General features: G+C 37.4%; 8 protein-coding genes and 2 long non-coding RNA genes across 13 annotated transcripts; 5 read left to right on the plus strand and 5 right to left on the minus strand.

Moving 5' to 3' along the window:
- The first annotated feature begins 2,986 nt into the window (after positions 1-2,986).
- On the plus strand, positions 2,987-5,640 carry LOC137713152 (disease resistance protein RGA2-like). The gene has a single exon (XM_088683814.1). It carries the CDS (start codon positions 2,987-2,989, stop codon positions 4,283-4,285), a length of 1,299 nt encoding a protein of 432 aa, XP_088539940.1. The 3' UTR covers positions 4,286-5,640.
- On the plus strand, positions 4,355-5,640 carry LOC148691365 (putative disease resistance protein At1g58400). The gene has a single exon (XM_088683815.1). The coding sequence runs from the start codon at positions 4,355-4,357 to the stop codon at positions 5,486-5,488; it is 1,134 nt and encodes a 377-aa protein (XP_088539941.1). The 3' UTR covers positions 5,489-5,640.
- Positions 5,641-10,827: 5,187 nt separating this feature from the next.
- LOC137713151 (putative disease resistance protein RGA1) lies at positions 10,828-13,731 on the plus strand. Its single transcript, XM_068452417.2, has one exon. It carries the CDS (start codon positions 11,023-11,025, stop codon positions 13,525-13,527), a length of 2,505 nt encoding a protein of 834 aa, XP_068308518.1. The 5' UTR covers positions 10,828-11,022; the 3' UTR covers positions 13,528-13,731.
- Positions 13,732-14,223: 492 nt separating this feature from the next.
- Positions 14,224-18,891, minus strand: LOC137712139 (putative galactinol--sucrose galactosyltransferase 2). The gene is made up of 10 exons (XM_088684000.1): positions 18,879-18,891; positions 18,744-18,792; positions 18,473-18,553; positions 17,357-17,479; positions 16,376-16,928; positions 15,779-15,846; positions 15,549-15,683; positions 15,236-15,453; positions 14,940-15,028; positions 14,224-14,794 (listed from the first exon to the last, which is right to left on the minus strand). Exons 1-10 carry the CDS (start codon positions 18,889-18,891, stop codon positions 14,456-14,458), a joined length of 1,668 nt encoding a protein of 555 aa, XP_088540126.1. The 3' UTR covers positions 14,224-14,455.
- Positions 18,892-25,635: 6,744 nt separating this feature from the next.
- On the plus strand, positions 25,636-28,507 carry LOC137713844 (disease resistance protein RGA2-like). The gene has a single exon (XM_068453199.2). The coding sequence runs from the start codon at positions 25,799-25,801 to the stop codon at positions 28,301-28,303; it is 2,505 nt and encodes an 834-aa protein (XP_068309300.2). The 5' UTR covers positions 25,636-25,798; the 3' UTR covers positions 28,304-28,507.
- A 1,052-nt stretch (positions 28,508-29,559) lies between these two features.
- Positions 29,560-32,261, minus strand: LOC137712761 (putative galactinol--sucrose galactosyltransferase 2). The gene is made up of 6 exons (XM_068451915.2): positions 31,712-32,261; positions 31,115-31,182; positions 30,885-31,019; positions 30,572-30,789; positions 30,276-30,364; positions 29,560-30,130 (listed from the first exon to the last, which is right to left on the minus strand). The coding sequence occupies exons 1-6, from the start codon at positions 32,198-32,200 to the stop codon at positions 29,792-29,794; spliced, it is 1,338 nt and encodes a 445-aa protein (XP_068308016.1). The 5' UTR covers positions 32,201-32,261; the 3' UTR covers positions 29,560-29,791.
- A 355-nt stretch (positions 32,262-32,616) lies between these two features.
- LOC148691366 (uncharacterized) lies at positions 32,617-33,418 on the minus strand. Its single transcript, XR_015955753.1, has 4 exons — positions 33,268-33,418; positions 33,065-33,156; positions 32,842-32,965; positions 32,617-32,672 (listed from the first exon to the last, which is right to left on the minus strand). It is a non-coding gene; the product is annotated as an uncharacterized LOC148691366 (long non-coding RNA).
- A 3,013-nt stretch (positions 33,419-36,431) lies between these two features.
- Positions 36,432-38,157, minus strand: LOC148691367 (uncharacterized). Its single transcript, XR_015955951.1, has 4 exons — positions 38,013-38,157; positions 37,413-37,475; positions 36,659-36,728; positions 36,432-36,516 (listed from the first exon to the last, which is right to left on the minus strand). It is a non-coding gene; the product is annotated as an uncharacterized LOC148691367 (long non-coding RNA).
- Positions 38,158-52,323: 14,166 nt separating this feature from the next.
- On the plus strand, positions 52,324-55,546 carry LOC137713559 (putative disease resistance protein RGA1). The gene has a single exon (XM_088684808.1). The coding sequence runs from the start codon at positions 52,788-52,790 to the stop codon at positions 55,338-55,340; it is 2,553 nt and encodes an 850-aa protein (XP_088540934.1). The 5' UTR covers positions 52,324-52,787; the 3' UTR covers positions 55,341-55,546.
- Positions 55,547-56,652: 1,106 nt separating this feature from the next.
- On the minus strand, positions 56,653-62,649 carry LOC137712523 (putative galactinol--sucrose galactosyltransferase 2). Of its 4 annotated transcripts, none has more exons than XM_068451598.2 (14): positions 62,404-62,649; positions 61,673-61,884; positions 61,264-61,514; positions 60,839-60,929; positions 60,582-60,630; positions 60,379-60,470; positions 60,171-60,278; positions 59,822-59,944; positions 58,842-59,394; positions 58,208-58,275; positions 57,978-58,112; positions 57,665-57,882; positions 57,369-57,457; positions 56,653-57,223 (listed from the first exon to the last, which is right to left on the minus strand). In XM_068451598.2, the coding sequence occupies exons 2-14, from the start codon at positions 61,861-61,863 to the stop codon at positions 56,885-56,887; spliced, it is 2,307 nt and encodes a 768-aa protein (XP_068307699.1). In that variant the 5' UTR covers positions 61,864-61,884; positions 62,404-62,649; the 3' UTR covers positions 56,653-56,884. The 4 variants fall into 4 exon arrangements, with proteins under 4 accessions (XP_068307699.1, XP_068307697.1, XP_068307700.1 ...); XM_068451596.2 differs by having other exon boundaries at positions 61,673-61,887; positions 62,404-62,635; XM_068451599.2 differs by having other exon boundaries at positions 61,673-61,891; positions 62,404-62,523.
- Positions 62,650-71,158: the final 8,509 nt, after the last annotated feature.

The raw sequence follows: 71,158 nt of genomic DNA on the forward strand, positions 1-71,158 counted from the left end.
AAACAGCTCCTAACTTTTAGAAATTAGTTACACATAATCCTTAAATTAAACCAAAAGAAAGACATGAGTTTGAGAAGCTAAAACCAAAATAATAGAATGAGGTTCTTGCGGCCTTGCTTTCTTCCCTTCCCCAAGTTGCTTGCTGCCCTTTTGTTTCTATTTTTCACATTGCCGCTGGTCATCTCCTTTCCTTTCCTCTGTTGTGTTTTTACACCTGCCATAGCCTTTATGTCAATTAATCCTCCACTTAATCCTCATCTTTATTTCCCCTTCCATTCAAACTAAAACTTCATCTCTAAACGCCATCCATTACTCCCATCTTTCTCTCTAATTTAGTGCGACACTGACCCTATGAAATGGGAAAGAAACTATGTAGCTTTTCTTTTGTCGGTTCGGTTAAGGGCATAGGCTTTTGATTCTTGATATTGTCATATGCTAATGTCACCAACTACTAATTCCAATTCGTTACCTGCAAACAAGTTAAAAGAAAATGAATTTACGCCACATGGATCTTCAAAAGCCTAATAATGTACATACTTTAATCGAAGGCATAGGCATAGTCACTTAAATTAGAATAGATCACCTGATTAAATTAAAACCAAGGAATTATAATTTGATTTTTCTCCAACTCATTAATTTAATTATAAAAGCAAAAAATCATGTAATTTCTTTCATTTAAATCCAACATATCACAAGAAAATGTAGCTTTTGGGATAAAATAGATATTAAAATAGGGGCTTTTGGATCTAGGTCCAACAACATAGGTAGTTTTTGGGACTGAGTCCAGTTATCCAATTACATATTTTGATATCAATTTTGCCCCTTCAGATAAAAATATTTAAATTCTTTAATTTTTTATCATTTATTCAGTTTTTAAATTTTGAATATTTAAATACTCAAACTAAAATATTATCTAGTAACTACCTACTATTTATAAAGAAAACAAAACCGATATAATCTAGTAACTACCTACCTATTGTATAGGAAGAAAAATGCTTTATACCTACAAAGCAAATATAATCTACCTGCAAAACAAAAATAAACTACCTATTGTATTGGAAGAAAAATGCTAGGAACCTACATGGCGGAACATATAAATATAAATATGATATAATATACCTTCATTAAAGGAACGAATTTGGAGAGAAGAACACAAAAATATCACCCATGAAAAGAAGAGACAAAAAAGAGGAGGATTGATAGAGGGAATTGTTTGGAAGAAGGAAAAAAGGTGGGATGAAACGGACTAGGGGTTGAGGTGATTATATGGCTATAACTAATCCTACAATTAAGGGATTAGTTAAACGACAAATAATCCCATAATTAAGAAATTTTGTGTATTTATAACAATTCGTAAGCCTAAGGGGTAAATATGGTACAAACCACAAATAAGCATACGTGGAATCTTAATTATTGGACCTATTTCAATGAAGTGGACTAATTCTACTAATGGCTCACAAAATTGGATCTATATCAAGTTATCCCATTAAAATAAGCATTCATCATACCTCAAATATCAAGTCTATCAAAAATCACTCAAATCCGAAACCATATGATTGTCAGATTATATTTAGTGTTTCTTTGTAGAATTGTATTCGTCTATTTTTTTCACTACAAATGAATGTCCAAATGATTTCGGATTTGTCTCATTTTTTGCAAGAACGATCTATGAATGATATACTAAAATATAGATGGTTTGGGTCGCTAAAATACAATACGAAGTGGACCGTACAAAATGAGTGTCATAATCTATATCTAATGTGTGCAAAACTGTTAGAGCAGTATTGGAAAATATGAAAATAATACAAAAATTCCAATGATAATAATCATAAAGAAAATTATAACATCAATTGTATACAAGATTATATAAACAACTAGAGAGAAAGTTAGAAACATTGACAAACTTGGAGATTGAGGCTTGCATAAATGCAATGTCCTAAAGAGAATTTTGCCCTTACTCTTGTGCTTGTAGTTTGGTAGGCGTCCGTCTCCCAAAATTCAACAATCTAATAATCTGAATTCCAAGCACTTCAATCTTCGAACTCTGGCAAACCCAATATAATCCGTACTCTCAAGACACGACTCAGAATTAAAGAACAAAGAAAGAACATAGAGTCCAGTACGTTCTAATTAACTCTCTATCTCATACTTATTTTACGAAAAAATTAGTATCAGATCCCTAGTTACCAATGTTCATTGATTGAAACCTTATTATTTTTCAGATTTTGATCCAATCCCTAGCATTAATGTAATGATGAATTTACATATCAATTACATAATTTTTTTTTAAATAAAAATTAATAATTGATTTAGAATTTTAATACTCACACCTTTATTAAACTCCTAACTAATTTTCAATTCAAAACATTTCCAAAATAAATAAAAAATTAGAATAAGTTTGTACCCATTAGTTTTTTATAAAATGGTTTCAATTTTTTAATCTTTTATGCACCCATTCATGTATATTTTTTTTTTCAAATTTTTAATCTTAAAATGTCCCCATTCTTAAATATACCAATATGTTATATGTAAAATGTACCATTTTTGTTTATATAAAATCTATTCAATTTTTCTCTAATTCATTTTTAAACTTATATGGGTACATTCTTTTCTTTCAATTTGAGAATATATCCATGTCAAATTTAACAATCCATGTGTGTGTGTGTAGCTACGGTGTGGGTGTGTTTGACAAAATTTAGGTGAGTTTTCTAAGCTAAAAAGTAAGGTGAACTCATAACGTGCTTGGACAACTCAATTTCTTATGATAAGAAACCAGCTGGAACTGGGCCATTACACCCACCATTGACTACTTATCACAAGGATGCATCATCGTCAAAAAGTTAGGTGAACTCATAATGTGCTTGGCCATTAGACCACTTATCATAAGGAAGCATCATCATTATTATTCATACTATCTCTATTCCCCTGCACTCACCTCATCAAGAAAGAAAGAACGAACGAAAGAAGAAGGAAAGAAAGAAAGAAGATGGCCGAGCTTGCATTTGCGTTGGCAGCCAAACTCATTGAAAGGCTCATCTCCATTGCTTCTGAGGAGATTTGCTTGGCGTGGGGCGTTAAAGCGGATCCGCAAAGGCTTGGACGCACCATGTCCACCATTAGAGATGTGCTCTTGGATGCCGAAGAGAAGCAGGAACATAATAAGCAGCTACGCAGTTGGCTACAACAACTTAATGATGTGTTCCTTGATGCAGAGGATCTGTTGGACGAGTTTGAGTGCGAAGCTTTGCGAAGACAAGTGGTTCGTGGCAGTGGCACAACTAGAAAGGTACGCCGTTTCTTTTCCCGCTCTAATCCAGTTGCATTCCGCTTGCGAGTAGGTCATGAAATTAAGGACATAAGAGAGCGGTTACATGAGCTTAAAGATGATAAGAATTTTGCTAATCTTCGCACTGTTCATCATCACCCTCATCTCGGTGACCATGTGAGGGAGAACAGGAATACAACCCACTCATTTGTCCCTGCTTCGGAGGTTATTGGTAGAGAAACAGAAAAAAATAAAATTGTTGATCTTCTAATGGTACAAGGCGATGATCATCAAGGTGGGGATAATAGGAATATGTCTATTATTCCTATAGTGGGATTCGGAGGTTTAGGGAAGACCACACTTGCCAAGTTGGTGTACAATGATGAGAAAGTCGTTGGGAGTTTTGAATTAAGAATGTGGCAGTATGTGTCAGTGGACTTTGATGTTACTAGATTGACAAAAGAGATCCTTGGCTCTGCATTAGGTACACAGATCAGTGAAGGGTTGTCTCTGGATCAGTTGCAAGCACAACTACGAGATGCTTTAAAAAATAAAAAATTTTTGCTTGTCTTGGATGATGTGTGGAACGAAGATCGTATCAAATGGAGCGAGTTGAGAGATTTGTTGAAAGATGGGGCTAAGATAGGATCTAAGATTTTGGTGACGACGCGGAATATCTCAGTTGCTTCAATCATGGGCGCAGTTGGAACATACATAAATTTAGAAGTTCTCTCTTTTGAGGATAGTTTATCTTTGTTTGTAAAATGTGCATTTGAAGAAGGACAAGAAAGACAACATCCAAGCCTCTATGAAATGGGAAAAGATATTGTAAGAAAGTGCGGAAGGGTTCCCTTAGCTGTGAAAACCTTAGGGAGTCAACTTTACTCAAAGACTGATGAGCGTGAGTGGAAATTGATTAGAGATTCTGCGATATGGAAATTAGAACGAGAGGGAGCTGGTCACATTCTACCTGCCTTGAGATTGAGTTATAATCAATTGCCCACTCATTTGAAGCAATGACTTGCTTGCTGTTCAATTCTTCCAAAGAATTACGTTGAATTTAATAGCAGAGTATTGATCAATGATTGGATGGCACATGGAATCCTTGAATCTCGTGAACATGGGGATATGGAGTTGGAAGATGTTGGTGAGCTTTATTTCAAAGAGTTATGGCAGAGATCTTTCTTTCAAAATGTTAAATATTACTATTTCTTCTATGAATTTGATATGCATGATCTCATCCATGACCTTGTACAATCAGTCGCACAAGGTGAGAGTTTGATAGTAGACTCTGCAGGGACCAAAGGCATCTCTGAAAATGTTAGACATCTCTTATTTTTTGAAAGTGGCCAAAATGTTTCGACAGCCTTGCAAAAGTTGAATAAAGTGCGGACTGTAGCAGTAGAGAGATGTGAAAATATTGATGAATCCTTCCTCAGCACTTGCATTTCAAGATTCAAATATCTGCGGGTGCTTAGGTTATTCAATTCACCTTGCGAATTGTTGCCGACTTCCATTGGTTCTTTGAAGCATTTGAGAAGCCTGGACTTGGCTGGAAATGAACTAATCACCCAAGTACCCAATTCGATTTGTAAGTTGCAGAGCTTACAAACTCTGAATTTCTATAAATGCGTGAATCTTGAAGAGTTGCCTAGAAACATGAGAAAGTTGATCAGCCTCAGATGGCTTGAATTAACCACAAAACAATCAAGTTTTCCAGAGAATGGAGTGGGATGCTTGACATCACTTCGATATCTTTCTATTTGGAAGTGCAGTAATCTAACGTGTTTGCCGCGTGATACGATTTTTCTTGCGTCATTACACACTCTAATCATAGGCAATTGTGAACAACTTGATTTGGTGATGGAAAACTATCAGGTAATTCCACTAAGGCTCCAAAAATTGTGGATTCAAGGAGTACCACGAATGACGATATTGCCTGAATGGTTTCAAGGAGCCACAAACACACTACAAGTCTTGTTTATTAGGGATTGTGGGAATTTCGAGGCATTACCTGAGTGGTTGACGAGTTTCACATCGCTTAGAATACTTGGCCTCAGATCATGTCCCAAACTGTTGTCTTTGCCCGAGGAGATGCATCGCCTCACTGCCTTAACACAAGTTACGATCATAAATTGTCCTGAGCTGGAGAGGAGATGCCAGCGCAATCCAGGAGGTGATTGGCCAAAGATTTCTCATGTTCCAAATGTTTCTTTTGAATAGAAACAAGGTCGCTGTCTTCAAAGCCGCCTGCCTCTTATTTTCTCTGTTTGCCTTTGTTTTATATTGTCTGACTTTTTCTTGTTTTTGAGTTGCTTGTATTTCGTTCCGGCCGATGTAAATTGTCATGTTGATTTATTGAAATGTTACTCCATTTTAATTATTTATTGCAATATTACTCCATTTTAATCAAAGTCCTTCCTTATCAGTCACATTGTGTGTCTCTACTTGTGTATGTGCAGTTGACTATTTTGCTTGCTTATTTGTTTCTCGGACGCTCAAGTTTTTTAGAAGCGGTATTCTCCAATCTAGTAACTCCGACGGTTGGTGCTTTCACCGTCATCAAACTAGGTAAAACTTGAGAGGAATTCAGCGTTTAATTAGGCACATACAAAGCCGTTCCATTGTCACAACTTGCAGTTAAAGCTTGGCCATGGCGGAGGGGGCCTCCCCGTTAGATTCTGGCTAACCATACGGCACAAGCTGAAGACCTGAATTACTTGTCATTCAAGTTAAAGATGCAATTCTCTCTACAATCTTTAAGGCGAAACCCAATTCTCAAAAGCACCAAAGAGAAAGGAAAATGCAGCTGGAAAAGATAGGCTTTATATATACTAGGTCCAGCTTTATAAACCAGTGTCCGTGTCCACCAAGGTGTCCGTCTCCACCAAGGATCTTCTATCCACTTCCAACCAAGAATCTGACTTCACCAAGGACACGGGAGCGGCAGCCTTGTCTGCGAGGGTTTCCTAGTTCTTTAGGGTTTTCTAGTTCTTTTCTAAACCTGATTGTAATTATGTCTTTGTATCCTTCTACATGATTGCTTTGTAATCCTATATATATCAATGATAATTGACTCACTCATTCATTGAGTTGAGATTCAGAAATAATATCTTTCATGGTATCAAGAGCCAACGTCTCACGACAAAGGTTCACAGTTTATTTTATTTTATTTTATTTTTCCGATTCTTTACAGTTATAGCGTCCTCTTCCTCCTCTTTTGCTGCTGCTGCTCCCTCTGTTACAAACTTTCTCACCATCAAACTAGACCGCAACAACTATCCCCTCTGGCGTGCTCAGTTTCTCCCCTTGTTGCGCAGCCACAACCTCCTCTCCTTTGTTACCGGTGACAGTCAATGCCCATCTGCTTTCCTTCTTGATGACAACGGCAAATTTACAGACAAAGTCCATCCATTGTATAGTGAATGGATACAAACTGATTACATGATTCTCTCCTGGATTACTAGTTCTCTTACTCCCAAGGTTCTTGCTATTATTGTCAACAAGATTGATTCGGCCTCTGCTTGGTTGTCTCTTCAAGAACGCTGTGCCTCTATCTCATCAAGAAAGAAAGAACGAACGAAAGAAAGAAAGAAAGAAAGAAGATGGCCGAGCTTGCATTTGCGTTGGCAGCCATTAGACTTTTTACGAAGTGGATTCAGCGAAATATAATTTTCGAATTCCTAAAATCCTAAAATCCTTACGAAGTGGATTCAGCGAGAATTCGGATTCCTCATTATGAATTTGGACGAAGTGCGCCATTAGACTTTTTACACGTACATCAATAAATCCCAAATATATTCGGAAAAGGGTAGGCTATTTCCACTTATTTTTATCTTTCAAATACTTTCATTAATTTTTGTCTATTATTTTTTTTCATTTCATTCGATTCGAATCGACGGTAAAAATTAAGTGTCGTGTAATAAGTAAAAATGAGTGTGAATAATACTTTCACTTCGAAACTTTCTAGCGGTCTTAATGCAAAGGTTCATCTTTCCCTTATAACACACAAATTATTGTATGGTAAATTGGAGATAAGCATGCATGCACTCCTTGACACGCCAATTGTGTTGCCTTGGGCTAATTAATAAAATAATGTCGTGTGTAGTTAAGGTGTTATTTGTTCCTTAGGACTTGAATATGAAGGTCCACCAACCATCACGGGATGACTCAATAATTATAGACAAATTTCATGTTCACACGAAACGTTTTGAGTTCAACTCTTAAAATTGGTAAATAATACAATTGTAGTCAAGAGAAATTAAAATGCTTATGTGAATCTTCCCAATTTGATTATTTTGAGACATTTTGAAACAATTTTGTTTGTTAATGTCCAAAAAAAAAAATTGAATCATTAAAAGCATTCTGTTTATAAAAGAACTTTAAAAAATAAACTCAATTATATTAATTGGATTGCCCGAAAGAGTGATACTTTTAAAAATAAATTATGAAGGCCTACCAACTCTGTTTTATTTTTTTTCATTTTTGTTTGGTAAAGAAGAGCGCATCCATTGTAGGCTTGTAGCCTTAAGAGTTGCCTACCATGTTATTTCTGTTATTTATTTTGTTTGGATTTTTATCACAAATATGCTTTGAAATTCACTTATCTCATTAAGATGATTTTTTAAATTGAAAATCGATCAATCTAATATTTGAAAAAGGATATCGCAAATCAATGTGGTCCAGTTCTTCCATAATAATTCTATTACTTTTATTTTTAAATTTTTATCATTTGAAATGATGATTATGATCATGATAAAATGGTGGTGCCAACGTGTAGAAGCGGTAATCATTGCATTATGATGAATGATGAAGTATATCATAATAAATAGAAGAAATTCATCAAAATTTTAGACGGAGAGGTTGAAACATGCTCAAAATTAGGAGAGATTTTTCAATGTGACCGGTACACGGGATGGTACACCACATGTCACTATATAAATGGTCGGATATGTGTGCTAAAAAGTTAATAACTTAAAAAATAAAATTTCCCACCACTCCTATTAAAACACGTGATGTACCACTTGTGTTCTCATCACAACTAAAAATTTCTCCAAAATCAGCTCTCATAATTAATCAATATCTTACAAATGCAGGTAGGAACGTACTCAAAATAAGGAACTTCCCGATCTACCCAATCATCAGAAATAATTAAACGGAGAAGCTGCAAATATGTAATATAATTCCTATAAGGGGTAATCATCAAGAATCAGAGTAAAATCGAATTGGATCAGAGACTTTTTATAGAACCCAGATTAGAGATATCTAACCTATATGTAATTTTGATGAATCTTTAGGAAAAGCATTTTGTTTATGGCTGTGCTCAAGCATTTTGATCAACAAATTTTGAGATAAAACAACATTTTGACGATTTTGAATATAAATGTTAAGAATAAATTTCACATTTATGAAAAGATGAACCTTGTATGAGCTTATCATACAAACTTTTCTGGATTGATGAGTGCTCAAGCGCTGAACATTATAAACATAGTGAAAAAAATTTGCAATGTCATTTATTTTAGTATTCATAGACCTCTTTCTTATACATGAGATAAACAAAATATAACAGCTAATTGAGGAATTGACGTGTTGAGCAAAAAATTGTACAGGAAATATAACAAATAGTTGTTTGACAATTTTACCCTCGTTCATCTTTTGAGGAGGGTTTTACTGGTTTAAGTTCTATTCATTCTAGATTATGTGTCTATTATTTACAATCATTCGTTAAAAAAGAAAAATTCTTTGATTCCAATATGAATAAATAGTAACTTGGAGATTTGAGTTTTTGTTTGATTTTGTGGCTGTATTTAGGCAAATGCCTAAATTGCCTACATACCTATTTTGAGAGATCAAGCTGCACATAGTTTTTTTAGAATGAATTTGAGATTTTCAGTGAGTGAATGATCCACTAAAAAGAAATATTTTGTGTTTGGTTTATTTGAACACTTTGAATTTGTTTGAATGAATTTGGTTGAACGAACGAAAGATTAGATTTTGGGTTTTTATCATTGTACGGTTGCATCTAGATTAAATCTTTAAATTGCATGTTTATCCTTGTCGGAATCAAACATGCATAGTTCATAAAATGGATTTATTTAAATTTGAATGGTGTGGCTTTGTAACATATGAGAGTTTTTGAATTTCGATTTGATTTGTGGGTTTTGTACCACTTGAGAATTTTGGAATTTGAAATTTGGCGAGTATTTTGTATTAGTTATTCGATAACCGACACATGCATCGTAATCTATACTATTCTTAATAGAACTCTCATTGTCAACTTTTTGTCATATTTTTCCTATTTTGCCCTCATTTTTTATACACAATACTTATATAAGGAGGGCAAAATTGTAATTTTGTATCTTTTGCCCTTACTTTTGATGCACAATACTTACATAAGGAGGACAAAATAGTAATTTCATATCTTTTGAGAAAATAACAATCATATTCATATTTTTCTTATTTTACCCTCACTTTTGATACACAATATTTACATAAGGATGACAAAACAGTAATTATGTAATATTAAGATAAAATATGCACTTATTAAAATAAATTGTCCTACCATCATTTTTTCATACTCTTTTTAAAATTTTAAAAACTAATTGCACTTTTTAATAAAAAATAAAAAATAAAATAAAATTGTTCACACACATAAAGTATGTGCACGTCTGCAAGTATTACGAGCGGAATGGGCTGGCTTCTGCTCCATTCACGTGATGTTGTCCCTCAATCAAGCCTTTTATTTTTGGAACATACAAAAGCAGCAAATGACCTTTTTCTTTTAAGAGGCTTTTGTTCGTTTTTGTGGCCCCAGGTTGAAAATTGGACAGCTTTCGATGAAAATATGTTCAGTGTACGACAAGCTTTGCTAAAGTATGTATAAAATAATGTATTTGTTTATTCATGCTTTGGGACCTATCCCCTGCTTATTTTGACGCGGAGAAGACAATATAAAATAATGTATTTGTTTCTTCAATTCTCTGCCAAACTACACAAGATTATATCCAATAAGATTTGTTTTTGAGAATTCGGAGATTCGTAAATTACGTTCATTCATTATATATTTAAGATTAATTTTTGTTAAGTATCATTTTTGTTCAATTTTACATAAGAAATTTTTAAAAAAATTATGACTGCCTAATATGTAATAAAATATGATTTACGAATCTTTAGGATCCTCACAAAGAGAACTCAGAGAGTATCCGGATTCAGATTACATGACCATATATGGAGGGACTAGGATTCTTTCATCTCATCTTTCTATCCTCTTCCCTCTCCTCCTCTAACATTCTCTATTTTATCTTTCTCTTTCAATATAAAATTAATATAAGATGTTATGTAGCTTAATTATGATCGTCTAAATAGGACGAGAGGGAAAGAGAGGAAACAAAAAAAAAAACAAAAAAAAAACAAAAAAAGAGAATCCTCTTCCGTTGCTTTTTTACATACCGTATCACAATCCCCGCATAATGATAAGAAACCAGTTGGAACTATCTCAATTCCCACGCAAGAAATATACCTTACCATAAGGATGAATCCATTGCTTTTTTATGTACCTTATCATAAGGAAGCATCATCATCATTATTCATACTATCTCAATTCCCACGCAAGAAATATACCTTACCATAAGGATGCATCCATTGCTTTTTTATGTACCTTATCATAAGGAAGCATCATCATCATTATTCATACTATCTCAATTCCCCTGCACTCATCTCGTCAAGAAAGAAAGAACGAACTAAAGAAAGAAAGAAAGATGGCCGAGCTTGCATTTCCGTTGGCAGCCAAACTCATTGAAAGGCTCAGCTCCATTGCTTCTGAGGAGATTTGCTTCGCGTGGGGTGTTCAAGCGGATCTGCAGAAACTTGGACGCACCATGTCCACAATCAGAGGCGTGCTCTTGGATGCCGAAGAGAAGCAAGCACGTAACAGTGCCCTACGCAGTTGGCTACGACAACTTAAGGATGTGTTCCTTGATGCGGAGGATCTGTTGGACGAGTTTGAGTGTGAAGCTTTGCGAAGGCAAGTGGTTCGTCGCAGTGGCACAACCAGAAAGGTACGCCGTTTCTTTTCCCGCTCTAATCCTGTTGCATTCCGCTTGAGAGTAGGTCATGAAATTAAGGACATAAGAGAGCGGTTACATGAGCTTAAAGATGATAAGAAATTTGCTGATCTTCGCCCTGATCACCATCATCATCAAATTAGTGATAATCTAAGGGAGAACATGAATACGACCCACTCCTTTGTTCGTGCTTCGGAGGTTATTGGTAGAGAAACAGAAAAAAATAAAATTGTTGATCTTCTAATGATACAAGGCGATGATCATCAAGGTGGGGATAATGGGAATGTTTCTGTTATTCCTATAGTGGGATTAGGAGGTTTAGGGAAGACCACCCTTGCCCAGTCGGTGTACAATGATCAGAGAGTTGTTGGGAGTTTTGACTTAAGAATGTGGCAGCATGTGTCAGTGGACTTTGATGTTACTAGATTGACAAAAGAGATCCTTGGCTCTACATTAGGTACAAAGATCAGTGAAGGGTTGTCTCTGGATCAGTTGCAAGCACAACTACGAGACGCTTTAAAGGATAAGAAATTTCTACTCGTCTTGGATGATGTGTGGAACGAAGATCGTATCAAATGGAGCAAGTTGAGAGATTTGTTGATAGAGGGGGCCAAGGCGGGAACTAAGATTTTGGTGACGACACGGAATATCTCAGTTGCTTCAATCATGGGCACGGTTGAAAGCATAAATTTAGACGTTCTCTCTTTTGAGAATTGTTTGACTTTGTTTGTAAAGTGTGCATTTAAAGAAGGACAAGAAAGGCAACATCCAAGCCTCTATGAAATGGGAAAAGATATTGTAAGAAAGTGCGGAGGGGTTCCCTTAGCTGTGAAAACCTTAGGTAGTCAACTTTACTCAAAGACTGATGAGCGTCAATGGAAATTGATTAGAGATTCTGAGATATGGGAATTAGAACGGGAGGGAGATGGTCACATTCTACCTGCTTTGAAACTGAGTTATACTCAATTGCCCTCTCATTTGAAGCAGTGCCTTGCTTGCTGTTCAATTCTTCCAAAGAATTACATTGAATTTGATAGCAGGGAATTAATCAATGATTGGATGGCACATGGAATCCTTGAATCTCGTGAACATGGGGATATGGAGTTGGAAGACGTTGGTGAGCTATATTTCAAAGAGTTATGGGACAGATCTTTCTTTCAAAATGTTAAGGATTACACTCTCCTCTATGAATTTGATATGCATGATCTCATCCATGACCTTGTACAATCAGTCGCACAGGGTGAGAGTTTGACAGTAGACTCTGCAGGCACCAAAGGCGCCTCTGAAAATGTTAGACATCTAACATTTTTGGAAGTTGGCCAAAATGTTTCAACAACCTTGCAAAAATTGAACAAAGTGCGGTCTATACAAGTAGTGAGTTGTAAACTTATTGATGAATCCTTCCTCAGCACCTGCATTTTAAGATTCAAATATCTGCGGGTGCTTAGGTTATTCAATTCACCTTGCGAATTGTTGCCGACTTCCATTGGTTCTTTGAAGCATTTGAGAAGCCTGAACTTGGCTGGAAATGAAAGAATCACCGCACTGCCCAATTCAATTTGTAAGCTGCAGAGCTTGCAAACTCTGGGTCTCTATGGATGCGTAAATCTTGAAGAGTTGCCTAGAGACATGAGAAAGTTGATCAGCCTCAGATGGCTTCAATTAACCACAAAACAATCAAGTTTTCCAGAGGATGGAGTGGGATGCTTGACATCACTTCGATTTCTTTATATTTGGGAGTGCAGTAATCTAACGTGTTTGCCGCGTGATACGAGTTACCTTGCATCGTTACGCACTCTGATGATAGGCAATTGTGAACAACTTGATTTGGTGATGGAAAACTATCAGGTAATTCCACTAAGGCTCCAAAAATTGTGGATTCAAGGAGTACCACGAATGGTGGCATTGCCTGAATGGTTTCAAGGAGCCACAAACACACTACAACTCTTGGTTATAGATGATTGTGAGAACTTGGAGGCATTACCTGGGTGGCTGACGAGTTTCACATCGCTTCGCAGGCTTATGCTCGTATCATGTCCCAAACTGTTGTCTTTGCCAGATGAGATGCATCGCCTCACTGCCTTAACAGAGGTTAGGATTGTAGATTGCCCTGATTTGGAGAGGAGATGTCAGCGCGACACAGGAGAAGATTGGCCAAAGATTTCTCATGTTCCAAATGTTTCTTTTGAAGGGCTATGAATTTCTCGAGATGCGAATAGAAACATACACTGCTGTCTTCAATGCCGCCTGCCTCTGTTTGTCTTAGTTTCTGAGTTGCTTGTAGTTTGTTCCGGCCAATGTAAATTGTGGTGGGGGCACAAGTGGATTTATATTTCAGTAGATTAAAACATGTTTGATTTATTGTAATATTACTCCAATTTAATCAACCTTATTTATATCAAACTCCTTCCTTATCAGTCACACTTTGAATCAACCTTACTTGACTATTTTACTTGCTTATTTGTTTCTTGGAAACTCAAGTCTTTTAGAAGCGGTATTCTCCGATCTAGTAATTCCGACAGTCGGAGATTTCAGCGTCATCAAACTATGAGAGGAATTCAGCATTTAAATAGAAGAAAGGTTGCCCGCTAAGTCAAATTTTGACCCATCTCATAACAAAATTAAATAAAATTTTTACTAAACAATAATCAACTTCTTGATTTCAAGCCCCGAAGACTTAGGCAGAGTGAAAACTTTGTTATTTGTCATTCAAGTTAATGATGTAATTCTCTAATCCAATTCTCAGAAGCACCAAAGAGAAAGGAAAATGCAGCTGGAAATGGAATGAACTAATCCCAAATGCAATGCAGTAACTCCTCCATCTGAATTTCTGTTACAACCACACCGTGGAGTCCATCTGGTTTTCTGTTAATAAAGAAGGAAACACGATACAAGTAGGAAAGATAGGCACTTCTATTAATAAAGAGAAACCAGAACGCTACAACATTGGCCACTCTTTCTTAGCAACATAACTTATGAAACTGGAAAACTACAACATTATTGGATAATCTAGTTACTTCCCAGGCACTTGAGTCTCTCAATCCATCTTGCTTAACCACACATCATCATCTCTTCAGATGCAAGACAATGTCCTAATAGCTAAACTCTTCATATCAGATCAGACCACTTACACTTGGATCTCTACTGACCATCTGTACATCTCTTTTTCTGGTACCGGGATGGTAATCGTCGTTAATCCAGATGCAGAGTCATACTCGAAGTTGGTCTCGGCGTTGTCAACAGTGCACTTCAGCGGCCGCTGGGAACAGTATGCTCCAAACCTTCCACATCCTCTGGTTTTGAGACCAATTGTTGCGGTTGGGGATCGGTTCTCGCTAACTTCTCCATTAGAAAGCTCAGGTTTCTTGTCAGAAGCCAATTGGATTTCAACCTGCTCCACAGCAGCACTTGAATTGAACATGTCAAGTAGGCCTATTGGTGCAAATGAGAGGTCGGATGTAATTTCCTGCAAAGTACAAAATTATCAGTTACCCCACTTAGTGGGAAAAGGCTTTGTTATTGTTGTTATACAAAATTATCAGTTAGTAAAATCCTTTGCAATGATTGGAACTTTTCACGTTCAAATAAATGTTGGTGATAGCATGACTAACCTTGAGAGGACAGAAATGGAAAACCTCATAGTCAAGAACTTTAAGAGTCACAGGCACTGAAGCACCTTTTGGCAACCGAAGAACATCACCTGACAATCAATCAACGTTTCATATCGTTACAAAGTTGAAGAGCAGGAATACTATGAGAATAATGTTACGATTCATAACAAAGGCAGGTAGAATTCTTCTTAAAACTTCGCCATTATCATATTGACACGTTATTAGAGAACTCTGCTGCTTCCATGGCAATCTAAAGTGTTCCTTCAAACTAGCTTCTGTAAACAAAGTAGTGGTACCTGACTTATGAGCATAAACTACTGTTTCTCCATTCCAATCAGCACCAGCAACTTGAGCAATGGCCTCAACATCAGCGGCACGAACAGAACCACTGAGGGTACCGGGAGAGTAATCATGAATGCGTGTCTTCTTTTCAATCTTGCACCAACCGGCACCTTGACAGTTAAACACACCAACCACACCAGAGAGATTGTTGACATTCCATATTTTGAGCAAGCTGCAAAGAGAATTATTCACACAAGCTTTACTCATGGAGGCTCTCAATTTTAACATAACTTGGGAAAAGCATAAAGAGAAGTAAATAGAACAAACCTTGTCCTGTCTCTTGCTGGATCGGCGAAGAGACAATCACGTGTAGGCCTGCCAGGTAACTTGGCACGGAGGACAGATCCATCAGGGAGAACCAGCTTCCTTAGGAGGTCAAAATTGTGATTGCCTGGCTTATCACTATTCATAGAAATACCAAACTTATGCATTAGAACTCCTAACTCATGAAGTGGCAATAGAATAAATTTGTTTGATACTTTGATGCATAGAATTACCTCACATAGATCGCACATCCACCAACAGCACGGGCTGCACCGTGGTACTCTGCCGCTGGGTGCAAACTCTGCAAAGGATATCATGATATACACAGATGAGTTTGTTTTCTTAATGACACTGAATGTCATGCATAATCAACCAAAACGATTGCAGATAATCACACAAATTGCAATTGTAAATCTTGAATAAACATAAATATTGATGTTTCAAGCCTCCACCAAATAGAATAGACTAATATACATCAACAACTATATTTACAATTATAATATAACCATAAGTTAATGAGCACGTACATGACTAGACACTAAACTCAGGCCCTTTGAGGAAATGGCTCCTCATTAGGTTTCCATAAATCATCATCCAGAAAAGGAAAACAAAAATCAAACAAATTGCAATTGTAAATCTTAAACTATGTTTTACAATAACAATAGAACTGTAAATTTTACGAGTGTGTACATGAATAGAGGACATTCGAGGAAATGGCTCCTCACCAAGTGTCCATAAATCATCATCCAGGAAAGAGCAAACAGTACCAAATGTCCAAGACATAACGAACTAACAAAATAAGATAAAAAATGCTTCATTATTTTACTTACGTGAAACATATCCCAGTCAGGTTGCATGAATTCTCCAAGGAACAGGGTGTTATAAGCAACGGAAGATATGTGAATCGTGTGTGAAGCAGGATCCCGGGGATAGAAGTCATCAGAGGCTCTGACCACAGCAGTCTGCTTGGCACTGTAGAGCCCATCAGTGTTGTGACACATGCAAGAAATGCATCCATTGTCAGCAAAATTTCGAGCAACCGAAGCCTCAAGTGCCTGGTGGTAGCTGCGGGTCAGAGAAACTCTTCCACCATGACCAGACCCTAGAGTCTCAATGATGTTCTGAACATCAACCTTAACTCCATCGACTCCACAGGAAGCCAAGTAGGAATGAAGCTCATTGTAGAAATTGAAAACTTTCTTCGGATGTACCAAACCAAGACCATGAACAGTTAAGCTGTCCATAACTATATCTGGTTGGTTGCCCTCTACACCAGGGGACGTCACTGGGTATGCTAAAGCAGTGTCATAGTGTTCCATGCCAGAAGCAGCTGGTTTTACTCCACCCCAGTACCTAGCTAGAGCATGCCATGCATAAACAAATCTGTGCCAGCAAGAAACATAAATTCGACGAATTAGTAACAATACTACTTGCTGTACAACTCTTAAAATAAATTCTAATATTGGTAAAACATCATAAAACGTCAAGCAGAGCACACAGAATTCGACAAAAAAATTATTGTTTGTTGTTAACATAGTCGAGATCATTCACTCCACCATCACATATATTGGTAACTGAATTCATGTTTTAATTCTAAAGATCGTAACAAATATGATTCTCCGCGTCATCTTTACTACCACCTACCATTTTCAAGAACCAAAAATAATGTATTCTTAGATCCTAGCATTACCTTACTAAGCATCTAAAGTAGAAAAAAAAATATATCTAAAACGTTAGTAATAGAACAGCTGGCAGTTCGGGAGTAATCGTTGCTAGTCCAAGAAAGTAACCAATCAACTAGGACTACTTACTTCACATTGTGATGCTGCTTGGCTTCATCCACAACGTGTTTCAGGCCAGAGACTTGCTCATTGTTGTGGTCATTCTTTTGGAATTTTTCGTTCTCTTCGATTCCTGTCAACCTACTTGCAAACCTGCAATTTGTACAATCAAATGTTAAGTATATATTATACAACAATTGCACAGTTTATTTCGAATAGAAATTTCACAAGGATACAATATATATATATATATATATATATATATATATATATATATATATCTCACAATATAAACAATTAATAAAACTGAATTAATAAACCACAAAACACTGACTTGGTTAGGAAGATAGAGGCTTGCAGTAGCAATCTCCTAAGGCAGAAATACGCTCCTACACCAGTGCAGTAGTTCAAATGGATGTCTATCTTGTAGGATACAACTATCTAATCCAAGTTCTTACACACGAACTTGGATTCTTGACGAATTGATTGAGCGTTTTTCTGTGAAATATGGAGAAAGGAAAATGAAATTGATGATCCAGTTTCTGATTTTTTTGCCATATATATAATGGCATAATTTGAACAAATACAACCGTTCATGCTTATCAGTTTTTAAAAACCGAATGCAACTGTTCAATCAATTTTTAAAAACTGAACGTAACTGTTCAATCAGTTTTATCATTTCGGAAAAAACTGAATCCAAAAAATCAAAAACGTAACTTGTGTTTTTCGTCCATCCGAGCCCCAAGGCCCATCTTTGACATTTAATATATACACCCAAACCCTCCAAGTCTAAAACCCAAGGTCCATAGCTTTAGCTTAATTCATTTCAAACTATAAGTGAGTGAACCCACTTATAAAGATGTAGTGTTAAAGTTGTTTGGCCGATGTAGGACTGGCAGTCCCACATAGCACAAGTTCCAACACAATTAACATACTCCCATTAACTAAGCAACTCCTTTAATTAGATTGACCAAGCAGCAATGTTTGGAACCAAAAAAGCAATGAATGATTGTGGGTAAGAAGACGACAAAAGAAGATCCAAACGTATCCTATGCCAATCATGCACGCAGAACATGGAAAGAGAACGGTAGGAAAAATGATTAAAGCGTAATCATTTAACATTGAGAAATAAGAAAGAGGCGCTACTGTGCTCCTTCTTGTACAACAACACCAGAATCCTTGTCTTTATTTTCAATCTGTTGCCAACCGTCATCAACGATAACATGTCATCCACACCCTCAGCTGTGACATCGGTGTAAAAGGCATCCCATGTACACCAGCCAAACCAGTCCAGAAAAGAAGGCAATTAAATGCAACGAAAAGATCGAAAATTAGATTCATTCAAGAAACGTTCGTGATAAGTCATTCCAATTGCAGAACACCAATTACAGAAGAAAACAATACGTGCTGGCCTTACCTTTTTCTACTCGCGTTGAACAAAAGTTTTCTTGTGTTTTTCCACAGCCCTGTTAATGAAATTGAAAAATATGGAGTCATGTGCAATGAATACAAGAAAGTTAAAGACATTACCCTAATCAAGACTAAAATATACCTTTTTCTAGCATTAGCGTAACCGTATTAGCAAACAAAACTAGATATTTAATCGCAGTTTTACAAGGATTACAAGAAAGTCATTAAAAATGAAAATTAAGAACTTACTTTACAGCTTGGGTGATGACTTCAAATGGATTGGTTCCAGCGTGCATGTAAACGAGGCACTGGCCTTGATTGCTCTGGACAGCAGAATCTCCTGCAAAACCAAACACACACAACTAAAAAAAAGAGTAGTTTTCGGTTCTTTTGAACTCGATTTCTGGTTTTTTTTTTTTTTTTTTTCCTTTCCACAAATGCTTTAAAGTCCAATTAATTTGATCCATTTGATGGTTTCCATCTGCTCACAGATAATGGAAATCACCATGAAAGTAACTGATATGGTACATAGATTAGTCTCATCTTGCTCACAGAAGTTGAATTAATTTTGTTTTATGAAATTTTGAGATATTTTACATGGACATGTGCCCTGTGGTACTTTCAGTTATGGCCATTGGGCACAAGTATCGGTTGTATGCTTGTTTGGTCTAACAAAAGTGATGCATGATTGTTTTAGAGATGTATTCACACATGCAGGTTATCATGGTTTCATTATATGAAGGATATCTGCATTGGCAGATTAAAAGGCTTCAAAGAAGCATAAAATGTAACTTGCATGTTACAATAAGGTGGCCTTGAGATGATATAAAGTAAGACATTTTGGTCTACAACATATAATAGGAATTTAATATTAGATATTAGTGTAGATATTGTGATTTGATTTCCTTTTATGTCAATCTTATATTAAGAGTCTTGGAATACAATTAAGATTGGTTGAGGTGAATCATAGGATTTTTGCCACCTGCAAAAGTAGGGATAAAAACACTAAAAAAATACTTGCAAGAAAATAAGGTAGTTATAATATAAACGGCTCAAGTAAGGTCATTTCTACAGGGATTGAATGAATAATTTATATAAATACCAAATCCTAATTAATTATTTGAAAACAAAGATTGGAAAAAGTTGATTTTAAATTTAAAAATAATAAAAACGAATTTAACTAAAATGATTAAAGAAATTAGCAAAGTAAAGAAAACAAAGGAAAACGTTTTGAAAACCAAATTGTAAAAGCCTAGGGTTCCGTCGTCCCCTTAACAATCCTATGTAGATTTACCAATTACTTATGAATTACACATGCAACTTTGAAGGTTAGGTTTTCCATATGCATATTCTACATGTGGCATTCAAGCTATAATGTATATCAAACATGTAATCCATTTGTGGCATTTAGATCAAGTATAAACATGCATGACTAATTACGCTTTGTGAAAACCCCTTGAAAAATCATGAAACCCCTAAGATGTGGCATTCGCCCTAGGTGAACTTACAACTATCAATCTCAAGAAGCAATACTCAATCCTCCAATGGCATTCCGACTAAATTGCATCCGATTACTTATCTAAACATCATAATGGTAGCTAAGCATTAAGATATAGAGACAGTTTAAACACAATGATTAATAATTCAAAGTATGCATGCATAATATCATAAGCAATCAAATAAAGACTACATATTCATGTTAAGGCTCGAGGTATCGCCCTAGGAAATGGAAATTAGTTACGAACAACCATAAAACAAAAGAAATTTTATTGAAATAGAAAAATAATAGAAAACACTTTGAAATACAAAGCGTCAAAGCCTAGCTAAGTTCTCCAAATTGATGCCTCCGTTCTCCCCCTACTTTTCTAACGGCTAAATAGCCTTATTTATACTACTACAAAATAAAATACTTACTAGAAAAGGTCTTCTAAAAACTAGGAAACATAATAAATTAGGAAACATAATCCTAAAGTAACTTGGTAAATTCGCCAAAAATGCTTCACAGCCACGTTTTGAATAGGGATGGCAACGGTTCGGTTTGGGGACGGAAATGCTATATCCATTCTCATAACCACAAAAATTAACCATATCCATAACCGCAAATTAACCATCGAGGATTATCCATAACCATATCCACCGGGTAACGAATTTTCAATCAGTTATCGGTTATATCTATCTTCGTCAAAAAAAAAAAAAACAAATTATATTTATCCAATTGACGCATTATAAATTTTATTAGATACTAATTCCGTCATTAAATAGCAACATCCAATTACAAAAAACTAACAATATATTTGAAGTTATTCATGATAACATGCATCAATTTCTTGACAATAAGACTCTTGAAGAGAGATGAATCTGATAAACTTGTAATATTTGATAATTGATATATAAAATGAGGGAATTGTTATTGGCACTCCAAAAATCTCATTCTACACTCCAAATTTTCTATATTAGGAAAGAAAAATACACTTGTGAGAAGTGTAGAATGAGATTTTTCGAGTGCCAATAACACTTCCCTAAAATGATTCAATGAATTAATTTGGTTGAGTATAACAATAAGAGTATTGAATCGATGAGGTTGTTGGTATGCCCCATGCATGATGTTTGGTGCATTATAAAGATAGTATAGGATTAGATGCATGCATAATGAATTAGTATAGAGAGGGTTCGGTAAATTGAAAAAAAAAATTATTACATATCAAATATATATATATATGTATATATATATTCGGGTCGTATTTGAGGACAAATACGGATTGGGGACCCCTATAACCATATCCAAAACCATAACAGAATAAAGTTCATGGTTTTTCCCCATATCCATACCATAGAATTTTCATATCCAAATCCAATCCATTCGAACGGTTATCCACGGTTATCGGGTTTAATGATTAGAATTGTCATCCCTAGTTTTGAACCCAAATCAGCTCCAAAACTGGCCTAAAATATTTGAATCTAAAGCTTGGACTATTCTAAACACTTCTCCAGAAGGCCACAAACCCATCTGAGGTCATCTTGCGCTCCAAAAACGCAATTTAAGCCCAAATTCGTCATTTTCCAGCACTGCGCAATGCTCCTTTATTCCATCGCCAGAAAATAACTGCTTGGTAGAAAAATCTCAAATTTTGATACAAATAAGCTAAGGAACATACGAATATCCTCCAATTTGAATCACTCCAAAATCCGTCCGTTTGAACATGTTTTGCTCCAAAAGAAGTCAAATGTCCTATATTGAAAATATAAAGCAAAGTATCAAAATTCTACCAAAATAATTAAGGAAAACTAATGAAAATAGCTTGAAAACTTTGAGTTTTAACGATAAGGACAAAATAAAGGGTAAAGTGAATAGCACCAGGATTGACTTTTTAGTGTAAAAATGTGATTTTTCGTTAAAGTTAACATTACAGCAGGCTTGTCGTTAAAACTCCCAAATAATTATCAAATTATACTAAGAATAAGGTCAAATATATAATACAATATTGACTCATCAAAATACCGCCAAATTTAGCTTTTTCCTTGTCCTCAAGCAAAACAAAACTAAGTAAAAATAAAAACAAAAACTAACAAACTAGAAAACTTAATTAAAACTCAACTAATACAAAATTTTCATCTTCAAGTTGCAATCTATAGAAAACGTGAAAAATTAAAACATCTATCCAAAAGTTCCAACTAATCCCATCACAGAGTCTAAGCAATTTAGAATCAATTAGAAAAGAATTCATGAACTTCCTTTGGTGTAAAATGAACCAACATAGTTAAGGATACTCGACTAAAATCCCTACATTTCGTCCTCTTTATTTAACACTTTACACATAATAACATGATTTTTTTTTCTTTTTTTCTTTCTCTCTTTTTTTTAATTTTATTATTTAGTAATAGTGGTGGTCGTGCAATGTTAGTTTCCTTAAGCTTTTGATCCAACTCATGTAACGAGCTTTAGGTCAATGACTCCCAAACCACAAGGGTTTTAGGGCACTAGGTGTAGAACACCCCTAAGGACTTAGTAACTCGAGTTGAAAAGACGACAAAACCAACTAACCACCGTGCCCCATGCCAAAACTCTACCGTTTGACGCGAGAATCACTGTTGATTAGGCAGGACTAGCCCTGTTGCTAAGTAAAGCCTCGGGTGGTACAATTATTACTTTATTTGTAATAATAACTAACTTTACTTAAAACAAAAATTAAAATTAAACTTAGACTAAAAGTAAGTGTTTCAATCTCACTCCCCACAAACCATGTTGGTGTGAATGTGTAAACTTTCAAAGTATAACTCATAAATTAGTGTTTAAGCAACGATAAATAGAAAAAACTCTACTATGGAATTAATCTTCACTATGTCCATTTGTTCTAACGTTTAAAATAATCTATGAATATTAACTTAAAAACAAATATTTTTATTTGACTAAAAAAATTAAAAATCAAAATGTTCTTATTTCCCAACCCCAAACTTATATCACACATTGTCCTCAAGGTGTGGAAAAATAAACAAAAGACATGAAAATAAACTCATAAAAAGACTAACAACTAGCTATTAAATAAAAACTGATATTAAGAATATAATATAAAGACAAAAGATACAATTCTTAATAAAACAAAACTTAAAGGAAAGATGGTACCTGGGTTGGACATGGTGTCTTGATTCATGGAAATCATGAGGCCTTGATATGTGGACATGTGTCCATAACACGCCCGTTTCATTTCCCATTTCGCATCTTAAGCTTCGAAACTCTCAGCCGCTTCTCTCAAAGAATATAGAGCCGCAGCTCTCATATCTCTCCTAGCTCTCTAGTCATTCAAAATCTTCCAATGGTCCTGGATTTGTCAAACCCAAAGCAAATACCCAGCCGTGCCTCCACAGATAGATTTCTGTCATTTCTTCCCAAATCTCCATGTCTCTGCAAATTGAAGCTCCAATCCGTCAAGTCAATTTCCCAGTGCACACCAAGGTAAATACCTCCATTTTTCTTACGGATTTCATGACAAGAAGTTGTATGAACTCCATTCTGAATTTGATGCATAGGCTCATTGATACGACGAAATATGATCTGACATTGTTCATTAAAATATTAATTTATTGGATGATTATAGGACTAAAACAAGCCCTCATATTCTCTTTCAATTGAAAATGGCCAAGGTGTTCATTCCATGACTTTTTTTAACGATCCATATGTATATATGTATAGCTACAATGTTGTGTGTTGGGACGAAAGCAATTGGTTGAATAACGCAAAAGCAGGTGAACTCATTATGCCAACAGGATCCTCTTCGGATTCTTTTTGGTGAGAATATTAGAAGTTTGTAAATTGTATTTGTTTATCGTATATTATATGATTAATTTGTGTTAAATATGGTTTGTATGTAATTTTAAATAAAAATATTTAATATAATTTTTAATTACACAATATACGATAAACAAATATAATTTCCGAATTCCTAAAATCCTTACGAAGTGGATTCAGCGAGAATCCGGATTCCTCATTATGGGTTTGGACGAAGTGGGCCATTAGACTTTTTACACGTACATCAATAAATCCCAAATATTTTCGGAAAAGGGTAGGCTATTTCCACTTATTTTTATCTTTCAAATACTTTCATTAATTTTTGTCTAATATTTTTTTTCATTTCATTCGATTCAACGGTAAAAATTAAGTGTAGTGTAATAAGTAAAAATGAGTGTGAATAATACTTTCACTTCAAAACTTTCTGGCGGTCTTAATGCAAAGGTTCATCTTTCCCTTATAACACACAAATTATTGTATGGTAAATTGGAGATAAGCTTGCATGCACTCCTTGACACGCCAATTGTGTTGCCTTGGGCTAATTAATAAAACGGCTAATTAATAAAACAATGTCGTGTGTAGTTAAGATGTTATTTGTTCCTTAGGACTTGAATATGAAGGTCCACCAACCATCACGGGATGACTCAATAATTATGGACAAATTTCATGTTTATATTTCACATGAAACATTTTGAGTTCAACTCTTAAAACTGGAAAATAATACAATTGTAGTCAAGAGAAATTAAAATGCTTATGTGAATCTTCCCAATTTGGTTATTTTGAGACATTTTGAAACAATTTTGTTTGTTAATGTCCAAAAAAAAAAAAATTGAATCATTAAAAGCATTCTGTTTATAAAAGAACTTTAAAAAATAAACTCAATTATATTAATTGGATTGCCCGAAAGAGTGATAATTTTAAAAATAAATTATGAAGGCCTACCAACTCTGTTTTATTTTTTTTCATTTTTGTTTGGTAAAGAAGAGCGCATCCATTGTAGGCTTGTAGCCTTAAGAGTTGCCTACCATGTGTTATTTCTGTTATTTATTTTGTTTGGATTTTTATCACAAATATGCTTTGAAATTCACCTATCTTATTAAGATGATTTTTTAAATTGAAAATCGATCAATCTAATATTTGAAAAAGGATATCGCAAATCAATGTGGTCCAGTCCTTCCATAATAATTCTATTACTTTAATTTTTAAAATTTTATCATTTGAAATGATGATTATGATCATGATAAAATGGTGGTGCCACCGTGTAGAAGCGGTAATCACTGCATTATGGTGAATGATGAAGTGTATCATAATAAATAGAAGAAATTCATCAAAATTTTAGATGGAGAGGTTGAAACATGCTCAAAATCAGGAGAGATTTTTCAATGTGACCGGTACACGGGATAGTACACTACGTGTCACTATATAAATGGTTGGATATGTGTGCTAAAAAGTTAATAACTTAAAAAATAAAATTTTCCACCACTCCTATTAAAACACGTGATGTACCACTTGTATTCCCGTCACAACTAAAAATTTCTCCAAAATCAGCTCTCATAACTAATCAATATTTTATGTACCTTATCATAAGGAAGCATCATCATCATTATTCATACTATCTCAATTCCCACGCAAGAAATATACCTTACCATAAGGATGCATCCATTGCTTTTTTATGTACCTTATCATAAGGAAGCATCATCATCATTATTCATACTATCTCAATTCCCCTGCACTCATCTCGTCAAGAAAGAAAGAACGAACTAAAGAAAGAAAGAAAGATGGCCGAGCTTGCATTTCCGTTGGCAGCCAAACTCATTGAAAGGCTCAGCTCCATTGCTTCTGAGGAGATTTGCTTGGCGTGGTGTGTTCAAGCGGATCTGCAGAAACTTGGACGCACCATGTCCACAATCAGAGACGTGCTCTTGGATGCCGAAGAGAAGCAAGCACGTAACAGTGGCCTACGCAGTTGGCTACGACAACTTAAAGATGTGTTCCTTGATGCGGAGGATCTGTTGGACGAGTTTGAGTGCGAAGCTTTGCGAAGACAAGTGGTTCGTGGCAGTGGCACAACTAGAAAGGTACGCCGTTTCTTTTCCCGCTCTAATCCAGTTGCATTCCGCTTGCGAGTAGGTCATGAAATTAAGGACATAAGACAGCAGTTACAGGAGCTTAAAGATGATAAGAATTTTGCTGATCTTCGAACTGTTCATCATCACCCTCGTCTTGGTGACCATGTAAGGGAGAACAGGAATACAACCCACTCCTTTGTCCGTGCTTCGGAGGTTATTGGCAGAGAAACAGAAAAAAATGAAATTGTTGATCTTCTAATGGTACAAGGCGATGATCATCAAGGTGGGGATAATAGGAATCTGTCTATTATTCCTATAGTGGGATTGGGAGGTTTAGGGAAGACCACACTTGCCAAGTTGGTGTACAATGATGAGAGAGTCGTTGGGAGTTTTGAATTAAGAATGTGGCAGTATGTGTCAGTGGACTTTGATGTTACTAGATTGACAAAAGAGATCCTTGGCTCTGCATTAGGTACACAGATCAGTGAAGGTTTGTCTCTGGATCAGTTGCAAGCACAACTACGAGATGCTTTAAAGGATAAAAAATTTCTCCTTGTCCTAGATGATGTGTGGAACGAAGATCGTATCAAATGGAGCGAGTTGAGAGATTTGTTGATAGAGGGGGCCAAGATAGGATCTAAGATTGTGGTGACGACACGGAATATCTCAGTTGCTTCAATCATGGGCACAGTTGGAACATACATAAATTTAGAAGTTCTCTCTTTTGAGGACAGTTTGTCATTGTTTGTAAAATGTGCATTTGAAGAAGGACAAGAAAGACAACATCCAAGCCTCTATGAAATGGGAAAAGATATTGTAAAAAAGTGCGGAGGGGTTCCCTTAGCTGTGAAAACCTTAGGGAGTCAACTTTACTCAAAGACTGATGAGCGTCGGTGGAAATTGATTAGAGATTCTGAGATATGGGAATTAGAACAAGAGGGAGATGGTCACATTCTACCTGCTTTGAGACTGAGTTATACTCAATTGCCCTCTCATTTGAAGCAGTGCCTTGCCAGCTGTTCAATCCTTCCAAAGAATTACATTGGATTTAATACCATGGACTTGATCAGTGATTGGATGGCACATGGAATCCTTGAATCTCGTGATCATGGGAATATGGAGTTGGAAGATGTTGGTGAGCTTTATTTCAAAGAGTTAAGGGAGAGATCTTTCTTTCAAAATGTTAAAGATTGCACTTTCTGCTATACATTTGATATGCATGATCTCATCCATGACCTTGTACAATCAGTCGCACAAGGTGAGAGTTTGACAGTAGACTCTGCAGGCACCAAGGGCGTCTCTGAAAATGTTAGACATCTAACATTTTTGGAAGTTGGCCAAAATGTTTCAACAACCTTGCAAAAGTTGAATAAAGTGCGGACTATACAAGTACGGAGTTGTGAAAATATTGATGAATCCTTCCTCAGCACTTGCATTTCAAGATTCAAATATCTGCGACTACTTAAGTTAACCAATGCATCTTGCAATTTGTTGCCGGGTTCCATTGGTTCTTTGAAGCATTTGAGAAGCCTGCACTTGGCTAGAAATGAAAGAATCACCGCACTACCCAATTCAATTTGTAAGCTGCAGAGCTTGCAAACTCTGTTTATCCGATGCGTGAATCTTGAAGAGTTTCCTAGAGACATGAGAAAGTTGATCAGCCTCAGACGCCTTGTAATAACCACAAAACAATCAAGTTTTCCAGAGAATGGAGTGGGATGCTTGACATCACTTCGATATCTTTTTCTTGGGGAGTGTCATAATCTAACGTGTCTGCCGCGTGATACAAGTTATCTTGCGTCATTACACACTCTGATGATAATCAGCTGTAAACAACTTGATTTGGTGATGAAAAACTATCAGGTAATTCCACTAAGGCTCCAAAAATTGGGGATTGTAGAAGTACCACGAATGGTGGCATTGCCTGAATGGTTTCAAGGATGCACAAACACACTACGAGTCTTGATTATTGGGGATTGTGAGAATTTGGAGGCATTACCTAGGTGGTTGACAAGTTTCACATCGCTTAGAAGGCTTATACTCGAATCATGTCCCAAACTGTTGTCTTTGCCAGATGAGATGCATCGCCTCACTGCCTTAACAAAGGTTAGGATTGCAGATTGCCCTGATTTGGAGAGGAGATGTCAGCGCAACACAGGAGAAGATTGGCCAAAGATTTCTCATGTTCCAAATGTTTCTTTTGAAGGGCTATGAATTTCTCAAGATGCGAATAGAAACATACACTGCTGTCTTCAATGCCGCCTGCCTCTGTTTGTCTTAGTTTCTGAGTTGCTTGTAGTTTGTTCCGGCCAATGTAAATTGTGGTGGGGGCACAAGTTGATTTATATTTCAGTAGATTAAAACATGTTTGATTTATTGTAATATTACTCCAATTTAATCAACCTTATTTACATCAAACTCCTTCCTTATCAGTCACACTTTGAATCAACCTTACTTGACTATTTTACTTGCTTATTTGTTTCTTGGAAACTCAAGTCTTTTAGAAGCGGTACTCTCCGATCTAGTAATTCCGACAGTCGGAGATTTCAGCGTCATCAAACTAGGTAAAACTATGAGACGAATTCAGCATTTAAATAGAAGAAAGGTTGCCCGCTAAGTCAAATTTTGACCCATCTCATAACAAAATAAAATAAAATTTTTACTAAACAATAATCAACTTCTTGATTTCAAGCCCCGAAGACTTACGCAGAGTGAAAACTTTGTTATTTGTCATTCAGGTTAATGATGTAATGCTCTAATCCAATTCTCAGAAACACCAAAGAGAATGAACTAATCCCAAATGCAATGCAGTAACTAACTCAGTCGGAAGCCAGAAAAATTAACTCCTCCATCTGAATTTCTGTTACAACCACACCGTGGAGTCCATCTGGTTTTCTGTTCCGACCACACCGCAGACGGGGGTGAGCCTCAGGTACATGATGGAGTTCGGGTCCCGGCCGACGGCGTGGACCCAACTGATCTAACAAATAGCTTACATCAGTCAATGAGTTCTTGTAGAGATTTATCCTTCAAATACTCTGCACGCTCGACACTCGGTCAACTCACAAGGGAGTATCCAATCTCTTAATCTCGTGGTGGACTTTGAAGACTAATTTTATCACCAGACGTGATCAAATCCATAAATCCCACGGCCTCCATATGCTACATGATCAATCGATATTAATCTATATTTTTTAACTTCAATATTTTTATAATTTATTTGATACATTCGTGACCCACGTGCCTTGTTCACGTGTAAAGCTTAAATGACCAAACACGTGAACCACGTATTGAGCCACCGGTTCACGCACTCTCGCCTATATCTTATTATCCTACATATCCAAAAGTAGTGATATCCGGAGAATGATGTATTGATTTCAAAACCTCGAGTGCAAAGATGAACGCTTAACCAATCTACAACTGCATCAATCGTCTCTCAAGAAAACATAAAGAAGGAAACACGATACAAGTAGGAAAGATAGGCACTTCTATTAATAAAGAGAAACCAGAACGCTACAACATTGGCCACTCTTTCTTAGCAACATAACCTATGAAACTGGAAAACTACAACATTATTGGATAATCTAGTTACTTCCCAGGCACTTGAGTCTCTCAATCCATCTTGCTTAACCACACATCATCATCTCTTCACATGCAAGACAATGTCCTAATAGCTAAACTCTTCATATCAGATCAGACCACTTACACTTGGATCTCTACTGACCATCTGTACATCTCTTTTTCGGGTACCGGGATGGTAATCGTCGTTAATCCAGATGCAGAGTCATACTCGAAGTTGGTCTCGGCGTTGTCAACAGTGCACTTCAGCGGCCGCTGGGAACAGTATGCTCCAAACCTTCCACATCCTCTGGTTTTGAGACCAATTGTTGCAGTTGGGGATCGGTTCTCGCTAACTTCTCCATTAGAAAGCTCAGGTTTCTTGTCAGAAGCCAAATGGATTTCAACCTGCTCCACAGCAGCACTTGAATTGAACATGTCAAGTAGGCCTATTGGTGCAAATGAGAGGTCGGATGTAATTTCCTGCAAAGTACAAAATTATCAGTTACCCCACTTAGTGGGAAAAGGCTTTGTTATTGTTGTTATACAAAATTATCAGTTAGTAAAATCCTTTGCAATGATTGGAACTTTTCACGTTCAAATAAATGTTGGTGATAGCATGACTAACCTTGAGAGGACAGAAATGGAAAACCTCATAGTCAAGAACTTTAAGAGTCACAGGCACTGAAGCACCTTTTGGCAACCGAAGAACATCACCTGACAATCAATCAACGTTTCATATCGTTACAAAGTTGAAGAGCAGGAATACTATGAGAATAATGTTACGATTCATAACAAAGGCAGGTAGAATTCTTCTTAAAACTTCGCCATTATCATATTGACACGTTATTAGAGAACTCTGCTGCTTCCATGGCAATCTAAAGTGTTCCTTCAAACTAGCTTCTGTAAACAAAGTAGTGGTACCTGACTTATGAGCATAAACTACTGTTTCTCCATTCCAATCAGCACCAGCAACTTGAGCAATGGCCTCAACATCAGCGGCACGAACAGAACCACTGAGGGTACCGGGAGAGTAATCATGAATGCGTGTCTTCTTTTCAATCTTGCACCAACCGGCACCTTGACAGTTAAACACACCAACCACACCAGAGAGATTGTTGACATTCCATATTTTGAGCAAGCTGCAAAGAGAATTATTCACACAAGCTTTACTCATGGAGGCTCTCAATTTTAACATAACTTGGGAAAAGCATAAAGAGAAGTAAATAGAACAAACCTTGTCCTGTCTCTTGCTGGATCAGCGAAGAGACAATCACGTGTAGGCCTGCCAGGTAACTTGGCACGGAGGACAGATCCATCAGGGAGAACCAGCTTCCTTAGGAGGTCAAAATTGTGATTGCCTGGCTTATCACTATTCATAGAAATACCAAACTTATGCATTAGAACTCCTAACTCATGAAGTGGCAATAGAATAAATTTGTTTGATACTTTGATGCATAGAATTACCTCACATAGATCGCACATCCACCAACAGCACGGGCTGCACCGTGGTACTCTGCCGCTGGGTGCAAACTCTGCAAAGGATATCATGATATACACAGATGAGTTTGTTTTCTTAATGACACTGAATGTCATGCATAATCAACCAAAACGATTGCAGATAATCACACAAATTGCAATTGTAAATCTTGAATAAACATAAATATTGATGTTTCAAGCCTCCACCAAATAGAATAGACTAATATACATCAACAACTATATTTACAATTATAATATAACCATAAGTTAATGAGCACGTACATGACTAGACACTAAACTCAGGCCCTTTGAGGAAATGGCTCCTCATTAGGTTTCCATAAATCATCATCCAGAAAAGGAAAACAAAAATCAAACAAATTGCAATTGTAAATCTTAAACTATGTTTTACAATAACAATAGAACTGTAAATTTTACGAGTGTGTACATGAATAGAGGACATTCGAGGAAATGGCTCCTCACCAAGTGTCCATAAATCATCATCCAGGAAAGAGCAAACAGTACCAAATGTCCAAGACATAACGAACTAACAAAATAAGATAAAAAATGCTTCATTATTTTACTTACGTGAAACATATCCCAGTCAGGTTGCATGAATTCTCCAAGGAACAGGGTGTTATAAGCAACGGAAGATATGTGAATCGTGTGTGAAGCAGGATCCCGGGGATAGAAGTCATCAGAGGCTCTGACCACAGCAGTCTGCTTGGCACTGTAGAGCCCATCAGTGTTGTGACACATGCAAGAAATGCATCCATTGTCAGCAAAATTTCGAGCAACCGAAGCCTCAAGTGCCTGGTGGTAGCTGCGGGTCAGAGAAACTCTTCCACCATGACCAGACCCTAGAGTCTCAATGATGTTCTGAACATCAACCTTAACTCCATCAACTCCACAGGAAGCCAAGTAGGAATGAAGCTCATTGTAGAAATTGAAAACTTTCTTCGGATGTACCAAACCAAGACCATGAACTGTTAAGCTGTCCATAACTATATCTGGTTGGTTGCCCTCTACACCAGGGGACGTCACTGGGTATGCTAAAGCAGTGTCATAGTGTTCCATGCCAGTAGCAGCTGGTTTTACTCCACCCCAGTACCCAGCTAGAGCATGCCATACATAAACAAATCTGTGCCAGCAAGAAACATAAATTCGCCGAATTAGTAACAATACTACTTGCCGTACAACTCTTAAAATAAATTCTAATATTAATAAAACATCATAAAATGTCAAGCAGAGCACACAGAATTCGACAAAAAAATTATTGTTTGTTGTTAACATAGTCAGATCATTCATTCCACCATCACATATATCGGTAACAGAATTCATGTTTTAATTCTAAAGATCGTAACACATGATTTTCCGCGTCATCTTTACTGTCACCTACCATTTTCAAGAACAAAAAATAATGTATTCTTAGATCCTAGCATTACCTTATTTCACATTGTGATGCTGCTTGGTTTCATCCACAAAGTGTTTCAGGTCATTCTTTTGGAATTTTTCGTTCTCTTTGATTCCTGTCAACCTACTTGCAAACCTGCAATTAACATACTCCCATTAACTAAACAGCTCCTTTAATTAGATAAAAAAAAGCAATGAATGATTGTGCGTAAGAAGACGACAAAAGAAGATCCAAACGCATCCTATGCCAATCATGCACGCAGAACATGGAAAGAGAACGGTAGGAAAAATGATTAAAGCGTTACTATGCTCCTTCTTGTACAACAACACCAGAATCCTTGTCTTTATTTTCAATCTGTTGCCAACCGTCGTCAACGATTAGGAACCGCGGAGGTACAACGATTAGAATCCTTGCCTCCCTCCGATAAGCTACAATCATTATAAAACAAAAAATAGCGATTTAATAAACTGATGGTAGATTCAAGTTACAGTAAATAGCAAGTTAAATATGATAACATGTCTTATTACCTTTTAAGGCCTTGATCCACACCCTCAGCTGTGACATCGGTGTAAAAGGCATCCCATGTACCCCAGCCAAACCAGTCCAGAAAAGAAGGCAACTACATGCAACGAAAAGATCGAAAATTAGATTCATTCAAGAAACGTTCGTGATACGTCATTCCAATTGCAGAACACCAATTACAGAAGAAAACAATACGTGCTGGCCTTACCTTTTTCTTCTCGTGATACGAAATTTTGAGATATTTTACATGGACATGTGCCCTGTGGTATTTTCAGTTATGTCGGTTGGGCACAAGTATCGGTTGTATGCTTGTTTTGTCTAACAAAAGTGATGCATGATTGTTTTAGAGATGTATTCACACATGCAGGTTATCATGGTTTCATTATATGAAGGATATCTGCATGGGCAGATTAAAAGGCTTCAAAGAAGCATAAAATGTAACTTGCGTGTTAGAATAAGATGGACTTGAAATGATATAAAGTAAGACATTTTGGTCTACAACATATAATAGGAATTTAATATTAGATATTAGTGTAGATATTGTGATTTGATTTCCTTTTATGTCAATCTTATATTAAGAGTCTTGGAATACAATTAAGATTGGTTGAGGTGAATGATAGGATTTTTACCACCTGCAAAAGTAGGGATAAAAACATTAAAAAAATACTTGCAAGAGAATAAGGTAGTTGTAGTATAAACGGCTCAAGTAAGGTCATTTCTACAAGGATTGAATGAATAATTTATGTAAATACCAAATCTTAATTAATTATTTGAAAACAAAGATTGGAAAAAGTTGATTTTAAATTTAAAAATAATAAAAACGAATTTAACTAAAATGATTAAAGAAATTAGCAAAGTAAAGAAAACAAAGGAAAACGTTTTGAAAACCACATTGTAAAAGCCTAGGGTTCCGCCGTCCCCTTAACAATCCTATGTAGATTTACCAATTACTTATGAATTACACATGCAACTTTGAAGGTTAGGTTTTCCATATGCATATTCTACATGTGGCATTCAAGCTATAACATATATCAAACATGCAATCTGTCTGTGGCATTCAGATCAAATATAAACATGCATGACTCCTTACGCTTTGTGAAAACCCATTGAAAAACCATGCAACCCCTAAGACGTGGCATTCGCCCTAGGTGAACTTACAACTATCAATCACAAGAAGCAATACTCAATCCTCTGATGGCATTCCGACCAAATTGCATCCAATTACTTATCTAAACATCATAATGGTAGCTAAGCATTAAGATATAGAGATAGTTTAAACACAATGATTAATAATTCAAAGTATGCATGCATAATATCATAAGCAATCAAATAAAGACTACATATTCATGTTAAGGCTCAAGGTATCTCCCTAGGAAACGGAAACTAGTTACGAACAACCATAAAACAAAAGAAATTTTATTGAAATAGAAAAATGATAGAAAACACCTTTGATGCCTAGCTAAGTTCTCCAAATTGATGCCTCTGTTCTCCCCCCTACTTTTCTAATGGCTAAATAACCTTATTTATACTACTACAAAATTAAATACTTACTAGAAAATGTCTTCTAAAAACTAGGAAACATAATAAATTAGGAAATATAATCCTAAAGTAACTTGGTAAATTCACCCAAAATGCTTCACAACCACGTTTTGAATAGGAATGGCAACGGTTCGGTTTGGGGACAGAAATGCTATATTCATCCCCATAACCACGAAGATTAACCATATCCATAACCACAAATTAACTATCGAAGATTATCCATAACCATATCCACCGGGTAATGGATTTTCAATCGGTTATCGGTTATATCCATCTTCGTCAAAAAAATTAAAAAAAAAATTATATTTATCCAATTGACGCATTATAAATTTTAGTAGATACTAATTCCGTCATTAAATAGCAACATCCAATTACTAAAAATTACCAATATATTTGAAGTTGTTCATGATAACATGCACCAATTTCTTGACAATGAGACTCTTGAAGAGAGATGAATCTGATAAACTTGTAATATTTAATAATTGATATATAAAATGAGGGAATTGTTATTGGCACTCCAAAAATCTCATTCTACACTCCAAGTTTTCTATATTAGGAAAGAAAAATACACTTGTGAGAAGTGTATAATGAGATTTTTGGAGTGCCAATAACACTTCCCTAAAATGATTCAATGAATTAATTTGGTTGAGTATAACAATAAGAGTATTGAATTGATAAGGTTGTTGGTATGCCCCATGCATGATGTTTGGTGCATTATAAAGATAGTATAGGGTTTGATGCATGCATAATGAATTAGTATAGAGAGGGTTCAGTAAATTGAAAAAAACGTTATTACATATCAAATATATATATATATATATATATATATATATATTTGGGTCGGATTCGGAGACGGATACAGATTGGGGACCCCTATAACCATATCCAAAACCATAACCGAATAAAGTTCACGGGTTTTCCCCATTTCCATACCATAAAATTTTCATATCCAAATCCAATCCATTCGAGCGGTTATCCACGATTATCGGGTTTAACAGTTAGGATTGTCATCCCTAGTTTTGAACCCAAATCAGCTCCAAAACTGGCCTAAAATATCTGAATTTAAAGTTTGGACTATTCTGAACACTTCTCCAGAAGGCCACAAACCCATCTGAGGTCATCTTGAGCTCCAAAAATGCAATTTAAGCCCAAATACATCATTTTTCAGCACTGCGCAATGCTCCTTTATTCCATCGCCAGAAAATAACTACTTGGTATAAAAATCCCAAATTTTGGTACGAATAAGCTAAGGAACATACGAATATCCTCCAATTTGAATCACTCCAAAATTCGTCTGTTTGAACATGTTTTGCTCCAGAAGAAGTCGAATGTCCTATATTGAAAATATAAAGCAAAGTATCAAAATTCTACCAAAATAATTATCAAATTATATTAAGAATAAGGTCAAATATATAATACAATATTGAATCATCAAAATACCCCCAAACTTAGTTTTTTGCTCGTCCTCAAGCAAAACAAAACTATGAAAAAACAAAAACAAAAACTAACAAACTAGAAAATTTTATTAAAACTCAACTAAGACAAAATTTTCATCTTCAAGTTGCAATCAATAGAAAACATGAAAAATTAAAACATCTATCCAAAAGTTCCAACTAATCCCACCACAGAGCCGAAGCCATTTAGAATCAATTAGAAAATATTTCATGAACTTCCTTTGGTGTAAAGTGAACCAACATAGTTAAGGATACTCGACTAAAATCCCTACATTTCATCCTCTTTATTTAACACTTTACACATAATAACATGATATATTTTTTTTTCTCTCTTTTTTTAATTTTATTATTTAGTAATAGCGGTGGTCGTGACACTCATCGACCCCGATATTCCCTGAATACCAGGACAGGCACGTGCTGGCCGACACCCGAGGGTGACGAAAGCCATTTATTAAGTGCAAATGCTGAAAACAAGGGATAAATAAGGCTTATAATATAAAAGAATAATGAATATGCAAATAAGGATCGTGTTCAGGGCACACCTCTAATCTAGAACACTAGAAGAAAATAATATAAAATTGAATGAAATAAAAGAGTGGGTCCTACACCGAGAGGACTCGAAGATGTCAATGCGAAAGTGCCTGGACGTCGGGATTGTATGCCTCGATTCTAAGTCCTGAAGGGGGCGCAAAACAAACATGAGTGGACCAAGTTGATATATATATAATAAAACAGTTATCAACATACTAACCCCCAGGTTTTATGAAAACACATATATATAATGATAAACATAGGTTTTCCGAAATCTAGCATGTCGTGCAGTGTCTCAAATCATAACTCGCATAAATAATAAACACTAGTGAATGTCCGATACAACTTTCCAGGCCCCATGCCGGCTCCCCGTCTCTGTGCTAAACAGCCAGAGGAAACACACTCCAGGCCCTATGCCGGCTCCCCGTCTCTGTGCTAAACAGCCAGAGGAAACACACTCCAGGCCCTATGCCAACACCAAACCGTCGCCCGGGACGGACCGAATCTATCCCTACGTCCCGTAGCGGAAAGGACCACTAGGTAAGTACAAAACCAGTGAACATACATATATTGAAAATAACTTCATAGTATAAAGTCATGCATCATCTATACTATAAAGAGGTGTTCTAAACATGTTCTAAATATCATATCGTCATCCATCAGATATTCTATAAGAACATGGGTTATAGGAAAAATAGTAATAATTCAAACTAGCCTCAGTAAGCATGTTATCTCGTAAAACGTTTTATAAAACATAATCATCAAATCATGCTTTTCATGTATGCATTTATACTATCAAAACATGCATTTTTAGAAGGGGTCCACTCACAGTACTTCGCCGTCGAAAAGCCACGCCATCTAGCGAAGAAAGAAACGCCACAGATAATCGCCCCTAAGCACATAAATGGTACATTTAGTCAAACTCTACTCAAACAATTGAATTTGGGAAAACGGACATCGGAAACGGGTTCAGAACGTCGAAATTAGCGTAGGAGGGGTCCCACACGAAAACCCAAAAAGTCAACGGTCAGACCGGGTCCGGGTCAGCAGGTCAAACGGGTCTGGGCTTGGATCCGGGTTGGGTTAAAGGGTTTGGACTTGGGTTGGATCTGGGTTTGGGCCTAAGGGTTTGGTCTAATGGGTTTAGGGTTAACGGGTCGAAGGCCCTAAAGGAAACGGCCCAAAGGCCATTAAATTAACAAAACAAAAAAATAAATCAATAAAAAGGTTGGGTTGGGCTGCCCAGGGTTTTGGGCTTGGCAGGAAAGGCCCAAAGGCCTTGGGTTTGGTGGTTCGCCAGATTCCAAGGAAGGAGAAGGCCGGTTTTCGGTCGGAGAATTCCCAAGCTCCGATGGAGCTCAAAACTCAACCAAAACATGTCATTCAATATACGAAATTGAAGCCCCGAAGGTAAGGAATCGAAATATACCCTTGGTTCCCGTCATCGTGGCCGGAGTTGGCCGAAAAACAGCCTGGAAGCCACGGGTGTCCGCCAGAAACTGGGTAAGATTCAAATGAGTATAACTTCTTCAATACTCAATGAAATTGGGTGAAACAAAAATGAAAGTTGTAGTACTCAACGAGACGAAGAGATTGATACCTTGCACGCCAGCCAACTCGCCGTGGTTTGGCCGGAAATTGCCTCGAAAGGGGCGGTGCTCGCCGAAAAACTGGGAAATGTCTCCGAGGTGGTTTCTTCATGATTTGACGTCCAAAACACAACCACGGGGTTAGAAAAGAGCTATAGGTGTGGGCATGGGTGTGTCTGTGTGTGTGGGTGAGTTCTACTCGAAGGGAGGGAGAGAAAGACAGAGAGAATGGGTGAGGGGGGAGAGAGAGACTTTTCAGAAGAAATAAAAGAAAAGGGAAAGGGAAAGCAACCGGGGAACAAAACAGGGGGTGGGCCCCTTGGGCTCACCAATTAAGGCTCAAAAACAATTTTAAAAAAGAAAGTATCCCCCAAACTTAGTGAAAATACAAAAATACCCATTTTCTTACGTAAATCCCGGGACGGGTTGTTACAGGTTGTGCAATGTTAGTTCCCTTAAGCTTTTGATCCAACTCATGTAACGAGCTTTAGGTCAACGACTCCCAAACCACAAGGGCTTTAGGGCACTAGGTGTAGAACACCCCTAAGGACTTAGTAACTCGAGTTGAAACAGCTACAAAACCAACTAATCACCCTGTCCCATGCCAAAACTCTACCGTTTGACGCGAGAATCACTGTTGATTAGGCAGGATTGGCCCTGTTACTAAGCAAAGCCTCAAGTGGAACAATTATTACTTTATTTGTAACAATAACTAACTTTACTTAAAACAAAAAATTAAAATTAAACTTAGACTAAAAGTAAGTGTTTCAATCTCATTCCCCACAAACTATGTTGGTGTGAATGTGTAAATTTTCAAAATATAACTCATGAATTAGTGTCTAAGCAACGATAAATAGAAAAGACTCTACTATAGAATTAATCTTCACTATGTCCATTTGTTCTAACGTTTAAAATAATCTATGGATATTAATAGGGGTGGTATTGGTACGATTACCGTACCAAAACCCATGTACCAATTACCATACCAAATTTTTTGTATGATAAAATCTATTACCATTACCTTACCAAACTTTTGCTATACTGAATTTCAGCATGCCAAATAATTCAGTTGGCATAGTATGGTAATGGTAATTACTACTTTGTGTTGGGCCATTCTTTTGGGCCAAAATTTGATTTTTTTTTTTTCAACCCAATTCAAGCCCCGAATGTGTTTTGGCCACTCTCTTTGGGTTTCTAAAACTTTTTTAATTAATTATGAGAATGTTATAGAGATTCATTTAAGAAACAAGAAGTGAATAGATAGAAGAATTGCTGAAAGAACCCAACATGTGACAGCCCGTCCCGGATTTTTCGTACCGTAGGGGTAGAATGACGGTTTTGCCCCTAGTATTTTTGTTTCGTTGTGTGGTTATTTTGGGGTTTTGGTTGGCTGTTTTGGACCACACACCCACCCACACTCATCCTCATCCTTTTCATGTCCTGTATCACTGTCTCTCTCCCTCTCTTTCCTTTCTTCCTTGTAAGGACAAGAACCAAAGTACTCGAAAACATCACGGATCGTGGAAGAAAATTGTATATTTGTGCTCATGAGGTTCTTAGGAGTTCAACCATACCCATTTCAGGTAAGGGAACCTTCGTTTTCACGTCGAACCCGATAGGTCCATTTCGGAGTACTGTTCATGCACACGTAAATTCTTGTGTTTTTGGGACTTTCAGCATTGTACGAAGCTTTGTGAGGTCCTTAGGAGTCTCGGGGTGGTTCGTTTGAACGTTTTGGATGTAGGGATCGTGAGTTGCGGGTTTGGCCGAATTTGGTGGAGTTTTCCCGTTGGTTTTAGTGCTTGAAAGTGGTAAGGATTTGTTCCTCTAGTTGTAAGCTTCATTTTGGTACCAATTTTGTGAAATTTGGGTGAAAAATGAATGAGATATGAAGTTTGAAAAATTTCTCGATTTTTCCAACGACGACGACGGCGTCAGAGTTTGGCCGGAGACGATGACGGAATATTTCGTCAGTTTGGACGGAATATTCCTAATGGTGTTAACGAAATATGTCAGACTTAACGAAATATTCCTGACGGCGTTAACTGAAGCCGTCAGTGTGCCAGGCACGTGCCTGCGCGTGGGTGGCGCGTGTGGCCGTGCCTTGGCCGGCGCATGAGGGCGCGTGTGGTGTCAGAAAATTATTTTAAAAATATGGGGATGTTCGTGAGGTTGAGTAGATCACGTTGGTGTACTCACACACACCATTTGAGCATTGTATGAGAAGTTTTTACCTAGTTTGGGTTATGTGCTTTAAATTAACATTTTTATAGTTGTTTCGCATATAGGTGAGACCTATCCCGAGGACGAGCGCAGTCACTCAAGGCAAGAGGGTTATGACCCTTCTACATACCAGTGAGTGGGCTTTTGGTTTTCCGTATATACCTATATACTTGTGATTTTCCCAGAAAATGAAATTAAATGTTTATATGTTTTATATGCCATGCATTATGTTTGCCCGTTTAATTATGCATTATTAGTTGCATACATACATATGTTTGGTGCTGCGGACGCACAGGTAAGTGCCAGGTAAGTTATGGTTTATGTTTATGTTTAGTAGTGAATTGAGATGCATAGAGAGCTCATAACCTGCACCCCCGGTGTTAGTGCTCCCGCCCAGAGTAAGGCACAGTCTTTCAGGTGATGTTCACCTCCCGCACCACACGCTCATCTTGGATCCAAGTTAAGTGCACAGTCCTGTCGTACAGACCACTATAGGTGGTTCCGACTCGTAGGTGACCCGCCATTATTCGCCCAGTCTTAACGTGATCGTAGCACTTGAGCGTATTTATTTACACCCAATCCTGTCGTACAGACCACTTTAGGTGGTTCCGACTCGTGTGCATGTATAGTTAGTGAGTTGGAGATTTGAGCTCTAAATTCAGCCGTACAGGTCACGTTAGGTGACTCCAGCTGACAGATTTCATGGCATTGATTTGACATTACCTGACTACTTGCATTTCTATATAGAGGCATTCGACGTGGCATATTTCTGTGCATGAGTTATATATGTGTGCATATTCTATTTTCTAGGAAACTATACAGGTTTTACGGCGAGGGGTTAGTACTTTTGATATTGAAATGATTTTGAAAAGCTTTGTTTTTGCCCACTCACACTTTCTGTTTTGCGCCCCTCGAGGTTCTAGTTTGGATGGCTCTGTTGGTGGCTCTCACGGCATATCTGACAGATTATCACCAGTGTAGGACCACCTTTGGGTGTGTTTATTTAGTGTTGTTTCCCCCGGGCTGCACTAGGTTTTCCGTGCTCTGAACATTGTTTTTCACACTTACGCTTGCACATGTATGTTATTTATGCAGTGTATAGCTTGGTTTTTTATTTATTCATACTTTTATTATTATTCTTAGCTTCCGTACCGTGCACATGGTTACGTCACCTTCACGTGATGGCCAGCATGCCCTGATCTCAGTCGGGGTGTGTTAGTTTGGTATCAGAGCCTAGGTTTGGCAGTCCAATACTTTTGTGAATATTCTAATTGTTTTGGTGTCTTCTGTCAGAACTATGTCGCCTCGTAGGGAACCACGTTGCTCTACTGAGCCTAGCTTCCCTGATGTAGCTCAACTGGGGGAAGCTATCGCCACCGCTATTCAATTGGCGCTCCGCCCTCCCCAGAGGACACCCTGGAGAATACGTACAATCTGAAGCTGGATAAATTCGAGGGCCACGAGGGTTTTGAGGGAGCGGAGCGGTGGCTAGAACATATTGAGAAGACCTTTTGTGTTCTGCATAATCAGGGGAATCTCCCTGTTGAGAAGTGGGTTGAGACGACATCTTGGTTTTTGGGTAAGGATTCGGCATCCTGGTGGGAGCAGGAGGTTCGTCGTTTATCCCCTGAGGAGATAACTGATTAGGAAGTATTCAGAGAGCTGTTCAGGAGAAGGTTTGTGCCTCCTGAGTATATAGACTGCAAAAAGCAGGAATTCACGGAGTTGAGGCAGGGGAAGTTGACGGTAAACGAGTATTACCAGAGATTTACTGACTTGTTCCATTATCATCCGGATGTTGTTGGCAATCCGGCAGAGATGCTTCGTCGTTTTCGTTTGGGTACTAAGAAGAAGTGGTGTTCTATGGCGACTACTACCCCTTGTGACACCTACCAGGAGTTCTACGAGATTCTGTTGAGGATTAAGGATTCCGAGAACATGCCCAGTGAGAGTGAAGAGGAAGAAAAATATGGTAACCAGAGGAAAGATGACAAGGGCAAGGGTCAGGCGTTTCTTGGACCTTGCAAGACCCAGAGCTTTAAGCGGGGTGGAACCAGTTCTAGTTCTTCTAGCGGTGGTTTTAGTGCCACTGGTCAGGGTCGTGGTGGTAGATTTGTTGGGGGTGCTAGAGGCCAGAGGCAGGGTGATGCTGGTAGAGGAAGGGCTCCGATTTGCCGCAGGTGCAATAATCGACATTTTGGATAGTGCAGGCGAGGCAGCGGTGGTTGCTTCACTTGTGGGTAGATGGGGACATCGGGCTGCAAATTGTCCCCAGAGTTAGCAGAGGCCCCAGCAGACTTTCTTGCCACCACCTGTACCGATCCAACAGGTTCTTGGTTCTGGTAGTTATGGGCAAACGGGTCGTGGTGGTGCCTATTACTACCAAGGCGATGCTATTCCTTATGCCCCATGACAGTATCCATATCCCCAGGATCCATATTCTCAGGGTGGTTATCCCCAGTATTCTGGTGGCTATATGTCGTATCCTCCAGTCCCAGCAGGTGAGTCTCAGTGGTATCAGGGAGGACAGCCTCAGCAAGGGGAGATTGCTGCGAGTAGTGCAGGATATTCGAGGCAGTCTGGTCAGCCTAGTAAGGGGCGTAGTGCATAGAGTCGTGGTGGCCAGACGAGTAGAGGTCGTGGTGGACGGCAGCAGACCTAAGGGCGTATTCACAATATCTCTCTGCAGGATGCTCAAAATAATCCAGACTTGATCATGGGTACGTTAAATATCCTTGGTTATTTTGCTAGAGTATTAATTGACTGTGGTGCTACACATTCTGTGATTTCTCATACATTTGCTCAAGTGACTCAACCTCACCCTACAGCTCTAGGGTATGATTTAGAGTTTGCTATGCCTAGAGGGGAGAGATGTATTGTTGATTGTGTGTATCCAGGATGTCCAGTGATGGTGGAGGATGTTATTATGCCAGTTGATCTTATCCCATTAGATATTGTTGATTTTGACGTGATTTTGAGCACGGATTGGTTGCATTTCAATCGTGCCAATATTGATTGTTACGGGAAAATAGTTACCTTCCATCATCCTGGATTACCTGTGGTTACTTTTGTGGGCGAGCAGAGTGGGGTGAGACATGGCGTTATTTCTGCTATGCGAGCGAAAAAGGTTATTATCGAAAGGTTGCCAAGGATACTTAGCTCATGTGGTGTTGGACGATGCTGCTCCTAATAGTGTGGAGGATGTAAGGGTAGTCAGGCATTTTTCTGATGTTTTCCCTGAGGAATTACCTGGTTTGCTGCCAGACCGAGACATGGAGTTCACCATTGATTTGCTTCCAGGTACTAATCCTATATCTTTGACTCCTTACCGTATGGCTCCTGCTGAGTTAAGGGAATTAAAAGTTCAGTTGCAGGAATTAGTGGATAATGGTTTTATTCAGCCTAGTACTTCACCTTGGGGAGCTCCAGTGCTGTTTGTGAGAAAGAAAGACGGAACTTTAAGGCTATGTATTGATTACCGGCAATTGAATCGAGTAACGATTAAAAACCGTTATCCATTGCCGCGTATTGATGATTTGTTTGATCAGCTTCGAGGTGCTTATGTATTCTCCAAGATTGACTTGAGGTCTGGATATTATCAGTTGAAGATTAGTAGGGAGGATGTCCCTAAGACTGCTTTCAGGAGTCGTTATGGTCATTACGAGTTTCTGGTTATGCCATTTGGATAGACGAATGCACCAGCAGCTTTTATGGATTTGATGAACCGAGTATTCCAACCATATTTGGATAGGTTTGTTATTGTCTTCATTGACGATATTCTGGTGTACTCTAAGTCTAAATCGGAACATGTTCGACGTCTTACTTTGGTGTTGAAAAGGTTGAGGGAACACCAACTGTATGCTAAGTTTAGCAAGTGCCAGTTCTGGTTAGATCAAGTAGCATTTTTGGGGCACGTCATTTCAGCTTAAGGTATCTTGGTGGATCCTCAAAAGGTGGCAGCTGTGGAGAAGTGGGAGCAACCGCAAACCGTCACTGAGGTGAGGAGTTTCCTTGGTTTAGCAGGGTATTATCGACGGTTTGTTAAGGATTTTTCTGTGATTGCTTTACCACTGACGAGGTTAACGAGGAAAGATGTTAAATTTGAGTGGGATGATAATTATGAGCAGAGTTTCCAGCAATTGAAGTATTGTCTCACTCATGCACCTGTCTTGGCACTCCCGGACGATAGTGGTGATTTCGAGGTCTATAGTGATGCTTCCTTGAATGGTCTGGGATGTGTGTTGATGCAGCATGGTAGAATAAGTGCTTATGCCTCACGACAATTGAAGCCTCATGAGTTGAATTACCCTACACATGATTTGGAGTTAGCAGCCATCATATTTGCGTTGAAGTTATGGAGACATTATCTTTATGGAGAAAAATGCAAGATCTTTACAGATCATAAGAGTCTTCAATATCTTTTCACGTAGAGGGATCTTAATCTTCGTCAGCGGAAGTGCTTGGAACTGCTTAGTGATTATGATTGCACGATTGATTATCACCCAGGTCGTGCAAATGTGGTAGCTGATGCACTTAGCAGGAAGTCTCAAGGCCATATCAATGCGTTGTACGCTAGTTGCGTTCCTCTTCTGGCAGACTTAAGATCCACGGGAGTGAGGCTAGAGACATAAGATCAAGAGGTGGCTTTACTTGCTAATTTTCAAGTTAGGCCAATTTTAGTTGATTGTGTGCTTGAAGCTCAGGTAGCTGATGAGGAAACCTCATACACTCTGTCAGTAGCATGCCGATCCGGTTTGGAAAGAAGGGTAAGCTGAGTCCCAGGTATATCAAACCGTACATGATCACTTAGTGAGTTGGTGAGGTGGCTTACAGGCTGAAGTTGCCTTCTGAACTAGCTAAAGTACATAACGTTTTTCACGTGTCAATGCTTCAACATTATGTTGCGGATCCGTCTCATGTGATACCTCATCAACCCTCGGAAATTAATTCAGATTTGACTTATGATAATGAACTAGTGACGATTCTGGATTGGAAAGAAAAGGTTCTGAGGAACAAGACTGTGAATTTGGTGAAAGTTTTGTGGAGGAATCATTCAGCAGAGGAGGCTACTTGGGAGACTGAAGATCGGATGAGAGATTTGTATCCTCGGTTGTTCTTTGATCGTTAATGGTTGCTGTGAGTGGTTGTTATGAATTTCGGGAAGAAATTTTATTAAGGTGGGTAGGTTGTGACAGCCCGTCCCGGATTTTTCGTATCGTAGGGGTAAAATGACAATTTTACCCCTAGTATTTTTGTTTCGTTGTGTGGTTATTTTGGGGTTTTGGTTGATTGTTTTGGACCACACACCCACCCACACTCATCCTCATCCTTTCCCTGTCCTGTATCACTGTCTCTCTCTCTCCCTTTCCTTTCTTCCTTGTACGGGCAAGAACCAAAGTACTCGAAAACATCACGGATCGTGGAAGAAAATTGTATATTTGTGCTCATGAGGTTCTTAGGAGTTCAACCATACCCATTTCAGGTAAGGGAACCTTCGTTTTCACGTCGAACCCGAGAAGTCCATTTCGGAGTATTGTTCATGCACACGTAAATTTTTGTGTTTTTGAGAATTTCAGGCTTGTAGGAAGCTTGGTGAGGTCCTTAGGAGTCTAGGGGTGGTTCGTTTGAAGGTTTTGGACATCGGGATCGTGAGTTGCAAGTTTGGCCAGATTTGGTGGAGTTTTCCCGGCGAGATTCCGTTGGTTTTAGTGCTTGAAAGTGGTAAGGATTTGTTCCTCTAGTTGTAAGCTTCATTTTGGTACCAATTTCGTGAAATTTGGGTGAAAAACAAATGAGATATGAATTTTGGAAAATTTCCCGTTTTTCCGGCAACGGCGACGGCGTCGGAGTTTGGCTAGAGAAGACAACGAAATATTCCATCAGTTTGGACGGAATATTCCTAACGGCGTTAATGGAATCTGTCAGACTTAACGGAATATTCCTAATGGCGTTAACTGACGCCGTTAGTGTGCCAGGCACGTGCCTACGCGTGGGCGGCGCGTGTGGCCGTGCCTTGGCCGGCGCATGGGGGCGCGTGCGGTGTCAGAAAATTATTTTAAAAATATGGGGATGTTCGTGAGGTTGAGTAGATCACGTTGGTGTACTCACACACCCCATTTGAGCATTGTATGAGAAGTTTTTACCTAGTTTGGGTTATGTGCTTTAAATTAACGTTTTTTTAGTTGTTTCGCATATAGATGAGACATATCCCGAGGACGAGCGCAGTCACTCGAGGTAAGGGGGTTACGACCCTTCTACATACCAGTGAGTGGGCTTTTGGTTTTCCATATATACCTATATACTTGTGATTTTCCCAGAAAATGAAATTAAACGTTTATAAGTTTTATATGCCATGCATTATGTTTGCCCGTTTAATTATGCATTATTAGTTGCATATATACATATGTTTAGTGTTGCGGACGCACAGGTAAGTGCCAGGTAAGTTATGGTTTATGTTTATGTTTAGTAGTGAATTGAGATGCACATCGAGCTCATAACCTGCACCCCCAGTGTTAGTGCTCCCGCCCAGAGTAGGGCACAGTCCTTCACGTGATGTTCACCTCCTGCATCACACGCTCATCTTGGATCCAAGTTAGGTGCACAGTCCTGTCGTACAGACCACTATAGGTGGTTCCGACTGGTAGGTGACCCGCGATTATTCGCCCAGTCTTCACGTGATCGTAGCACTTGAGCGTATTTATTTACACCCAGTCCTGTCGTACAAACCACTTTAGGTGGTTCCGACTCGTGTGCAGGTATAGTTAGTGAGTTGAAGATTTGAGCTCTAAATTCAGCCGTACAGGGCACGTTAGGTGACTCCGGCTGACAGATTTCATGGCATTGATTTGACATTACCTGAGTACTTGCATTTCTATGTGGAGGCATTCGACGTGGCATATTTCTGTGCATGAGTTATATATGTGTGCATATTCTATTTTCTGGGAAACTATACAGGTTTTACGGCGAGGGGTTAGTACTTTTGATATTGAAATGATTTTGAAAAGCTTTGTTTTTGCCCACTCACACTTTCTGTTTTGCGCCCCTCCATGTTCTAGTTTGGATAGCTTTGTTGGTGGCTCTCGAGGGATTCACGGCATATCTGACAGATTATCACCAGTGTAGGACCACCTTTGGGTGTGTTTATTTAGTGTTGTTTCTCCTGGATTGCACTAGGTCTTCCGTGCTCTAAACATTGTTTTTCACACGTACGCTTGCACATGTATGTTATTTATGCATTGTATAGCTTGGTTTTTTATTTATTCATACTTTTATTATTATTCTTAGCTTCCACACTGTGCACATGGTTACGTCACCTTCACGTGACGGCCAACATGCCCTGATCTCGGTCGGGGTGTGTCACAACATCCCTAAAAAAAATAGTACAAAGATTCCTAAATTCCATCTCTACATTCTTTAAAATTGTTCAAAAATTAATTTGATAGACGAAGCCAGGGAAAAGGACATCCCAATTTGATGAAGGAGAAGATGAGATGAATTGCGAAGAGAGACAGAGAGTTGCCAGAATGAGAGCAACATAGATGAAGCCGATGTCTAGATGAGTGAAAAAGATGAAGAGTCACAGCGTAAGAAAGCTTAGGGTTTTTTATTGGGAATGTAGAGGTTAGAGGGTGAGATGATTGGATAAATGACTAGAAAAAAAATGTATAAAGTGCATATATAGTGATAATAATACCTAAGTGTATATATATATATATATATATAAATGAATAAATAAATAATATAATATTAATAGTAGTGGTACGGTACGGTATACCATTGGTAATGGTTTTGAATACCATTACCGTACCAAAAATGTATGGTACAGTACAAATGTCATACCATTACCAATGGTACAAATTTTTTTGGCACAACTTTAGTACGGTACGATTAGTAATTTGGTTGGTATGGTAATTTGACAAAAAAATTACACCACTAAATATTAACTTAAAAACGAAAATTTTTATCTGACTAAAAAATCAAAAATCAAAAATTTCTTATTTTTCGCCCCCAAACTTATATTACACATTATCCTCAAGGTGTGGAAAAATAAACAAAAGACATGAAAATAAACTCATATAAAGACTAACAACTAGCTATTAAATAAAAACTGATATTAAGAATATAATATAAAGACAAAAGATACAATTCTTAATAAAACAAAACTTAAGGGAAAGATGGTACCTGGGTTGGACATGGTGTCCTGATTCATGGAAATCATGAGGCCTTGATATGTGGACATGTGTCCATAACACGCCCGTTTCATTTCCCATTTCGCATCTTAAGCTTCGAAACTCTCAGCCGCTTCTCTCAAAGAATATGGAGCCGCAGCTCTCATACCTCTCCTAGCTCTCTAGTCATTCAAAATCTTCCAATGGTCCTGGATTTGTCAAACCCAAAGCAAATACCCAGCCGTACCTCCACAGCTGGATTTCTGTCATTTCCTCCCAAATCTCCACGTCTCTGCAAATCAAAGCTCCAATCCGTCAAGTCAATTTCCCAATGAACACCAAGGTAAATACCTCCATTTTTCTTATGGATTTCATGACAAGAAGTTGTATGAACTCCATTCTGAACTTGATGCATAGGCTCATTGATACGACGAAATATTACATGACATTGTTCATTAAAATATTAATTTATTAGATGATTATAGGACTAAAACAAGCCCTCAGATTCTCTTTCGATTGAAAATGGCCAAAGTTTTCATTCCATGACTTTTTTTAACGATCCATATGTATATATGTATAGCTACAATGTTGTGTGTTGGGACGAAAGCAATTGGTTGAATAATGCAAAAGCAGGTGAACTCATTATGCCAACAGGATTCTTTGCGGATTCTTTTTGGTGAGGATCTTAGAAATTCGTAAACTGTAATTTGTGTTAAATATGGTTTGTATTTAATTTTAATTAAAATATTTAATATAATTTTTAACTGCATAATATACGATAAATAAATATAATTTCCGAATTCCTAAAATCCTTACGAAGTGGATTCAACTAGAATCCGGATTCCCCATTATGAGTTTGGACGAAGTGGGCCATTAGACTTTTTACACGTACATCAATAAATCCCAAATATTTTCGGAAAAGGGTAGGCTATTTCCACTCATTTTTATCTTTCAAATACTTTCATTAATTTTTGTCTATTATTTTTTTTCATTTCATTTGATTCGATGATAAAAATTAAATGTAGTGTAATAAGTAAAAATGAGTGTGAATAATACTTTCACTTCGAAACTTTCTAGCGGTCTTAATGTAAAGGTTCATCTTTCCCTTATAACACACAAATTATTGTATGATAAATTGGAGATAAGCTTGCATGCACTCCTTAACACGCCAATTGTGTTGCCTTGGGCTAATTAATAAAACAATGTCGTGTGTAGTTAAGATGTTATTTGTTCCTCAGGACTTGAATATGAAGGTCCACCAACCATCACGGGATGACTCAATAATTATGGAGAAATTTCATGTTTATATTTCACACGAAACGTCTTGAGTTCAACTCTTAAAACTGGTAAATAATACAATTGTAGTCAAGAGAAATTAAAATGCTTATGTGAATCTTCCCAATTTGGTTATTTTGAGACATTTTGAAACAATTTTGTTTGTTAATGTCAAAAAAAAAATTGAATCATTAAAAGCATTCTGTTTATAAAAGAACTTTAAAAAATAAACTCAATTATATTAATTGGATTGCCCGAAAGAGTGATACTTTTAAAAATAAATTATGAAGGCCTACCAACTCTGTTTTATTTTTTTCATTTTTGTTTGGTAAAGAAGACCGCATCCATTGTAGGCTTGTAGCCTTAAGAGTTGCCTACCATGTGTTATTTCTGTTATTTATTTTGTATGGATTTTTATCACAAATATGCTTTGAAATTCACCTATTTCATTAAGATGATTTTTTAAATTGAAAATCGATCAATGTAATATTTGAAAAAGAATATCGCAAATCAATGTGGTCCAGTCCTTCCATAATAATTCTATTACTTTTATTTTTAAATTTTTATCATTTGAAATGATGATGATCATGATAAAATGGTGATGCCAACGTGTAGAAGCGGTAATCATTGCATTATGGTAAATGATGAAGTATATCGTAATAAATAGAAGAAAATCATCAAAATTTTAGACGGAGAGGTTGAAACGTGCTCAAAATCAGGAGAGATTTTTTAGTGTGACCGGTACACGGGATAGTACACCACATGTCACTATACAAATGGTCGGATATGTGTGCTAAAAAGTTAATAACTTCAAAAGTAAAATTTCCCACCACTCCTGTTAAAACACATGATGTACCACTTGTGTTTCCGTCACAACTAAAAATTTCTCCAAAATCCGCTCTCATAACTAATCAATATCTTACAAATGGCAGGTAGGAACATACTCAAAATAAGGAACTTCCCGATCTACCCAATCATCAGAAATAATTAAACGGAGAAGCTGCAAATATGTAATATAATTCCTATAAGGGGTAATCATCAAGAATCAGAGTAAAATCGAATTGGATCATAGACTTTTTATAGAACCCAGATTAGAGATATCCGTATGCCTCTTAAACTATATGTAATTTTGATGAATCTTTAGGAAAAGCATTTTGTTTATGGCTGTGCTCAAGCATTTTGATCAACAAATTTTGAGATAAAACAACATTTTGACGATTTTGAATATAACAATTGAGAATAAATTTCATATTAATGAAAAAATGAACCTTGTATGAGCTTATCATTCAAACTTTTCTGGATTGATGAGTGCTCAAGCGCTGAACATTATAAACATAGTGAAAAAAATTTGCAATGTCATTTATTTTAGTATTCATAGACCTCTTTCTTATACATGAGATAAACAAAATATAACAGCTAATTGAGGAATTGACGTGTTGAGCAAAAATTGTACAAGAAATATAACAAATAGTTGTTCGACGCAATTTTACCCTCGTTCATCTTTTGAGGAGGGTTTTACTAGTTTAAGTTCTATTCATTCTAGATTATGGATCTATTAATTACAATCAATCGTTAAAAAAAGAAAAACCCTTTGATTCCAATATGAATAAATAGTAACTTGGAGATTTGAGTATCATTGTATGGTTGCATCTAGATTAAATCTTTAAATTGCATGTTTATCCTTGACGGAATCAAATATGCATGGTTCATAAAATGGATTTATTTAAATTTGAATGGTGTGGCTTTGTAACATATGAGAGTTTTTGAATTTGGATTTGATTTGTTGGTATTGTACCACTGGAGAATTTTGGAATTTGAAATTTAACGAGTATTTTGTATCAGTTATTCAATAACCGACACATGCATCGTAATCTATACTATTATTAAGAGAACTCTCATTGTCAAATTTTCGCCATTTTTTTCCTATTTTGCCCTCACTTTTGATACACAATACTTATATTAGGAGGGTAAAATTGTAATTTTGTATCTTTTGCCCTTTTTTTCTATTTTGCCCTCACTTTTGATACACAATACTTACATAAGAAGAGCAAAATAGTAATTTCGTATCTTTTGAGAAAAGACAATCATATTCCTATTTTTCTTATTTTACCCTCACTTTTAATACACAATATTTACATAAGGATGACAAAACAATAATTATGTAATATTAAGATAAAATATGCACTTATTAAAATAAATTGTCCTACCATGATTTTTTCATACTCTTTTTAAAATTATAAAAACTAATTACATTTTTTAATAAAAAAATTGTTGACACACATAAAATATGTGCACATCTGCTAGTATTATGAGTGGAATGGGCTGGCTTGTGCTCCATTCATGTGATGTTGTCCCTCAATCAGCAAATGACCTTTTTCTTTTAAGAGGCTTTTGTTCGTTTTTGTGGTCCCAGGTTGAAAATTGGACAGCTTCGGATGAAAATTTGTTCAGTATACGACAAACTTTGCGAAAGTATGTATAAAATAATGTATTTGTTTATTCATGCCTTGGGACCTATCCCTGCTTATTTTGACGCGGAGAAGATAATATAAAATAATGTATTTGTTTCTTCAATCTTCTGCCAAACTACACAAGATTACATCCAAGACTGAGAATTCAGAGATTCGTAAATTATGTCCATTTATTGTATATTTTAGATTAATTTTTGTTAAATACCATTTTTGTTCAATTTTACAAAAGAAATTTAAAAAAAAAAAACCAGCTGTAACTGGGCCATTAGACCCACCGCTCATTGTATATTTTAGATTCGTAAATAAGGTATTTGTTTTTTCATAACGTGCTTCAACAACTCAATTTCTTATGATCAGAAACCAGCTGGAACTCATTGGATTCGTAAAAAAGGTATTTGTTTTTTCATCTTCTTGGTGAACTCATAATGTGCTTGGCCATTAGACTACTTATCATAAGGAAGCATCATCATCATCATTCATGCTATCTCTATTCCCCTGCACTCACCTCGTCAAGAAAGAAAGAAAGATGGCCGAGCTTGCATTTCCGTTGGCAGCCAAACTCATTGAAAGGCTCAGCTCCATTGCTTCTGAGGAGATTTGCTTGGCGTGGGGTGTTCAAGCGGATCTGCAGAAACTTGGACGCACCATGTCCACAATCAGAGACGTGCTCTTGGATGCCGAAGAGAAGCAAGCACGTAACAGTGCCCTACGCAGTTGGCTACGACAACTTAAAGATGTGTTCCTTGATGCGGAGGTTCTGTTGGACGAGTTTGAGTGCGAAGCTTTGCGAAGGCAAGTCGTTCGTCGCAGTGGCACAATCAGAAAGGTACGCCGTTTCTTTTCCCGCTCTAATCCTGTTGCATTCCGCTTGAGAGTAGGTCATGAAATTAAGGACATAAGAGAGCGGTTACATCAGCTTAAAGATGATAAGAAATTTGCTGATCTTCGCCCTGATCACCATCATCATCAAATTAGTGATAATCTAAGGGAGAATAGGAATGCGACCGACTACCTTGTCCCTTCTTCGAAGGTTATTGGTAGAGAAACAGAAAAAAATAAAGTTGTTGATCTTCTAATGGTACAAGGCGATGATCATCAAGGTGGGGATAATGGGAATGTCTCTGTTATTCCTATAGTGGGATTGGGAGGTTTAGGGAAGTCCACACTTGCCAATTTGGCGTACAATGATGACAGAGTCGTTGGGAGTTTTGAATTACGAATGTGGCAGAAAGTGTCAGTGGACTTTGATATCACTAGATTGGCCAAAGAGATCCTTCGCTCTGCATCAGGTACAAAGATCAGTGAAGGGTTGTCTCCGCATCAGTTGCAAGAACAACTCCGAGATGCTTTAAAGGATAAGAAATTTCTGCTTGTCTTGGATGATGTGTGGAACGAAGATCGTAACAAATGGTGCCAGTTGAGAGATATGTTGACAGAGGGGGCCAAGGTAGGAACTAAGGTTTTGGTGACGACACGGAATAGCTCAGTTGCTTCAATCATGGGCACGGTTGAAAGCATAAATTTAGCCGCTCTCTCTTTTGAGGATTGTTTGTCTTTGTTTGTAAAGTGTGCATTTAAAGAAGGACAAGAAAGGCAGCATCCAAGCCTTTATGAAATGGGAAAAGATATTGTAAGAAAGTGCGGAGGGGTTCCCTTAGGTGTGAAAACCTTAGGGAGTCAACTTTACTCAAAGACTGATGAGCGTCAATGGAAATTGATTAAAGATTCTGAGATATGGGAATTAGAACGGGAGGGAGATGGTCACATTCTACCTGCTTTGAAACTGAGTTATACTCGATTGCCCTCTCATTTGAAGCAGTGCCTTGCCAGCTGTTCACTTCTTCAAAAGAATTACGGTGGATTTAGTACCATGTCATTGATCAGTCATTGGATGGCACATGGAATCCTTGAATCTCGTGAACATGGGGATATGGAGTTGGAAGATGTTGGTGAGCTATATTTCAAAGAGTTATGGGACAGATCTTTCTTTCAAAATGTTAAGGATCACGCTTTCTTCTATGAATTTGATATGCATGATCTCATCCATGACCTTGTACAATCAGTCGCACAAGGTGAGAGTTTGACAGTAGACTCTGCAGGCACCAAGGGCGTCTCTGAAAATGTTAGACATCTCGTATTTTTTGAAAGTGGCCAAAATGTTTCGACAGCCTTGCAAAAGTTGAATAAAGTGCGGACTTTATCAGTAGAAAGATGTGAAAATATTGATCAATCCTTCCTCAGCACTTGCATTTCAAGATTCAAATATCTGCGGGTGCTTAGCTTATTCAATTCACCTTGCGAATTGTTGCCGAGTTCCATTGGTTCTTTGAAGCATTTGAGAAGCCTGAACTTGGCTGGAAATGAAAGAATCACCGCACTACCCAATTCAATTTGTAAGCTGCAGAGCTTGCAAACTCTGGTTCTCAGTGAATGCGTGAATCTTGAAGAGTTGCCTAGAGACATGAGAAAGTTGATCAGCCTCAGAAGCCTTGTAATAACCACAAAACAATCAAGTTTTCCAGAGAATGGAGTGGGATGCTTGACATCACTTCGATCTCTTTATATTATGGAGTGTAGTAATCTAACGTGTTTGCCGCGTGATACGAGTTATCTCGCGTCATTACACACTCTAATCATAGGCAGTTGTGAACAACTTGATTTGGTGATGGAAAACTATCAGGTAATTCCACTAAGGCTCCAAAAATTGTTAATTCAAGGAGTACCACGAATGGTGGCATTGCCTAAATGGTTTCAAGGATGCACAAACACACTACGAGCCTTGATTATTGGGGATTGTGAGAATTTGGAGGCATTACCTGGGTGGTTGACGAGTTGCACATCGCTTAGAAGGCTTATGCTCGAATCATGTCCCAAACTGTTGTCTTTGCCAGATGAGATGCATCGCCTCACTGCCTTAACAGAGGTTAGGATTGTAGCTTGCCCTGATTTGGAGAGGAGATGCCAGCGCAACACAGGAGAAGATTGGCCAAAGATTTCTCATGTTCAAAATGTTTATTTTGAATGGCTATGAATTTCTCGAGATGCGAATAGAAACATACACTGCTGTCTTCAATGCCGCGCCTGCCTCTGTTTGTCTTAGTTTCTGAGTTGCTTGTAGTTTGTTCCGGCCAATGTAAATTGTGGTGGGGGCACAAGTTGATTTATATTTCAGTAGATTAAAACATGTTTGATTTATTGTAATATTACTCCAATTTAATCAACCTTTTTTACATCAAACTCCTTCCTTATCAGGCACACTTTGAATCAACCTTACTCGACTATTTTACTTGCTTATTTGTTTCTTGGAAACTCAAGTCTTTTAGAAGCGGTATTCTCCGATCTAGTAATTCCGACAGTCGGAGATTTCAGCGTCATCAAACTAGGTAAAACTATGAGACGAATTCAGCATTTAAATAGAAGAAAGGTTGCCCGCTAAGTCAAATTTTGACCCATCTCATAACAAAATAAAATAAAATTTTTACTAAACAATAATCAACTTCTTGATTTCAAGCCCCGAAGACTTAGGCAGAGTGAAAACTTTGTTATTCAAGTTAATGATGTAAGGCAGAGTGAAAACTTTGTTATTTGTCATTCAAGTTAATGATGTAATTCTCTAATCCAATTCTCAGAAGCACCAAAGAGAAAGGAAAATGCAGGTGGAAATGGAATGAACTAATCCCAAATGCAATGCAGTAACTCCTCCATCTGAATTTCTGTTACAACCACACCGTGGAGTCCATCTGGTTTTCTGTTCCGACCACACCGCAGACGGGGGTGAGCCTCAGGTACATGATGGAGTTCGGGTCCCGGCCGACGGCGTGGACCCAACTGATCTAACAAATAGCTTACATCATTCAATGAGTTCTTGTTGAGATTAATCCTTCAAATACTCTGCACGCTCGACACTTGGTCAACTCACAAGGGAGTATCCAATCTCTTAATCTCGTGGTGGACTTTGAAGACTAATTTTATCACCAGACGTGATCAAATCCATAAATCCCACGGCCTCCATATGCTCGATGATCAATCGATATTAATCTATATTTTTTTAACTTCAATATTTTTATAATTTATTTGATATTTTGAGAGAATTTTGATGCATTCGTGACCCACTTGCCTTGTTCACGTGTAAAGCTTAAATGACCAAACACGTGAACCACGTATTGAGCCACCGGTTCACGCACTCTCGCCTATATCTTATTATCCTACATATCCAAAAGTAGTGATATCCGGAGAATGATGTATTGATTTCGAAACCTCAAGTGCAAAGATGAACGCTTAACCAATCTACAACAGTATCAATTGTCTCTCACGAAAACATAAAGAAGGAAACACGACACAAGTAGGAAAGACAGGTACTTCTATTAATAAACAGAAACCAGAACGCTACAATATTGGCCACTCTTTCTTAGCAACATAACTTATGAAACTGGAAAACTACAACATTATTGGATAATCTAGTTACTTCCCAGGCACTTGAATCTCTCAATCCATCTTGCTTAACCACACATCATCATCTCTTCAGATGCAAGACAATGTCCTAATAGCTAAACTCTTCATATCAGATCAGACCACTTACACTTGGATCTCTACTGACCATCTGTACATCTCTTTTTCTGGTACCGGGATGGTAATCGTCGTTAATCCAGATGCAGAGTCATACTCGAAGTTGGTCTCGGCGTTGTCAACAGTGCACTTCAGCGGCCGCTGGGAACAGTATGCTCCAAACCTTCCACATCCTCTGGTTTTGAGACCAATTGTTGCTGTTGGGGATCGGTTCTCGCTAACTTCTCCATTAGAAAGCTCAGGTTTCTTGTCAGAAGCCAATTGGATTTCAACCTGCTCCACAGCAGCACTTGAATTGAACATGTCAAGTAGGCCTATTGGTGCAAATGAGAGGTCGGATGTAATTTCCTGCAAAGTACAAAATTATCAGTTACCCCACTTAGTGGGAAAAGGCTTTGTTATTGTTGTTATACAAAATTATCAGTTAGTAAAATCCTTTGCAATGATTGGAACTTTTCACGTTCAAATAAATGTTGGTGATAGCAAGACTAACCTTGAGAGGACAGAAATGGAAAACCTCATAGTCAAGAACTTTAAGCGTCACAGGCACTGAAGCACCTTTTGGCAACCGAAGAACATCACCTGACAATCAATCAACGTTTCATATCGTTACAAAGTTGAAGAGCAGGAATACTATGAGAATAATGTTACGATTCATAACAAAGGCAGGTAGATTTCTTCTTAAAAATTCGCCATTATCATATTGACACGTTATTAGAGAACTCTGCTGCTTCCATGGCAATCTAAAGTGTTCCTTCAAACTAGCTTCTGTAAACAAAGTAGTGGTACCTGACTTATGAGCATAAACTACTGTTTCTCCATTCCAATCAGCACCAGCAACTTGAGCAATGGCCTCAACATCAGCGGCACGAACAGAACCACTGAGGGTACCGGGAGAATAATCATGAATGCGTGTCTTCTTTTCAATCTTGCACCAACCGGCACCTTGACAGTTAAACACACCAACCACACCAGAGAGATTGTTGACATTCCATATTTTGAGCAAGCTGCAAAGAGAATTATTCACACAAGCTTTACTCATGGAGGCTCTCAATTTTAACATAACTTGGGAAAAGCATAAAGAGAAGTAAATAGAACAAACCTTGTCCTGTCTCTTGCGGGATCAGCGAAGAGACAATCACGTGTAGGCCTGCCAGGTAACTTGGCACGGAGGACAGATCCATCAGGGAGAACCAGCTTCCTTAGGAGGTCAAAATTGTGATTGCCTGGCTTATCACTATTCATAGAAATACCAAACTTATGCATTAGAACTCCTACCTCATGAAGTGGCAATAGAATAAATTTGTTTGATACTTTGATGCATAGAATTACCTCACATAGATCGCACATCCACCAAGAGCACGGGCTGCACCGTGGTACTCTGCCGCTGGGTGCAAACTCTGCAAAGGATATCATGATATACACAGATGAGTTTGTTTTCTTAATGACACTGAATGTCATGCATAATCAACCAAAACGATTGCAGATAATCACACAAATTGCAATTGTAAATCTTGAATAAACATAAATATTGATGTTTCAAGCCTCCACCAAATAGAATAGACTAATATACATCAACAACTATATTTACAATTATAATATAACCATAAGTTAATGAGCACGTACATGACTAGACACTTAACTCAGGCCCTTCGAGGAAATGGCTCCTCATTAGGCTTCCATAAATCATCATCCAGAAAAGGAAAACAAAAATCAAACAAATTGCAATTGTAAATCTTGAACATACATAAATAACGATGTTTCAATCCTATGCTTAAACTATGTTTTACAATAACAATAGAACTGTAAATTTTACGAGTGTGTACATGAATAGAGGACATTCGAGGAAATGGCTCCTCACCAAGTGTCCATAAATCATCATCCAGGAAAGAGCAAACAGTACCAAATGTCCAAGACATAACGAACTAACAAAATAAGATAAAAAATGCTTCATTATTTTACTCACGTGAAACATATCCCAGTCAGGTTGCATGAATTCTCCAAGGAACAGGGTGTTATAAGCAACGGAAGATATGTGAATCGTGTGTGAAGCAGGATCTCGGGGATAGAAGTCATCAGAGGCTCTGACCACAGCAGTCTGCTTGGCACTGTAGAGCCCATCAGTGTTGTGACACATGCAAGAAATGCATCCATTGTCAGCAAAATTTCGAGCAACCGAAGCCTCAAGTGCCTGGTGGTAGCTGCGGGTCAGAGAAACTCTTCCACCATGACCAGACCCTAGAGTCTCAATGATGTTCTGAACATCTACCTTAACTCCATCGACTCCACAGGAAGCCAAGTAGGAATGAAGCTCATTGTAGAAATTGAAAACTTTCTTCGGATGTACCAAACCAAGACCATGAACAGTTAAGCTGTCCATAACTATATCTGGTTGGTTGCCCTCTACACCAGGGGACGTCACTGGGTATGCTAAAGCAGTGTCATAGTGTTCCATGCCAGTAGCAGCTGGTTTTACTCCACCCCAGTACCCAGCTAGAGCATGCCATACATAAACAAATCTGTGCCAGCAAGAAACATAAATTCGACAAATTAGTAAGAATACTACTTGCTGTACAACTCTTAAAATAAATTCTAATATTGGTAAAACATCATAAAACGTCAAGCAGAGCACACAGAATTCGACAAAAAAATTATTGTTTGTTGTTAACATAGTAAGATCATTCACTCCACCATCACATATATTGGTAACTGAATTCATGTTTTAATTCTAAAGATCGTAACAAATATGATTCTCCGCGTCATCTTTACTATCAGTTACCATTTTCAAGAACAAAAAATAATGTATTCTTAGATCCTAGCATTACCTTACTAAGCATCTAAAGTAGAAGAAAAAATATATCTAAAACGTTACTAATAGAACAGCTGGCAGTTCGGGAGTACTCGTTGCTAGTCCAAGAAAGTAACCTATCAACTAGGACTACTTACTTCACATTGTGATGCTGCTTGGCTTCATCCACAACGTGTTTCAGGCCAGAGACGTGCTCATTGTTGTGGTCATTCTTTTGGAATTTTTCGTTCTCTTTGATTCCTGTCAACCTACTTGCAAACCTGCAATTAACATACTCCCATTAACTAAGCAGCTCCTTTAATCAGATAGACCAAGCAGCAATGTTTGGAACAAAAAAAGCAATGAATGATTGCGCGTAAGAAGACGACAAAAGAAGATCCAAACGCATCCTATGCCAATCATGCACGCAGAACATGGAACGAGAACGGTAGGAAAAATGATTAAAGCGTAATCATTTAACATTGAGAAATAAGACAGAGGCGTTACTGTGCTCCTTCTTGTACAACAACACCAGAATCCTTGTCTTTATTTTCAATCTGTTGCCAACCGTCGTCAACGATTAGGAACCGCGGAGGCGTCCCTCCCTCCGATAAGCTACAATCATTACAAAACAAAAAAATAGCGATTTAATAAACTGATGGTAGATTCAAGTTACAGTAAAGAGCAAGTTAAATATGATAACATGTCTTATTACCTTTTAAGGCCTTGATCCACACCCTCAGCTGTGACATCGGTGTAAAAGGCATCCCATGTACACCAGCCAAACCAGTCCAGAAAAGAAGGCAACTACATGCAACGAAAGGATCGAAAATTAGATTCATTCAAGCAACGTTCGCGATACGTCATTCCAATTGCAGAACACCAATTACAGAAGAAAACAATACGTGCTGGCCTTACCTTTTTCTTCTCGCGATGAACAAAAGTTTTCATGTGTTTTTCCACAGCCCTGTTAATGAAATTGAAAAATATGGAGTCAAGTACAATGAATACAAGAAAGTTAAGAAATTGCCCTAATCAAGACCAAAATATACCTTTCCTAGCATTAGCGTAATCGTATTAGCAAACAAAACTAGATATTTAATCGTATTAGCAAACAAAACTAGATATTAAATCGGATTACAAGAAACTCATTAAAATGAAAATCAAGAACTTACTTTACAGCTTGGGTGATGACTTCAAATGGATTGGTTCCAGCGTGCACGTAAACGAGGCACTGGCCTTGATTGGTCTGAACAGCAGAATCTCCTGCAAAACCAAACACACACAACAAAAAAAAGAGTTGTTTCCGGTTCTTTTGAACTCGATTTCTGGTTTTTTTTTCCCTTCCACAAATGCTTTAAAGTCCAATTAATTTGATCCATTTGATTGGTATTCATTGCATGTGGTTTCTCCAGCCCGACTGTGATCGCATTAATGACAGCTCCACCCCACATTTTCAGAATGTTCATCTCCTTCATAATTGGCGGCGGGATGGGACTGATTAACGGGAAGACATGGCCTTAAATAATGGAATGACAGGCAGGGAAGGTGTATATAGCCCTACACCAAATACTTGTTTTTCATGGCCATAACTACTCACCACTCTCGAGGCAAACCTCAACTTCGTTCCTCTCATTGCCTTGCAGAACAGAGCGGAAAGGGCCCTCGAGTAGAGGCAGGAACACGGTGTAGATGATAGAAGAAGAATCGTCTTCTTCACCTCCATCACCGCCACCTTTGCTCTCCACAAGCATGAATTGGGTCTCCAATGGAACATCCTTCCCGCATGTTCCCATCCTCTGAGTCATCCACCACAACTTGAATCGAAAACAGCACATGAAACGGAGATCCCTATCGATCATGACAACGATACTAATTACTACCATTTTCGGAAAAAGAAAAAAAAAAATCACATTCAAAGCATATGAAAATCATTGCACTCTTACACAATCTCAATCTAAATTCACAATATCTAAACTTTAACATATTAACATAAAGAAACAACTTACTCTAAAATCCCAATGGGGAAGATATGGAGGCTTTTGCTGTGGGCGGCCGTGGCGCCAATGAAAGCACCGGCAAGGAGCCCGACACCGGTCCCCGGTGTCAGAACGATGTTGTCCGGAACCCCAGTCAAAATGGTCTTTCCATGAACCACCAGGTTCCCATCATTGATCGAAATCTGCGGTGTGACCGTCATGGTTGATGACTGCCTGCCCAACTACTGTCTCAAAACATCAAACACCATGGGATTGACATGATCAGAACAACATATTAACAAATTATCAGATAAAATAAAAGAAAATTAATTTATATTTATAATAATTAATTAGATAATAATTCAAATTTCATCTTTTATTCATAAATTAAAAAAAAATCATGACGGTTTTTTTGGTAAATAAAAAAATCTGAGGCAAAGCTGATGCAGAAAACAAAAACCCAGAAGCCAAAAAGAGAAATAATTTGTGGGTTTTGAACTTTGGACCACAACGCTTGGGCATTTTTACCCTTTATAGCGATTAACTTTTGCTAAAAGCCTCGAACTTTTTTGTCTGAAAAATTCCCACAAATTCAGAGCAATCATACGAATCAAGGTCCAATTAGTATGAATTAATTCACAGAGACTGAAGGGTTAATTAATTAAAAGCTTAATGATGAAGCAAACAAAGAGCTCAAGTAGCTCACACCACCGCCATTAGAATCAACAAATCAAGCTCAAACAAGTTCCCTACATACTCACCGAATCTAGAGAGAGAGAGAGAGAGAGAGAAGCTCTGGAAAACCAAAACCCAACAAGCAAATGCGCTTGAAAGCAATGAACTCGGTGAGTTTCGAAATTAGACGAAAGAAGACGAGGCTCGGAATAACGGGGTTGGTGTGGGCTTATATAGCAGTGACCTCGTTAAACTTCGAGCATCTTCCGGTCCTTGATCCTTCCGGATGATGCCACGTTGGCCATTTCATAGACATACATCTGGGGACCTGTAAGAATTTCAGAACTAAAGGAGAGTGACAACTTGCATTTCCAAAATAGTTTTGCTTTTTTTTTGTTTTTGGTTGTATTTTCACTTTCTTTTTTTTGGAGAATTTTTTTTGTATGATTTGATGCCATTTTCTATGGTGCCAACTATTTTGCCATTACGATAAGAAAAAGGTAATGCATGTCTCACTCTAATCTTTTGGAACAATTAAGTTAATTAACAACATAAAATACAAAATGGTGCTTTCAAATCAACTTGATTACACCATAAAATTACCAGCTTAATTAACCCATTAGAATTTGCGGTCACATTTTTTACCCCTTTTTCCTTGTGTTATATAAACCAATCTTCACCACTCAACCCTTACATTACAAGAGGTCTAATGGTATTCCTCTTGTATTTATTTTAAAGAAATCGAGAAAAAGAGTGACTATTTAAATGTTATATACAAAGTTCCCTTCTTGTATTCATTTAAAAAAAAATAGTTAAATTCACACAATCAGTTCTTGCTAAGCAAGCCAAGATTCTCTCTAAATTTATGTGTCTGGAGCGATGGACCAGGTGATTCGGACTACTCATTTTAAATCCTCCGGTCCTCATTAGCTTATTCCACTTGTCTACCTCAAATAAACCAAGGGTCCAAATATCTCTCTTCAACAGCCTGAATTAGCTGATATTTGGATTCCAAACACAGAGGTCCGGAGAGGATCTCAGTTCTTGCTAGCCATCCATTGTGTTCTGTGAATTTAATAATGAAAAGGTAGTCAATGACGCATTAGCTAGCTAGGATTTCATGCATGTACTAGAACAAACAATGTATTAGTTAAATTCTTTATGCAAATATAAATATCATCATTGGGTACAAAAGAATATGTGCTATGATGCTTAGATTCCCATTACACAAAAATTTATTTGGTTATATAAACCAATCTTCACCACTCAACCCCTACATTACAAGAGGTCTAATGGTATTCCTCTTCACTTATAAGTGAGAGATTTTAGTTTGAATTTCGTGGATGATAAATTTTTTACAAAATTATGTTGTACATCGTGTGGCTTAGCCGAACTTCCCCTCCTGTTAATGTAAAACGTATCATTGTATTAAAAAAAATAAAAAACCCCTACATTATAATAAATCTGCTATCATTTTGTCTCAAATTTCAAGTTGTAAGATTACGTCCGAAAATTTCAAGACTACTTTTAGCATAGCTGTTGGCATTTTGAAAAGGCATGTAGCGAGTCATCACATACCTCGTCTAATCTTTAGGTTTAGATTTGGACAAAAATGGGATATGACTCCCATGATTTTGGGTATATATATATATAGTTTAAAGAAGTAATGAGTACGTGTGTATCACAAAATAGGAAGATGAAAATTGATGCATATCTTTTCAACAAATATATTATCAAGGTTTTTTTTTGTTGCTGATGCAACAATATTAAGTTAAATTAAGTTAATGATATTTCGGTCACCCAATGAGTTATTCGTAGTTAAATATCAAACTTGTCATTCGTAATTATTGAATATAAGACAACCAACTTATAAGTTAGGAAACCACAAACAAAATTCAAAAAGTTTAAAGAAATCGAGAAAAAGAGTGACTCTTTAAATGTTATATACAAAGTTTCCTTCTTGTATTTATTTCAAAAAAAAAAATAGTTAAATTCACACAATCAGTTCTTGCTAAGCAAGCCAAGATCCTCTCTAGATTTATGCGTCCGGAGCGATGGACCAGGTGATTCGGACCACTCATTTTAAATCCTCCGGTCCTCATTAGCTTATTCCACTTGTCTATCTCAAATAAACTAAGGGTCCAAATCTCTCTCTTCAACGGCCTAAATTAGTTGATATTTGGATTCCAAACACAGAGGTCCAGAAAGGATGTCAGTTCTTGCTAGCCATCCATTGTGTTATGTGAATTTAATAATGAAAAGGTAGTCAGTGACTCATTAGCTAGCTAGGATTTCATGCATGTACTAGAACAGACAATGTATTAGTTAAATTCTTTATGCAAATATAAATATCATCATTGGGTACAAAAGAATAAGTGCTATGATGCTTAGATTCCCATTACACAAAAATTTATTTGGTTGGTCCAAATCAAATCCTCTGAAAGTTAACAAAATGACCTCAAAGGAAAAAAAATTATACATGATGAGAAGGAATTTTAATGGAAGAGAGTCAAGAGATTGCTTTATTCTTGTGTGGAAAATTGTAAAGCATTGATCAACCTATCCACGACGAGGAGGCTCATCAAAAACATAAAGACCAGTGTAAAAGTCATGTACTAATTTTGGTATTAGGACTAAATAAATTAAGGAAGAGTCAACAAATAAAAATAAGATAATGAGTGCAGAAGAAAAAATGGTGACTTGGGAGTGCGAAAAGTTCTACCCTAACCATGTTAAAAATTCTCTAATAATTTATACATATCTTTTAGTGTTATAAATAGGCTATATGAGATAGAACTTTTGGTAAAAAATTGAATTAACATGAACAATGTATCACTTTGTGTGACAACATGTCCCTACTTTAACGATTTTATTAATTTTTTAAGTAAGTGAATTGACAAAAATACCCCTACTGACGAAATTGTTGACTTTAGTGGACCGCCTTTTTGTAACGCGTACGAGCTATTATTTTATCGTATTCTCGAAGTACTCAACGATACGAACGCATAGACGCAAGCGGAATCGAAATCGAAGCTACAGTTAAAATTTTACGAAACATCGAATACCGAAAACAAATTGATAAATTTCATAATTGGGAGATAATTTTTGTGATTTATTTTAGAAAGCCAAATGTGTGGCTGGGAGGGAAACAAGATGAGAAGAATGGGAGTGTTGGACGGAAAAGAAAAGAGGAGAAGGAGAGTTTCAAAAGGGGAGTGGTGGCGAATCAGGAGAGGAGAAAGGAAGAGGCTGCACAATGGAGAGAGAAGGAAAGGAGGGGAAGGGAGAAAGTGAGAAGCACATGATTTTTTCCATCCCTGCCCATTTCGCCTGCAACCCGATTGCAACCCGATAGTTTGCATGATTTCTGACGGGCTTTTCGTCGAATTCTTCAACTTAAATCGGCAAACCACCACCACCATACACCTCAGAGCCATCCAAGCTTCCAATTTCATCCAAACCCGACTGGATTTAACCCCAATTTCGAGAAGAACCACACAGATGGGTGTGACGAACACCGGCGGCAATCCACCCATTTCTGAAACACTTACCTTCAATCACCACCACCGAAACACTTCTCTTGAGGTCAGGAACAAAGCCCAAGCAATTTTAGGGACGATGGTGTTGCGGATTTAACAAATTGAAGAACACCCAAATTCTAGGGTTCCGGCTGGTTCGTGGCAATTTGAAGCTTTTCCCGGCCAAATTTGGACTTGGCCACAGGTATGAAACCCGTTGAGATCTTCAGTCCTATAAAATTTGAGAATTTTTGGAAATAGTTGAATTTTCTGGCCAGTCAGGCAGCTGACCGCCGTGTGCTGCGGCGCGTAGAGCAAGGCATCCCTGACGCTAAATTTGATACCCTAATTCCATATATAAAGTCCGATTGATGAAATCTCATCGTTTGAACATAATTTTGATAAAGACCGCCACTTGATCCTTATATGAATCGACGATCCGACTTTTGGATCGTCACTAAACCTTAGTACATTATAGTACATAATATTTGAGGATATTAGGAACTTACGGATCGGGAATCAGACGTACGGATCTTCTCGAATTAGATTTTTAAGCTCGTAAAATAAAACGTCGGCCACCACTTAATTTTAGCAATTGGCGGAGATCCAACAGTTGGATCGTTCCAAAACTTTAGGATGTTGTTCTAGAAGCATATTGAAACTCTTGGGAAGTTACAAATTGGAAATCCGAGATGTGGATCTTCCGGATCGAGTTACGTAGGGTTGTGGACCCTATCATCAACATTTGACCGACAGTTGACTTTTGGTCTATGAGTTTCAAATCATTCTAGAACGTCCTTAGGGATGTGTTTTATGTAAGTTACGTGTTCTATCAATAAGAATTATGAGACGTGATTTGATAATTGTTCTAGGCGCCGATCGTGCGTGACGCCTCGATATTCGTGCTAGGGAGTTGTAGAGCGAACCTCAAGTGAGTGGGTCTTTTCCTTTTTATATAAACTTTATAATTTCCACAAATGCTTTTGAATTGATTTATACATATCATGCCATGATTAAATAATGTTATAAGAAATGTTGCATTGTTGTGAATTTGTGAAATGTCAAAATGATCTTACGGGATGCACATGTAAGTTCAGGTAAGTTCATTATGTTGATTATAATTATCGCATCATTATGGCATGCTTATATTCATGTAGTTGCTCATCATTGTTGCACCCCCGGTGTTAGTGCTCTTGCCCCGGGCCAAGGCCAGTCCTTCAAGTGTATGTTCACCTCCCGCACCGCACGCTCGCCTTGGATCCAAGTAGGTGCCAGTCTTGTCGTACATGTCGCATTAGGCGACTCAGACTTGTAGGTGACCATGCATAGCGCCAGTCTTCACGTGATCGTAACACTAGAGCATATATTATTACACTCAGTCCTGTCGTAAGTCACATTAGGTGACTCCGACTCATGTGCTAGCATAGATTGATGAGCAATAGGTCCAGTTGTACAAGTCACATTAGGTGACTCCGACTGGTGTGCTTTCATAGGTTGTTAAGCACCTGATTTCACTCATATTACTGTTGCGATATTATGATGTGGCATGCTTCTGGATTGACTGTTGCGATATTCAGCAAATAAATGGATTTTATAAACTTTTGTTTTTGGCCAACTCACCCTTGCTTTTCGCCCCTCTAGGTTTTAGCAACTAAACTATCTTATCGATGAGGATTCTTGGCAATCTCAGTATAGGTGGCTACCTTTGAAGGTATAATCCTTATTCTATCTTATTGTACCTTATTTATGTTCTGACATCACGTGTGAAATGAGTTCATTCCAGCTCACAGCGCACTCTTGTATTTAGGCACTTTTAGGTTTAAATTTATTTACATTTTCCACATCACTACACTTTATGACTTCGTCACCTTCCAGGTGGCGGCTAACATAGCTTGATTCGGAGTCCTAATGGACATTTCAGATCAGGATGTGTCACTTTGTTTGTTTTATTTACTTGTGTCAGACAAGAGAAATGAACATATAAGAAGAGAGGTGAGGGAAACTCGTATTATTACAATCTTCTTTTTGATCTTTTTCTACTACTCGTATGATACGAGCATACCTCGATATATTGAGGTTTTAACCCGATATCTCTTTTACGACCATCTAATTCTTGAGTTAAAACCTAAAATTTAGGTTTTAAACTAACTTAATTATTCTCTAATGGTTGAGCCTAAAATAAGTTGGATTAAAACTTAAATTTTGGGGAACTTTAAACCCAAAATTTCTGCCAGGGCCACCTTAATTTCAAATTTTAAAATTTTAATACATTAAATTCAAAGGCTGAGATAGAATATGATCAAATCTAATGGTAGAAAAAAATATAAAGGCCCTAAATTAAATCAAACGGTTAAAACAATTAAAAAATTATTTAAATCAAAATTCACCCAAAAACACTATAAGTACATGTTTCATGGGGTTGGTTTAATGAATTTTCAACTTTTATCAGAATCTAAATATTTTTAGGTTAGAATGCTCATAAAAATAAATTATGATAATCCACATAAATTTTATTCTTTTAAAAGTTACTAAAAAAAGTCTAACCTAAATTCATTCTCTAATAATCTTGGGCTAAAATTTTAACCAAGAATCATTAGAGTAGAAAAATTGTTCCTCAGTTAAAACCTAAATTTTCTAGGTTAAAAATTTAGGTTTAACTCCAACTATTGGAGTTGCTCTAATGCATGTAGAAAGTTTGCACACCAAAATAATAAAAACCAAAATTTTTACTATTTAAGCCACACAATTTTGACTTCTATTCTGTCATCTTTCATCTTTAGCCATGTACTTATTCCTTCTCGGATAATGTTTGTGCGCTCTTCATAGGGGAACCTATTTGTCCCTCCACATATGATTAACTTATCTTTATCACCGACATCATAATCGGAACCGTTCATTCTCATTATCATCTACTAAAGATCATATCTACAAGAAATCATTCAATTTGGAGATCTTTTAACCATTCATATGCATCAAACAAACCGACAATTCATCATGAAGATGTTACTTGTTATCAAAACTGTTGACAAATATGAATGACTATACGATCTCTAAATTGAATGATTTTTTTTTTTTTTACAGATATGATCTTTGGATGATGATAAAGAGAATGAACGGTTCCAAATCTTCTGATTATAACATTCGCATGCAAGGACAACCTTGAGGATAGCCAAAGTAGACGCCCACCAAGGGACAACACTTCGGAAGGGCCCCCAATTTTTTTGTAAATATATAAATAAATCTTTACATGTTACATCCCACATCGCCCAGGGGAGTGGATCCTCTAAACCTTATGCATATATTCTCATCTCTACCTAGCATGAAACCTTTTGGGAGCTCATTGGCTTCGGGTTCCATCGGAACTTCGAAGTTAAGCGAGTTCGCACGAGAGCAATCCCATGATGAGTGACCCACTGGGAAGTTCTCGTGTGAGTTCCCAGAAACAAAAGTGTGAGGGCGTGGTTGGGGCCCAAAGCGGACAATATAGTGCTACGGTGAAGTCGAACCCGGGATATGACATTACAACTCAAATTCAATAAAAATATCGCCACTTAGTACTACAGTCTAGTGGTATTCCTCTTTACTTGTAAGTGAAAGGTCTTAGGTTTGATTCTCGCCAAAGCCGAATTTGAACCACATTATCACTTGCCTATTGTGAGACTAAGCCTACCCTCTCCCCTTAGTATAAATAATATCGTTTGTTAAAAAAAAAAATTCAATAAAAAAATCAAAAAATAAAATTATAGGCAATTGAAAAAGAATTGGTTAAAAAATTAGACTATGTAAACTTAATTAGTACATTTGTGTCTAAAAACACGAGATGTGTAATATTTAAATAATGTTTGTATATCTTCCTTCTTTTAATATTGATTTTTAATGATATGTGATGTTGAAATAGACTTTGTTATGTATTTAGAGTTTTTTTTATGGTTAGTAATGTACAAAGAGTCAGGGGTCAAAAAACTCTAGGACGCCACTTAAATCTAGCCTAGGGCCCCAAAATCTTAAGGCCGCCATGTTCGTACAATGAAAATGCGTTAATCATAATTGGGGGAACAAGTAAATTCCCCATAAAGAGACACAAGCCATCCTTCCTTCTCACACGTTTATTATATAATGAACGTTACTACAAATAAAGTGTAGAACTATGACTTCGTGTGTTAGTAGGTTTGAGCAAAAACCCGAAGTGTAGAAATCGGTGATTTTTGGGAGTAAAGTTGATGATGTACGTGGTCTATTACCTCAAAGTTGAAAAAGGGACTAGGGACTAGAGAGATGTTGCATGGTCCGTTCAATGATGGATGCATATGAATTCTTTGTCAGCATTGTATCTACTTGTCAGGGATCTGACCGAGTTTGTCGTCCATGCACGTCAACTATGTAACTACCCGACTTCTTGTCACTCCTCAGCTACCAACGACATCTCGTGATCTTTGGGGCTTTAAACAGGTAAGGAAATGTTCTACAAGTTAAGAGCTTCAATTTGGTACTGGTTTCATGAAATTTGGTTGAAAAATGTGTGAGATATTAAGATTTGAAAATTTTCCAGTTTTCCGGCGACAGCGACAGTACCGGAGGTGTGCTAGAGAAGACAAGGGAATATTCCATTAAGTTAACGGAATATTCTTAACGGCGTCAGGTTAGTTTTAACGGAATCCATTTGTTTTCACGGAATATTCCTTAACGGCGGTTAGGGAATCCGTCAGTTTTGGCCGCGCGTGAAGGTGCGTAGGGTCGTGCCCTCGCAGGCGTGTGGAGCCTAGAAAAATTATTTTAAAAATATGGGGTTGTTCATGAGGTTGAGTAGATCATGTTGGTGTATTCACACACCCCATTTGAGCATTGTGTGAGAAGTTATTACCTAGTTTTGGTTATGTGCTTTAAATTGACGTTTTTATAGTTGTTTTGCATATAGGTGAGACCCATCCTGAGGACGAGCACAGTCACTCAAGACAAAGGGGTTACGACCCTTCCACATATCAGTGAGTGGGTTTTTGGTTTTCCGTATATACCTATATACTTGTGGTTTTTCCCAGAAAATGAAATGGAATGTTTATATGTTTTAAATGCCATGCATAGCGTTTGTCTATTTATTTATGCATTAGTAGTTGCATATATGTATGTTTAGTGTTGTGGACGCACAGGTAAGTGCCAGGTTAGTTTATGGTTTATGATTGTGAATTAGTAGTTATGTGAGATGCATAGAGAGCTCATAACCTGCACCCCCAGTGTTAGTGCTCCCACCTAGAGTAGGACACAGTCCTTCACGTGATGTTCACCTCCCGCACCACACGCTCATCTTGGATCCAAGTTAGGTGCACAG

The sequence above is a fragment of the Pyrus communis genome, chromosome 14 (genome assembly GCF_041283825.1).
Source record: "Pyrus communis isolate YQ-2024b chromosome 14, ASM4128382v1, whole genome shotgun sequence".
Taxonomy (NCBI): Eukaryota; Viridiplantae; Streptophyta; class Magnoliopsida; order Rosales; family Rosaceae; genus Pyrus; species Pyrus communis.

Excerpts from the sequence above, each read along its gene's own strand:
- LOC137713152 (XM_088683814.1), top strand. The coding sequence starts at position 2,987 with ATGGCCGAGCTTGCATTTGCGTTGGCAGCCAAACTCATTGAAAGGCTC.
- LOC148691365 (XM_088683815.1), top strand. The coding sequence starts at position 4,355 with ATGGCACATGGAATCCTTGAATCTCGTGAACATGGGGATATGGAGTTG.
- LOC137713151 (XM_068452417.2), top strand. The coding sequence starts at position 11,023 with ATGGCCGAGCTTGCATTTCCGTTGGCAGCCAAACTCATTGAAAGGCTC.
- LOC137712139 (XM_088684000.1), bottom strand. Across the intron at positions 15,847-16,375 it reads CTGACTGGGATATGTTTCAC|AGTTTGCACCCAGCGGCAGA; the intron begins GTAAGTAAAATA and ends TATCCTTTGCAG. Across the intron at positions 15,029-15,235 it reads AGTTTATGCTCATAAGTCAG|GTGATGTTCTTCGGTTGCCA; the intron begins GTACCACTACTT and ends ATTGATTGTCAG.
- LOC137713844 (XM_068453199.2), top strand. The coding sequence starts at position 25,799 with ATGGCCGAGCTTGCATTTCCGTTGGCAGCCAAACTCATTGAAAGGCTC.
- LOC137712761 (XM_068451915.2), bottom strand. The coding sequence starts at position 32,200 with ATGGAACACTATGACACTGCTTTAGCATACCCAGTGACGTCCCCTGGT. Across the intron at positions 30,790-30,884 it reads CCAGCAAGAGACAGGACAAG|CTTGCTCAAAATATGGAATG; the intron begins GTTTGTTCTATT and ends TTCTCTTTGCAG. Across the intron at positions 30,131-30,275 it reads TCCATTTCTGTCCTCTCAAG|GAAATTACATCCGACCTCTC; the intron begins GTTAGTCATGCT and ends TGTACTTTGCAG.
- LOC137713559 (XM_088684808.1), top strand. The coding sequence starts at position 52,788 with ATGCTATCTCTATTCCCCTGCACTCACCTCGTCAAGAAAGAAAGAAAG.
- LOC137712523 (XM_068451598.2), bottom strand. The coding sequence starts at position 61,863 with ATGACGGTCACACCGCAGATTTCGATCAATGATGGGAACCTGGTGGTT. Across the intron at positions 60,279-60,378 it reads GTGGATCAAGGCCTTAAAAG|CTTATCGGAGGGAGGGACGC; the intron begins GTAATAAGACAT and ends TAATGATTGTAG. Across the intron at positions 58,276-58,841 it reads CTGACTGGGATATGTTTCAC|AGTTTGCACCCAGCGGCAGA; the intron begins GTGAGTAAAATA and ends TATCCTTTGCAG.